Source organism: Lynx rufus, unplaced genomic scaffold (assembly GCF_022079265.1).
Source record: "Lynx rufus isolate CCGP_SWC_20201006 ecotype Redwood Valley unplaced genomic scaffold, mLynRuf1.p SCAF_2, whole genome shotgun sequence".
NCBI lineage: Eukaryota > Metazoa > Chordata > Mammalia > Carnivora > Felidae > Lynx > Lynx rufus.
In genome coordinates, this window is record NW_025814834.1 from 42,530,316 (window position 1) to 42,602,404 (window position 72,089).

Sequence of the window (72,089 nt, forward strand, 5' to 3'; positions counted from 1 at the left end):
GAGGGGCAGTATGGCATTAGCGGTCCTAGGGGACAACATTTGGAGGGTTGGGAATAGGATGACGTTGCTACAAACGCCTGAGATGATGGATCTCCTGGCCAAGACTAGTCTGGGATGAGGGGAAGGACGAAAGAACCGATATCAAAACAGAAATGTCAAGGAAAATAAGGTTCATCCAAAGTTTCAATTTAGCCAGTAGCTGGTGGCCCATTCGAGCTTTCTTTGCTCCGGGTTACCCTGTATAGAGTCAGCCCAATAACTAACTTAAATAACACTTTTGTGTAATATGAAATCGTGTGCAAAGCATTTTGACATCTGTGTAGCAAGGAGCTCTTGAAGTCAAGAAGCCATATTCAAAAGGAAAAAATAAAAGCCTGTGTTACTGAATGCGCTTTCTTTGGCTGACTGCTGCCTCCAGAAGAGAAAATCCTTTAAACGTGTCCTGAAAACCATCTCTAATTCTAAATGTGTGTACAAGCAGTGTTCTTAATCTGTCAAGGCTTGCACGCGTGCCTGCTCAAACACAAAAATCAAATGTTTATGGGGCGCCTGGGTGGCTCAGTCGGTTAGGTGTTAAGCGTCAGGACTCTTGGATTCTGCTCAGGTCATGATCTTACGGTTCAAGGGATCAGCCCCGTGTCTCAAGTTCTGTGCCGACAGGGTGGAGCCTGCTTGGGATTCTCCCTCTTCCTCTCTCTCTGTCTCTCTGTCTCTTCCTAAATAAATAAATAAATAAATAAATATTTTTTTAAAAAAACACAAAAAAGGATTTATGTAAATTGGTAATGTTTCACAACATTTCTTGTTCCTTTGCATTGCTGCAAAAACAACTTTTGTGTCTTTATTCTATTTTTAAGACTTGGACTTCATTAGCGTTTTAAGCAAAGAAAACGATTGTTGGAGTTTTTGATATCTTACCTATTTCTGATAATGTTACCACAGCACGCTTGAATTTGCAATATCAGCTTTACATTCATGCAATGCAGATATGGTGAACAAAGACACCGCCGCCTCGTTTCTGATACTTTAGATAAAGTGCCAGGGATTTCACAGGCGATGTAAACGAAGGGAGCGCAGCTGTGTACACAGTCCTCCACACCGCTTTTGGCCAAAATTAAAACACACTTACTTAGCGGTTTATTAATTAGTTAAGTATAAATACACAATGTGGAACTCAAAGTGGGATTTAAAGAGACACAAATCCTACAGAAAGTTAAAAATCGGTGCCATGCCAAAATGTAAACATCTAATCAAATTTAAACATTACCGACATTGCCCTGGCACACGAAGGAACAGAAGCTCAGGCGGGGTCTTCGCTCAGGGTCAAGTGCTGTAGGGCATCTCCCGTAAACTGGGTCTATTTTCCAGGACCTCAGAATTGCTCTGGAAAGCATAGCTCTCAGCTTTAATCAGGGCCACCGGGAGACTGCATAAAGTAAAGACAAAGTAGCCATCATCGTTTCTTTTCACAACTTAGCAAACACGACAGGGATTGAATTTTAGTTGCCACTCGCCCCCTGGGCTGGAAACCCTTGTGCACCGAAACTACCGCAACCATAAGCGAAGGAAGGTCCTGCCTTAATCTATTTACTGACGGGGGAAGTAGTCAAAAACTGTTAATTCTGTTAATTCGCTACCTTGTCATTCTCAGGCAGTCAAGAAACTTGTAATTGTGCTATTCTTTTCCACAGGAGGCTTTGCTAGGAAAAATGTTCACTTTCATAGTCATAATATATGCAGTTTGCTTGAGAAAAATCAGAGAAAAAACATGGAGAATGATTGCAGAAAATCATTCACGTAATCAGGGACTACCTCTTCTGTGAATCTGTAAACTCCAGCCTATGTCTGTTGGAAGGAAAATGTTTGCAAGGCGCTTTCTCGGTTCCTTATCTTCCTCCATGCTACTGAATCGGTGTCCCCATTCAGAGACCACTCACGGAGATTGTTGAGTAATAGTATTTATAAGTGCAGCCAGCTTAGAAACCACTCAGCTTTTTCAAAACCTATGTCCGGGATGATTTGGTTTTTGTTTGTTTCTCCCCAAACAAACAAGCAAACGCTACACAAAAACAAAACTCACAGACACAGTTTTAAAAGCGATTTGAAAAGAACGGGGTCTTCATTTTAGTTGCCTTAACCCAAAGGGACACTCGATGTGTAAGGTATGAGTGGGTAACAACCTCAGTTTCCACTCTTCTGCTCTCTCTTGTTTTCCCTCCTTTCTCGTGAGGCTAAAAATATAAGCATGAATGTTCTGACGCACTTGCTGTTGAAGATGCTGACACTTCAACAGCAAAGAACTGGTCCTAACTGTTTTTGAATAGTGTGCTGGGTTAGGAGAGGATTTGCATCCAGAGCAAATTAATTCCGTCTTTTAAGGAAAAAGAAAACTACTTTCTCATTTCAAAGGAACCGCAATAAAGTTTCATGGGTGTTTTAAGCAATACTGTAATTAAAGCTCCTTATTTGTGCTTCTCAGAAGCCCCTGCATTCGGTTAGTCTGCAGAACACGGCCAAATGTAGACGGCAATCCACTGTGCTCTGAGTGTTGGTTGCTCTGGTTTCTGTCAAAGTAATTAAATAAGGGATATTTGTGTCGGTCTACAGTGATACTAAGTACACTCAGCCACCTGGCTTTTGTTCTGGTACTCCATGAGCTCCATAAACTGGTGGATTAGTTAATTGTGTTCTTCCAGCAAGTGCTAAATGATGTACCGATTCTCACGAGCACTTCGGCACAAATACATGGCATTCAAATAGAGTTGGAGACGAGAGTCCTGACCCATGCGTGCACGTCTGTGGTGACAGTCCGAACCACAAAGTGCCACACCCTTCTCCTCTGAACCTAAGACTGTCTCCTCTTCTCTTAACTGACCAGCCTCCTTCTGCAGTTGTCCAAGTCAACTTTTTCTCCACACTATAGCTAGAGTAAGGATGAACCGGGAGCGGCGTAGATGATTGGGAGATCTATTTAGAAAGTAGAGTATAGGGGGGCCGGAAACTGAATATGAGGATGTCTGTGCAAAATACTGCTTGCGGAAAAGTTTTTAAACTGTGCAGAGAAGGTATAAACGTCATAGTATGGTGTGGGAGATCATGACATGAGTGCAGAAACGTTCTGGAGAAACACACTGGCAGAAACCTAGACGCGTTGTCTGCTGGGATCTGATGTATTTGAACAGGAGCACCCGCAAAAGAAAGACTTGGAAATAGATTTGAATAGGAGTGGGGAGAGCCGACGAAAATAGAAGGAAGAAGCTGAAGAAGTCCCTAAGGTTTTTGAATGCATACATCAATGAAATAGTGAATGGCCGTGCTTGTGATATTGGGAGAACCCCAGAGCCAGACTGGATCCTGACACAAGGTCTTAAAGGGTCTTATAAAACTAATTAATTAATTAATTAATTACATCATGACTCTCATACAAATACAAAATGAGCAGGTGTCAAACAGTCTATTGAACTCATTAATTAATGAGGGGACCCGTAAGATGTCAAGCCGGTTCAAATGAGTGCCCCAAAAAAGCAGACACATGTAGCAGTCATTAGGACTGCGGAAATGAGCCTGCTTAGTAGATGCATAGCATGTACCTTCTAAAGAAAAATCAATTGTGCTTGATAAGATGAAATTCATTTGCATGTCTAGCAACAAGAATAATTTGCATTTCTACCATGAATTCACATCTTACCAAATGGTAAAGCACAGGGACAATGAAAAGTATAGAGACACTTAAAGAATCAGAAAGATGTATTACCCAATACCTAATTTTCCCCTGAAGATAGCCAGTAGCCTTTTTTATCCTTTTTAAAGTATTTAATATTTTTCCACACAAAATTAACTTAGGACAACCACATGGAGATATCAAGTAACCACCTAGATGCGAGTCTACTTCCTTCTTCTCATGTAGCTCCTCCTCGAGGATTGAGTAAAACTTCTCTACAGAGAAGGTATAAACGGGACCCTCTTTTTAATTCTAATCTTAAACAATTGGTAAGCCACTTGCTACATTTTCATTAAAAGGGAACCACTTCTATGAGCTTTCTCCTTTACAAAACAAAGACAAAATTATTCCTGATGAAAACAGAAAGAAAATATCACACCATCCTGCACCTTCATATTTTGCTTTTCCAGGCCCAACCAAAGCTTGTATCTGGTCCAACTATCTTTCAAAAGATGGCGCATGCGTCTTTCTGAATTGTTTACTCTGAAATGAAACAAAGTGAAAAAGTGCTGTGGCGAGAAGCATTCATCAATTGGAAAGGACTTGAGGTTCAGAAAAGGGACAACGCTGGATGAAAGATTTGAGAGATGGTTTGTAGTATTTGATTTGTGTTAGAGACAATTCCCATTTAGATGGCCTCAAATACTGAACCCGGTATATATTTGTTCTTTATTTGTTTTAAAACCTATCCTTTGTTTTTTGGGTTTTTTTTTTCTCTACTGTGGGCAGAAAGGAATGTATCGAGTAGATTAATTTTGGGGATGTGGGGTGCTAATTTTGCAACACACACGTTTTCTTGGAATAGAAGCAGTGTTGGAAACTACTCAGAGGGGTCAATACCACTTCCACACACTAGACTCTTAGACATCCTTATAGCTACCAAGTCATACTATCCTAAAGGGACCAAATTCAACATAGCATTGGCAACATAAAGACAAATTCTAGTGTCTTTCTTGGTACTGGAAAATATTTCCAAACTACTGAAGTGGTTTGGTCTTCACTGTCCCATTTTCAAATCGGAGAAAACACGCCTACTTCAGCTTAACACATATTTTATCATTTCAGGTGGGTCATCATTTACACTGCGTTGGGATGCACCTGATTGAATAAATTAAAGACAGGTTAAGTACAGCGTCTTGCATTGATCAGTTCTCTCAGAGCAAGTGAGAGTCTGTTGATTTATGGCAGCTCTCTTGTTTCACTTTCCTTACCTCTTTTCTTTTCTTGCTTTCTTGTTTCACTTTCTGATATAGATATAGATAAGTGTGGGTATAGGTATTGATATAGATACCGAGATACGGATATAGATACCAGACTTAACATCCATTTACCATTAAGTGACTAGATCAGCTTTGGAGATATTTTGGAGATATTTGGAGATACGTCTGGAGAAATAATATGGCTGTCTTTTATTTTTCTGTAGGTAGAAGTTTCTTTTTTTTTAATTTTTTTAACGTTTTTTATTTATTTTTGAGACAGAGAGAGACAGAGCATGAACGGGGGAAGGGCAGAGAGAGAGGGAGACACAGAATCGGAAGCAGGCTCCAGGCTCTGAGCCATCAGCCCAGAGCCTGACGCGGGCTGGAACCCACGGACCGCGAGATCGTGACCTGGCTGAAGTCGGACGCTCAACCGACTGAGCCACCCAGGCGCCCCAGAAGTTTCATTTCTCAGATTAAATTGACACTAAGTTTTGGGCCACAATCTGACACGTGCCTCAGGATGGTGATGACAACATTCTCCCGCCCAAATTGCAAGCTGTTCTTTTGATGTACACTTCTCCAAGTTTCTAAATGGATTCTCTATTTTCAATTAGCCCATCTAAAATTCCCAAAAGATTTATTTTACTTCTTTCATTCTTTTTGGAAGGCCGATGCTGTAAATTCGTGTTTTTGCATAAATCTAGATACAAATGGCACATGTATGCACAATGTATTCTCTTTGTTCATTTGAGGGAACTGCCACTCTGGCTAGGCACACCTGTACACTCGTACCTGGATACGCCCCCTAGAGGTTGTCAGTTAAGCACACCTGTAAATGTGCAGTGGTTGTGAGGGGGAGTTTTTTGTTTTGGGTTTTTTTTTTCCTTATGAGATTTCTTTATCTTGCAGACATAAAACCAATTAAAGATACAGTGTCTTCATGTCCTAAACTAAGCTTTTGTTATATGAGAGGCGTAAAATACAATAGGAGGTTATTTATTTGTTTATCTTCTAAGATGAAAACATTGACACATAAATTAGAGTTCACAAGGCATAAAGAGTTAGAAAGCCATGGGATGTACACACCCAAGTTTGGGTAAACCAGATTAGGTAAACAGGACAAAGGCCCCCGGTATAAGACAAAGGCATAGGAATAGGGAAGCTCAGTATGAAAGCATCCAAGATTAGGTAAACAAGATTAGGTATTCAGGGCAGAAGAGCCCCCAACTTAGGACAACAGCAGAAAGCTGCTTTCACAGGAAGGAAGGACCAAAATAGGTAAACAGGTAAACAGGGCTGTCTACTGCAGCAGGGCGAAGTTGCCCAAAGCGGAGCTAATTAGCAAAAGTAAGGTGCCTTGTTGATTCTGAGGTAGCATGCTCTGTCTCGTCCCCTAGGCCAGTAGGTAAACAGAGGTGGCGCCTCATGCCTGCCTTAAACAACCATCTGCCCTGCTCCAGGATTTTTTTTGTATTGACCCAAACCCCTAACACCGCATATCTTCAAAACCCCTTTTCCCCCACGCCCATGAGTTAATGTTCACGGTTTCATTGTCTCTTTGTGCATGTCCATCACGCTTGCAAGCCTTATGATCCTAATAAAAACAGAGCAAGGACCCTTACTCAGGGATCTTGTGCCCTCCCGGACATTAACCTCTCTTGCATTTCAATCCTGCATCCACTCTCTTGCTAGACAAGAGAGAATTCCAGACCCAGAGTCTACGACAGTTTTGTCATCCGTTGACAGTTTTTCACTTTCTTCTATATGTGTGTATACATAGAAATATTTTTGCCATTTCTAACTCCTATCTCCTTTCTCTCCATTACACCTAAAGTACATTTTTGTAGTTCTGAGAGGCATTCCAAAGACACAAGATATATTTTGACTAAGAGAGAGTCCGATATTAGAAGAGTCCTGACCTGGGGATGCCTGACTGGCTCAGTTGGTTAAGCCTCTGACTTCCACTCTCAGGTCATGATCTCACAGTCTGTGAGTTTGAGCCCTAGGTTGGGCTCTGTGCTGACAGCTCAGAGCCTGGAGCCTGCTTCAGATTCTGTGTCTCCCTCTCTCTCTCTCTCTGTCCCTCCCCACTCATGCTCTGTCTCTCCCTCTCTCCAAAATACTAAATAAACATTTAAAGAGAAAGAGTGTTGACCTGTTGTGGTTACCCCACAGAGGTGAATGGAGAACGTGCCACCCCAGTTGTTTTGGCTTGTTGAGGCAGATCATGCCACAAATGCATGAAGATTTATTATACGTATGAGGAAGCTTTCTGAGGAGACAAGGACTGGCTTCTAAGCAGGTCAGAGAATGTCTTAGCCATGAGGAGATAAACTTTAGTGTGTGTGTGTGTGTGTGTGTGTGTGTGTGTGTGTGTGTATGTGTGTGTGTGTGCGTGGTTAGGCATTGGTATTGAGGTGAGGATTCCCATGTGCAGACTAGGACTTATGAAGTTTGAAATTCCTACTATTGCCAAAAGGGGGAGGTCCTGGGCTTTCTGATTGGCTTGTCCAGAAGTGGGGCAAGAGGACTGGAGACAGAAGTGGAGATTGAAAGCCATTGACTCAAAGATCCAAAAGGAAAGTTAGATTCTTTATTATGTATGCCAACTTTCTACGATACTGGTCAAATATATGATAACTCACCTCTGAAACCAAGGATCATCTACATTAAAACAAGCAAAGAAACTATTTTGACAATTTAATTCTAATGGGAACTTTGAGTTATTCTCAAAAACCTAGTAAAGTCTTTAAAAATGTTTTATATATACCAGCCCTTGTTCTTAAGGTCAAAGTATGTCATGCTTCTAGAATTAAACATTATATAAAGGGACGCATGGCTGGGTCAGTCAGTAAAGCGTGCAACTCTTGATCTTGGGGTCGTGAGTTCAAGCCCCATGTTGGGTGTAGAGCTTACTTAAAAATAATAATAATAAAAGATTGAATATTATATGAATTCTCATTTGTGGACAATGCAAGAAGGTGTGAGAGGATGCAACCTCACAATAAATTCAACTTAAAAACTTCTGATTTGAGTATGCCAATTTAAGTATATTACTCCTCAAATATAAGTATCAGCCAGATGTAGTAGAAATAATACTACATTTAGAATAGATTTTAAAACTTTGTTGCATGTGTAACAGGTGAGTGAAACTGAGGAAGATCGTTTCCATTCCCCTGATTGTGAAAAAGTTACTGTCAATTCAGTTATAACAGGACATATGTGTTCCTAAAAATCACTGCACTATACAAAATTGGCCAATAAAAACCACAGGTTTTATGGCGAAAATGGAACGCATATTCAAAAATTTCATCAGTAAGGCACTTAAAAATTGGCATAAAAATCATAAAAAAATATAGCACAATTTTACACTCACTAAATAGTTAAAAAATACATATATGCCTTAATGTATATGGCACTTCACCTTGAAAAAGACCTGAAGTTTGCTTGTGGTAGTTGTCATTGGAAGGGTTGCAGCTTGTTAGTTATTCTGTAATGGTGGAGGAAGGAGGGTTATCTGAAATTGGAAGGAAAGTTTAAACCATCAGAGGTAAATGATAGATGTTTGAGGTTTGTGCAGAATGCAGTGCATGTACCCCTAAGCGGCAGGGTTCTGCATTTACTTACTGTTTCTCCATTGAAATCCTACACAAACAAAATTTGCATCATGCCCAAATCATTCCCTTTGTTGCATTGAAAAAAATTCACATTTTGAACCTAAGCATATTGCAAATCTGATTACACTAACATCTGCCCTTTCTTGGTTTTTGATGGTTGAGAACACAGGTCTTATACCCAGACCAACAGGGTCCAGACTTCTATTCTCACTTCTGTGCTGTATGATCTGGGACACAATATGGAAGATCTAAGTGTCAGACTCCTCATCTGTAAAATGAAGCTAATATTCTTTCTAGCAAATAATTGTTTTGTATGGATTAAATGCTAAATGCATGGAGATGATTCTGCACTGGCTAAGAGTTCAAAAAACTTACTTATCTAAATTATCTTTAATAAATGAGGAAATGCCTTGATAAAAATATTTTGTGAACTGAAAGGCCATATATACTTGGAATAATTTGTTTCTGTACTAAGTTGAACAATGTATGTGGATTGCCAATATTTGGTCATTTTTCTTCATCAAACATAGTGATTTCATGAGTTCATCCTAATATTTCTGGTGTGTTTTGCTAATACAATACTTACCTATAAGTGATAACAACTTTAGAATTATATAACATTAGCTGAAAATTAAAGAATTGAAAAGTGTGTTTAATATGGTATGTAGAACAAACCAGTAACTTTAATTCATGGTTCAGTCAACTAAATCTGGATTACATAAACCACTTTCAAAACTCACATTCTGATCCTGCATTTGAAGTTCTTCCAGTACTAAGGCGTTGAGAATATGGATTAACATGGAAATTTTCTCCATAAAGGACAGTTTGAAGTGTTCTATTGAAAAATGTACAAGAAGGTAAATTAAAGATTAATGGTAGTTTTCCTCCCTTTGGAGAAATTGAATTGGCTGTAAACAAAGACTCAGTGAGGCCTTTGGCACAAAGTGATCTTGGAAACCTGGGAGGCATATTGTTAGTTGGGACTTTTGAGGTTTGAATACAGATGTTGTTTCATATTTTATTGTCTTTTTTCACCCTCTTCTGTTAATCAGTTTTTTTAAAGCTTAGTCAATTAAATTATTCAGCATTTTATGGATAGAAGCCCAATTTGTGTAGCTCCAGTGAGCTGCATTTGGTGCAGCGTTATGGAAATCTGAATATGGTAGAAACATTTTTAGCCTCAACCAGAAAATTGTCCAGGAAGATTGATCCTCAATTTTGTATTTTGATTAATAGCAGAGGAGCTGGGTCAGATTGTTAACATTGTTTGCTGTCTTTATTTTTCCTCCTTGCAATAAAATACCTGAGCAATGGAAAAGAAGGAATTAGCATACTTCAAAGACACCAAAACAAGAACAAATTTCAGTGGGTTCCCAAAGCTTACCGTGCTTTCTAAAAGGAAGTATTCAAACTGTTATTCTTATAAACTAGATAGAGTCTGCTATTATACCATTGACTTTTAAATGACAGTATTATTTACAAAGCAGATATTTAATCATTGTGCTATTTTGTGGTATATTTAAAGAGAAAGTTTATTTATGAGAACTATAAAGCTGATAAAATACTATATTAACACTATTGTGATATTAATTTTAATAGTCATACGCAGATAGTTATATGTTACGGCTGGTGAAAGTATTTCAGATGACATACCCATTATAACAAAGCCCCTGAAGCCATCATTTTGAAATTATAAAAGTGGAAAATTGTTGTGAAACATTTAAAAAGTGTTAAAAACTTTTTTAATTAAGATTGAAAAAATTAAAAATTAAAACAAATGTCTAACAATGTTAAACTATACTTTATAGATTGCTAGGCTGCATTCATTTTAAGGTGTTTGATAATGACCCATGGCTTTCTGATAAGTTTTATTGTAAGCAAGTTTGTTACGCACGAACATTAATCAGAATTAAATCAATATGTTGAGCTAACAGATTTTAACTCCAAGAGAGGTCATATTCTTTGCATCTGTCAATTCCCTGAAACAGGACAACTATATTTCGAATAGACAGCAATCCAAACCAAACCTCAATACTTTTGTTTTCAGGCAAAAACTAACCAAGCAAACAAAAACACAAACATGTAAAACAAATAAAGTTCTTAATGCTTACACTTATGAAAAAAATATGATAGTTTAGATTTTATTTAACAGTATAAATGGCCATAAAATTTTTCAGTGAATAAAATTATAGTTGAAATCCTAAGCATCTACCTGATTCTTCTGAGTAGATTACAATGGGGGCAGGTGGGGGAGAAAGAGAGAAAGAATGAATGGGGGAAGCAAGAAAAAGAAACCACTCTAAGCTTCTTTTTTTTTTTTATATGAAGTTTATTGACAAATTGGTTTCCATACAACACCCAGTGCTCATCCCAAAAGGTGCCCTCCTCAATACCCATCACCCACCCGCCCCTCCCTCCCACCCCCCATCAACCCTCAGTTTGTTCTCAGTTTTTAATAGTCTCTTATGCTTTGGCTCTCTCCCACTCTAACGTCCTTTTTTTTTTTTTTTTTTTTTTCCTTCCCCTCCCCCATGGGTTCCTGTTAAGTTTCTCAGGATCCACATAAGAGTGAAACCATATGGTATCTGTCTTTCTCTGTATGGCTTATTTCACTTAGCATCACACTCTCCAGTTCCATCCACGTTGCTACAAAAGGCCATATTTCATTTTTTCTCATTGCCACGTAGTATTCCATTGTGTATATAAACCACAATTTCTTTATCCATTCATCAGTTGATGGACATTTAGGCTCTTTCCATAATTTGGCTATTGTTGAGAGTGCTGCTATAAACATTGGGGTACAAGTGCCCCTATGCATCAGTACTCCTGTATCCCTTGGAAAAATTCCTAGCAGTGCTATTGCTGGGTCATAGGGTAGGTCTATTTTTAATTTTCTGAGGAACCTCCCCACTGCTTTCCAGAGCAGCTGCACCAACTTGCATTCCCACCAACAGTGCAAGAGGGTTCCCGTTTCTCCACATCCTCTCCAGCATCTATAGTCTCCTGATTTGTTCATTTTGGCCACTCTGACTGGCGTGAGGTGATACCTGAGTGTGGTTTTGATTTGTATTTCCCTGATAAGGAACGACGCTGAACATCTTTTCATGTGCCTGTTGGCCATCTGGATGTCTTCTTTAGAGAAGTGTCTATTCATGTTTTCTGCCCATTTCTTCACTGGGTTATTTGTTTTTCGGGTGTGGAGTTTGGTGAGCTCTTTATAGATTTTAGATACTAGCCCTTTGTCCGATATGTCATTTGCAAATATCTTTTCCCATTCCGTTGGTTGCCTTTTAGTTTTGTTGGTTGTTTCCTTTGCTGTGCAGAAGCTTTTTATCTTCATAAGGTCCCAGTAATTCACTTTTGCTTTTAATTCCCTTGCCTTTGGGGATGTGTCGAGTAAGAGATTGCTACGGCTGAGGTCAGAGAGGTCTTTTCCTGCTTTCTCCTCTAAGGTTCTGATGGTTTCCTGTCTCACATTTAGGTCCTTTATCCATTTTGAGTTTATTTTTGTAAATGGTGTGAGAAAGTGGTCTAGTTTCAGCCTTCTGCATGTTGCTGTCCAGTTCTCCCAGCACCATTTGTTAAAGAGGCTGTCTTTTTTCCATTGGATGTTCTTTCCTGCTTTGTCAAAGATGAGTTGGCCATACGTTTGTGGGTCTAGTTCTGGGGTTTCTATTCTATTCCATTGGTCTGTGTGTCTGTTTTTGTGCCAATACCATGCTGTCTTGATGATTACAGCTTTGTAGTAGAGGCTGAAGTCTGGGATTGTGATGCCTCCTCCTTTGGTCTTCTTCTTCAAAATTCCTTTGGCTATTCGGGGCCTTTTGTGGTTCCATATGAATTTTAGGATTGCTTGTTCTAGTTTCGAGAAGAATGCTGGTGCAATTTTGATTGGGATTGCATTGAATGTGTAGATAGCTTTGGGTAGTATTGACATTTTGACAATATTTATTTTTCCAATCCATGAGCAGGGAATGTCTTTCCATTTCTTTAAATCTTCTTCAATTACCTTCATAAGCTTTCTATAGTTTTCAGCATACAGATCCTTTACATCTTTGGTTAGATTTATTCCTAGGTATTTTAGGCTTCTTGGTGCAATTGTGAATGGGATCAGTTTCTTTATTTGTCTTTCTGTTGCTTCATTGTTAGTGTATAAGAATGCAACTGATTTCTGTACATTGATTTTGTATCCTGCAACTTTGCTGAATTCATGTATCAGTTCTAGCAGACTTTTGGTGGAGTCTATCGGATTTTCCATGTATAATATCATGTCATCTGCAAAAAGCGAAAGCTTGACTTCATCTTTGCCAATTTTGATGCCTTTGATTTCCTTTTGTTGTCTGATTGCTGATGCTAGAACTTCCAGCACTATGTTAAACAACAGCGGTGAGAGTGGGCATCCCTGTCGTGTTCCTGATCTCAGGGAAAAAGCTCTCAGTTTTCCCCGTTGAGGATGATGTTAGCTGTGGGCTTTTCATAAATGGCTTTTATGATCTTTAAGTATGTTCCTTCTATCCCGACTTTCTCAAGGGTTTTTATTAAGAAAGGGTGCTGGATTTTGTCAAAGGCCTTTTCTGCATCGATTGACAGGATCATATGGTTCTTCTCTTTTTTTTTGTTAATGTGATGTATCACGTTGATTGATTTGCGAATGTTGAACCAGCCCTGCATCCCAGGAATGAATCCCACTTGATCATGGTGAATAATTCTTTTTATATGCTGTTGAATTCGATTTGCTAGTATCTTATTGAGAATTTTGGCATCCATATTCATCAGGGATATTGGCCTGTAGTTCTCTTTTTTTACTGGGTCTCTGTCTGGTTTAGGAATCAAAGTAATACTGGCTTCATAGAATGAGTCTGGAAGTTTTCCTTCCCTTTCTATTTCTTGGAATAGCTTGAGAAGGATAGGTATTATCTCTGCTTTAAACGTCTGGTAGAACTCCCCTGGGAAGCCATCTGGTCCTGGACTCTTATTTGTTGGGAGATTTTTGATAACCGATTCAATTTCTTCGCTGGTTATGGGTCTGTTCAAGCTTTCTATTTCCTCCTGATTGAGTTTTGGAAGAGTGTGGGTGTTCAGGAATTTGTCCATTTCTTCCAGGTTGTCCAATTTGTTGGCATATAATTTTTCATAGTATTCCCTGATAATTGTTTGTATCTCTGAGGGATTGGTTGTAATAATTCCATTTTCATTCATGATTTTATCTATTTGGGTCATCTCCCTTTTCTTTTTGAGAAGCCTGGCTAGAGGTTTGTCAATTTTGTTTATTTTTTCAAAAAACCAACTCTTGGTTTCATTGATCTGCTCTACAGTTTTTTTAGATTCTCTATTGTTTATTTCTGCTCTGATCTTTATTATTTCTCTTCTTCTGCTGGGTTTAGGCTGCCTTTGCTGTTCTGCTTCTATTTCCTTTAGGTGTGCTGTTAGATTTTGTATTTGGGATTTTTCTTGTTTCTTGAGATAGGCCTGGATTGCAATGTATTTTCCTCTCAGGACTGCCTTCGCTGCGTCCCAAAGCGTTTGGATTGTTGTATTTTCATTTTCGTTTGTTTCCATATATTTTTTGATTTCTTCTCTAATTGCCTGGTTGACCCACTCATTCGTTAGTAGGGTGTTCTTTAACCTCCATGCTTTTGGAGGTTTTCCAGACTTTTTCCTGTGGTTGATTTCAAGCTTCATAGCATTGTGGTCTGAAAGTATGCATGGTATAATTTCAATTCTTGTAAACTTATGAAGGGCTGTTTTGTGACCCAGTATATGATCTATCTTGGAGAAGGTTCCATGTGCACTCGAGAAGAAAGTATATTCTGTTGCTTTGGGATGCAGAGTTCTAAATAGATCTGTCAAGTCCATCTGATCCAGTGTCTCATTCAGGGCCCTTGTTTCTTTATTGACCGTGTGTCTAGATGATCTATCCATTTCTGTAAGTGGGGTGTTAAAGTCCCCAGCAATTACCACATTCTTATCAATAAGGTTGCTTCTGTTTATGAGTAATTGTTTTATATATTTGGGGGCTCCGGTATTCGGCGCATAGACATTTATAATCGTTAGCTCTTCCTGATGGATAGACCCTGTAACTATTATATAATGTCCTTCTTCATCTCTTGTTACAGCCTTTAATTTAAAGTCTAGTTTGTCTGATATAAGTATGGCTACTCCAGCTTTCTTCTGGCTTCCAGTAGCATGATAAATAGTTCTCCATCCCCTCACTCTGAATCTAAAGGTGTCCTCAGGTCTAAAATGAGTCTCTTGTAGACAGCAAATAGATGGGTCTTGTTTTTTTATCCATTCTGATACCCTATGTCTTTTGGTTGGCGCATTTAATCCATTTACATTCAGTGTTATTATAGAAAGATACGGGTTTAGAGTCATTGTGATGTCTGTATGTTTTATGCTTGTAGTGATGTCTCTGGTACTTTGTCTCACAGGGTCCCCCTTAGGATCTCTTGTAGGGCTGGTTTAGTGGTGACAAATTCCTTCAGTTTTTGTTTGTTTGGGAAGACCTTTATCTCTCCTTCTATTCTAAATGACAGACTTGCTGGATAAAGGATTCTTGGCTGCATATTTTTGCTGTCTAGCACCCTGAAAATCTCGTGCCAATTCTTTCTGGCCTGCCAAGTTTCAAAAGAGAGATCAGTCACGAGTCTTATAGGTCTCCCTTTATATGTGAGGGCACGTTTACCCCTTGCTGCTTTCAGAATTTTCTCTTTATCCTTGTATTTTGCCAGTTTCACTATGATATGTCGTGCAGAAGATCGATTCAAGTTACGTCTGAAGGGAGTTCTCTGTGCCTCTTGGATTTCAATGCCTTTTTCCTTCCCCAGTTCAGGGAAGTTCTCAGCTATTATTTCTTCAAGTACCCCTTCAGCACCTTTCCCTCTCTCTTCCTCCTCTGGGATACCAATTATGCGTATATTATTTCTTTTTAGTGTATCACTTAGTTCTCTAATTTTCCCCTCATACTCCTGGATTTTTTTATCTCTCTTTTTCTCAGCTTCCTCTTTTTCCATAACTTTATCTTCTAGTTCACCTATTCTCTCCTCTGCCTCTTCCATCCGAGCCGTGGTGGTTTGCATTTTGTTTTCCATTTCCTTTAAAGCGTTTTTCAGCTCCTCGTGACTGTTCCTTAGTCCCCTGATGTCTGTAGCAAGAGATTCTCTGCTGTCCTGTATGCTGTTTTCCAGCCCAGCGATTAAGTTTATGACTATTATTCTAAATTCACTTTCTGTTATATTATTTAAATCCTTTTTGATCAGCTCATTAGCTGTTGTTATTTCCTGGAGATTCTTCTGAGGGGAATTCTTCCGCTTGGTCATTTTGGATAGTCCCTGGTGTGGTGAGGGCCTGCAGGGCACTTCCCCTGTGCTGTGGTGTATAACTGGAGTTGGTGGGCGGGGCCGCAGTCCGACCTGATGTCTGCCCCCAGCCCACCGCTGGGGCCACAGTCAGACTGGTGTGTGCCTTCTCTTCCCCTCTCCTAGGGGCGGGATTCACTGTGGGGTGGCGTGGCCCGTCTGGGCTACTTGCACACTGCCAGGCTTGTGATGCTGGGGATCTGGCGTATTAGCTGGGGTGGGAAGGCAAGGTGCACGGCGGCAGGGGGGGCAGGCTTAGCTCGCTTCTCCTTAGGTGATCCACTTCAGGAGGGGCCCTGTGGCAGCCGGAGGGAGTCAGATCGCTGCCGGAGGTTTGGCTCCACAGAAGCACAGAGTTGGGTGTTCGCGCGGAGCGAGCAATTTCCCTGGCCGGAGCCGGTTCCCTTTGGGATTTTGGCTGGGGGATGGGCGGGGGAGATGGCGCTGGCGAGCGCCTTTGTTCCCCGCCAAACTGAGCTCTGTCGTCCGGGGGCTCCGCAGCTCACCCTCCCTTTGTCCTCCAGCCTTCCCGCTTTCCGAGCAGAGCTGTTAACTTATGACCTCCCAGACGCTAAGTCGCGCTTGCTGTCGCAACACAGTCCGTCAGGCCCCTCCGCTTTTGCAAGCCGGACTCGGGGGCTCTGCTTGGCCGGCGAGCCGCCCCTCCGCCCCGGCTCCCTCCCGCCAGTCCGTGGAGCGCGCACCGCCTCGCCGCCCTTCCTACCCTCTTCCGTGGGCCTCTCGTCTGCACTTGGGTCAGGTGACTCTGTTCTGCTAATCCTCTGGCGGTTTTCTGGGTTATTTAGGCAGGTGTAGGTGGAATCTAAGTGATCAGCAGGACGCGCGGTGAGCCCAGCGTCCTCCTACGCCGCCATCTTCCCAGAATCCCCTCACCACTCTAAGCTTCTTGCGGGTATCGGGGAACCGTCTCTGTGATGAGTGACAGAGGGTACAAATTTTCACACCTTCCTTCTCCTAGGGAAATGGAAAACTGTTTTGCTGCCGTTTCCCAAGGTAACCCAAAGGGAAATTTCAGGCTCACTGGTATATTTCTGGTGGCAGATAGTTGCCCCAAGGGCACTCTGAATTATCTTCTATTGTGTTACATAAGATGCAGGACCTTTAGGGTGCTGGGCAGGATAAGATGACTCCCTGGCATTGTGACATAGATATTAGAGAGAAAGTAAGGACAAGGATCCATTTCTACTGTCATTCTGAGACCTTGTATTAATAATATATCTTCTGAACAGCAGGATAGTATACTTCTGTACATCTGGCATTTATTGAGTATATAGTGAAACTGAGATTAAGTTCTTGTGAATCTATTATAATTTAATTATGTATAATATAACATAATATATTTTATATATGTTAATATAACATAAAGACTATATATATATATATATATATATAGGCACTCAACAGAAAGAGAACATGAAAAGAAGGCACTATTCCTCGGTAAAGAAGGAATTCTCATTTCAATTTTGAAAGTGACAAATATTATTCCTGCTATACAGATGATAAAACTGAATTTCAGGATAATTTGTTTTGTTATTTTTTATTTATTTTCATCACAATTTTCCTTAAGCTAGGTAATTTGCTCAGACAAGGAAACTTCCTCTGAGAGCATTATGAAACAAGTGTGTCTGAGCAAAACGTGTACCATTCCTCATCTATGAACTTAAAGTACCCAGAAAATATTTCGAGTCCCAAATCATAAAAAAGCAAAGGTTAGAACATGTCAGTATCACATTAATTTCATAGCACCCAGTTTCCTATAAAGCTCAATCTTTATTCATTGTTCTAAAACCTTAATTCTCACTGAAAAAAATTCAATGTTTTTGAGACAAATAACTTCACGTTCCTGGAAATGAAGGGATTATACTTGATACCTACATGATAATTTTGTGCAGAATCCTATGTCCACCAATATATATAGACACTAAAAATTAAAATGGACACAAATTCAGATAGCAAAGCATATTTAATTCTTTAAGAGCATAAAACCACTATTTGGCCTTTAGCTGGTGGTGATTGAGTTATAACAACTGCTTCAATTAACACAAAAGAAAATCTAATTAATTCACTTGAATGCATGGACAACAGGATGAGATTCATCTGCTTTTGATCCTCTAGCAACTCACAAGTTACTAATATAGAAATAATTTATACATATCCTGAAAGGAAAACTTTAAAGGCTCTGAGGAAACCAAGAACAGATTTTTACTAAGATTCTGTTTGATAAATTATTCACTAGAGTAATATCAGTACAAACCCAACAGAGGATTGCAGAGTTCATTTCCAACATCTGGGTCTAAAATACATGTACACACATACCCAATCATTTGCAAACATAAAGCAGACCCTGTCAAATACTTGGCCAAATGAAACAAATTTGGAGAATAAAAGAGAGAGAGAGAAAAAAAGGAAAGTGTGGATTTAAAAGATGTTGGCGATGAGTAAATTGACTAGCCTGAATTACAAGTACAGTGAAAAACTACACCGTGTAACTGTCTTCGTCATTACTGAACGATCTTTTTGCTCAAGAAAGGAGTGGCTTTTGCAAACATTTTTGTTTCTTCTGAGGCTTACTACAAATATAGTGATTCCAGTAGTTCCAGTCTTCTGCTCGAGCCCACGACCTTGTACAGGAGCATGTCAATGCCACCTGTTTGCTACATATGCCTATTCTCTCCCCCAACAAATGCCTCAGTAGAGAACGGTAGTAGCTAGAGAGCAAACGTTACCCTTGTCCCCGGAGAACCAAACAACTGATGTGATAGTTTTAGGACGGACACCTCTGACCTTTTTCTATAATATATGAAGAACCAGAAGTCAGAGAAATCAAAACTCCTGTACTCTATGAATTACTAATCTTTTGTGTTCAGCTCTCCAACTGATTGTCTATCAAGCATAACATCAGCTTCAGCTGTAAAACTGGATGTCATTTCCTTCTGAATCCTTATCTCATTCTTCACCCTACCTCACCCACCTATCTCTATGTGCAAAAGTCCAAGGTGACTTCCAGAGACCTAAAGTCTTCAAATGCCAACTCAAGATTTTTTTAACTTAATTATCCATCCAAGAAAAAGGAAAATCAAACTCACTTCATATAATTTCCAATCTACTTTTCTCTTCCGTTTTTTTTTCCTTTTCTTTTTTTTCTTTCTCTTTAGGCCATATGATTTAAATATTTTTCCTTAAAAAAAAAATAGCCTAATATCAGAATCTCCCCAGTTTGCAAACTGCCCAAAAGGAAAACAAAATAGAACTACCTAAAACTTTTTTAGCTCTATATCTTTTCCAACTTGTTTCTATTCATCATCGCAGAGCTAGTAAAGTTTGTGAGTATATATGAGAGAATCAGCATAAATTGAACCCTAGCGTATTTCTATTTTGTTTCTATTCAGCAAACCTTCCTTCAGTACGTACTTTATGCAAGCATATTGCCAAGATATAGGGATGATTCTTGCTCCTCAGGATTTCAGAAACTAATGTGAGAAAGTGGCACATGAAATAGAACCTCAAAACAAAATGTCACATACTTTATTTGAAATTTTCAGAAAATGTCTGTATGTCTGCGGATTCCGATAGTAAGAAATATTGATCTTTGTGGTTCTTCCTTTTGAATAACATGTTACAGAAGACAGACACACTCCACAGGTTCATAGACACTTACAATCTTAATTTTCTAGGAAATGTGAAAAGTCTGAAAATGCCTTTTGTTATCAATATTATTGATCTTCCAATAAACTGATTTAACTGAATTCAGTGGTAATGGATTAAAGTTGATATATTTCTGTACTTTAAAACTGAGTCATCAATGAACCTTTTTTTATTCTCTCATGAAGAACCTTCGTTATTCACTCACTAACCATGAAAATGGAGTGGTCTCACGGACAGGTGTGACTTGTTTGTTTTTATATTATTCTAGATGCCTTCTCAATATGATCCACTCTAATAACATTGACTTCTTTCCTAAGTTCCACATTACATGATTGAGATGAAAGCAGACATATGCTTATTTCCCTAAACATGAACTATCACTTGTATCGATTCATAGTTATTGAATGGTAATGCAGAATATCATGATATTTTAGAGCATCTAAAACACACATTTAGCCTTTTTTTTCCAGTAGGAAAGGTAGAGAGGTCCAAGCAGAAAATATGGGTGAAATAAATTAAATGTATTGTGTATTGCATGTTATAAACATACTTAATATGTTTATCATACTTAAATATTAAGCATATCTATAATAATTGTTTTAAATATACAAAATATAATGAAAATATATTATATATTTTACTACAAATATTTTAATATCTACCATCATGATTTTACAATTTAAAAATAGTACCGGAGTCAAATTTTTTACAGGATAACTTATATGTGATGCTAAACAACTTTCTAGTAAATCTTTGTTTTTTCTAGTATTTCCAACTTTATGATAAAAATGCATAAATATAAATCTGATAGAAAAATATGTTCACTTATGTAACACTGAGGTCTTCCCTAAAATTAAGTAAAATAATCAGAGTGATGGGTCACTATTTATTTTTTTTAATATTTTTTTATGTTTATTTATTTTTGAGAGAGAGAGAGACAGAGCATGAGTGGGGGAAGGGCAGGGAGAGGGAGATACAGAATCCGAAGCAGGCTCCGAGCTGTCAGCACAGAGCCCGATGTGGGGCTTGAACTCACAAACTGTGAGATCATGACCTGAGCCGAAACTGGAGGCTCAACCGACTGAGCCACCCAGGCACCCCCATGAGTCACTATTTAGAAAGCAACATTCCCATTCTAGTTTTTGTGAAATTATGCATACATAAATTTGTGACCATCTTCCTGTTAATATTTGACCACAACGGCCACATAACAATATCTAAAGGTTACTTTTTACATAAATGGATTTTAATAGATTTTCCAAACCAAAATAGTCTCTATGTGTCAGAGCTACAGTAAATTAATTACGCCTTGAAAGTAAGCAGCAGGAAGAAAATGACAAGTGTTTGCTGAATTTGATAGCTGTGCTTCACTGAGCATGCTCAACCATGAATTAGAGTAAGAGAAAAATTAAATAAAATTGATAAGGGTTTCAGACAGAAAATATTGGAAAATATAGGAAAGAGATTACTATAGGATGATTGACAATATGGTCAAGAAATGGAATTTGACTCCTCCTGTAACAAAAACAAGTAAATCCATCAGAGAAAAAAAAATCAAAACATGTTTATTTTTGAGAGAGAGAGAATACAAGCCGGGGAAGGGCAGAGAGAAAGGGGGATGGGCCGGAGGATACAAGGCGGGCTCTGCGTTGACAGCAGAGAGCCCTGTGTGATGCAAAGCTTGAACTCACCAACCATGAGATCATGACCAGAGCGAAGTCAGATGCTTAAATGACTGAGCCACCCAGGCACCCCAAAACAGATTTCTTTCAATATGCAGGAGCCCACGTTTAGAAAAGCAAGTCAAGAAGGAAAAAAGGAACGAATGGGATAGCTAGTAATATCAAACGCAATGTAACATGGAGACAAAAAATAATACCCAAATGTATGCCCCAAATCAAAATTTTTGCTCTATTTCCTCATCTATCTTATTTGTATTCCCTGAACTACCTCACCAATTTTGTTCAGGTATTCCCCAAGTGTTTTTCTGTCCTGTTTGGTCCAATAATTCCTGATGTATGTTCTTGTAGTAGGTCTTGAAAGCAAGAGAGGGCAATCCTGATCACGTAAGCCATGTGTAAAGCTACCATGCACTGTCTTGTCACATTCCATAGCCTCAGCAAATCACGTACTAATTCCAAAGTCAATGAGTCAAAGAAGTGTACTTTACCCCAAGGTGGAGAGGGACAGGATGATAAATTGTTGAACAATAATAGAATGTATCACATTAGGAATTATTGTTCCAGTTTTACAGATAATTGAACCAAGACTTGGAAAGATTAAGCAGTTTGGTTAATGTTTCACAATTAGAAAACAACAAAGCTAGGATTCAAGCACATTGCTATCTGATTCCAGCACTTAGAGTCTTAATTATAGGGTAATTATGATACTCCGATCCTCTTTCGATTGTATGAATATAACACAAAAAAGAAACACACACACACACACACACACACACACACCCATAGTCTCTAGTTTTTATTGAATAGTATTGTCTCATAATTCCAGCCAATGGTATTCAATGTTTCCAGCACCATCTGTGAACTGTTGCTTGTTTTGAAATAAATGTAAACTATAACCAACAGAAACTTACTATTATGGGGGCACCTGGGTGGTTCAGTCACTTAAGCATCTGACTTCTGCTCAGGTTATGACCTAGCAGTCCATGAGTTCCAGCCTCATGTGGGGCTCTGTGCTGACAGCTTAGAGCCTGGAGCCTGCTTCGATTCAATGTGTGTGTCTCCCTCTCCCCCTTCCCTGCTCACACTCTGTATCTCTCTCTCCATAAAAAATAAATAAACATTAAAAAATTTTTAAAAAGAAACTTACTATTATGTGTCATTACTATTTTTTGATTCTCTATAAGAGAATATTGCCCTAAATATTGTCAGCCTGAAATTACCAGTAGAGCCCTTAACGTACATATTTTTCGAGGAATCTGCCTTTTTGGATTTTGTATCCTAAGACCACATAGAGACAAAATTTTCACATTTATTGAAAAAAAATAGTATGCACAAGATAAAAATTGAGAATATAATTTAAAACAATTCAGTAACTGTATAAAAGGAGGAGTTAAAATTTACTACGTAATATTATCACTTAGTTAATGAAAAACTGAAGGATAAAACAGACAACAGATTGCTTAAGGACAGCCACGAACTCACATATTTATGTTGGTCTTAATGGTGCAGGGACAGTTCAATTAAACTTAATGGAAACAGCATTGAAGTAGGTATCACAGATTTGGTCTCTGTTTTGTTACTAACCAACTTGAGCAACCTGGGCTCAGTAACTCCCCTCTCCAAGTTGTAGAGTTAGATTATCTATATATTTTCTTTCGGTAGCAAATATTTTTGCACAAGGAATTCATTAGCGAAAAGCTAGGAATTGGGGGGGGGAGGAGATTGTTAAAATAACATTACCAATTAGAATTGAGTATGATGGAGATAATACAAAGCAGTGAGACGCACGTATCTACCTCCTACCACATACTCGAGTTGAGTGAAAGATGTGCACATGCTAGCGGACGAAGGAGAAGGAGGGAGTTAGCACCACAATGTTATCTTTCCGGAAATGCAATCAGATTTTATAATAACCTCTTTAGGGACATGAAAGAATGTTAGGCATAAAGAATGAAAAGAATCAGAAGCCTGCATTAGATGCATGCTATGCGGTCAAGCGCTTAATTAAAGGACTTGCCAAGAATCTTTGAACCATGTATTTTTCCTATTTCAAAAATCACTTTAGGGTTTTTCTCTGGCTCTTACTTGTTGGTCTCTTTAGATAATGTCTCTTCTAGGCAAATGTATTTTTTGAATATCAGATGAAACCTTGACCCATATAAAGAAATTTAAATGACTTCTTAACTAGGTATACTTTATTCTACTTGGGCATTTAAAACAGTTAAACCAATGTTATTTTGGTTATTGGTCAAGATTAACATTATACTCAAAAAGTGATGCCGATGATGGGAAGATCATCTCCATCATGAAACAAATCTTACCATTTTGACAAAATCTAATGTCAAAACAAAGGTTTTAAGTTAGCTTTAGTTAGTTTCCTCTCTTGACATACGTATGCGTGTAAAATAACACGGCACTTTGTCTTTCACGACTCTCATTTGCCACCTAATATTGAGGAAATTCCTTTTGTTCCCACAACATTTTAGGGTGATTTAATAAGCGGTCATGTAACTAAATTATTATACTGCGTGATACTGCTTGACAAGCAGTTTGTCTAAATGAAGATGGCCTAACATTAAAGGATATTTCTTTTTGGTTTATATTTGTTCATCAGCTTAAATGGGAAGCATCCTAAAGTTATAAAAAAAACAATTAAAAACTACTCTGTTGCCCTATAATCTGTGTATCTCTTTTGTTGGTTTGCCCAGTGATGTAATTTATCGTTTGAGGTATTTTTAAATTTTCATAATACAATCTCCTTCATCCACAGGTGCACATTTTTTATTCTTCCCCACATGCATAGCTTTTAGGCCAAATTCAGTTGTCAGGGCCTGTTAATCAATATTATAAAAGTTTTATTTGAAGGTAAACATTTCTAAGAGTCTAGTTTGCTATTATCTGCTATTATACGTTGTTCTAACTAACAGAAACTTTCAAAAGTACTAGAGTTTCCCCCCCACTTTGCTAGATGACATCCAATGATAATGGCCTTAACATGATGGGAAATTAATTGAGAAAGCATTTCTACCCTGCCATAATTTTATCATCCGTTCTATTGCTGCTATTAGCAGGAAACCATAACCCCATGGGTGTTTCAAGTGAATCTCTTTTAGCAGAGCTAACAGTCTGGAGGTCATACTGTTAGCTACTCCCATCAGCCGGGTGTCAAATCATTGTCAAAAAGAAATTACTGGTGTATTCATTTTTTTAGCTTCTAGCCTTGCGCTGTGGTATATGAGATGATTTGTAGAGAGCCATTGGGGAAAAAAAAGAACACTGGTAGTCATTGAAGGCTTCTTTCACGTCAGCACTTAGTCGAGTCACTACAAATTAACTTGGATGTGCGAGACACTGCCTGCAATTGCATTCGCATTTTAGACAGGGTTAGAAAATCCTGGATTCTAATTCTTCTTGGACATAATTTCTTCCTAAATGAATGACACCACAGAGAAAATCAGTGCCACTTGCGATATGAAACATGATTGTTAAGAACCGGTACAGCGTTCCCTCATCATATTGAAAACATATAATTGCATCATTGCACAAACGGTAGGAAAGGAAGCTTACTGTATTAATGGCTCGTGTCCCCTGTTATCATTGGACTCTGTCCATAATGCGGTGGTTTCCACACGTGCATTTTAGATATGCTAAATGTAATTTGGACATACACGCGCGCACACACACACACACACACGGTAAATAAAATTCAGAGGGGAAAGATAATTCTATAAAATCTATTATTTGTATTCTGCTCCCCCCTCCGCTCCCATATAGAACAAGCACTTAATCTCCAATATATATTTACTATACCTGTTTTCACAACAAAGCACTTCAGACTGTCAAGATTTTTTGATATACTTGTATATCATAGATACACAACATAGTTAAATGTTCCCAGGCTTGGTGTTTGTGTAAACACCTGCAGACGATAGTTGATGTTTTCCTAATAATATTTTTTCAATGAGTTGGTATAGGAAGGGCCACTGTCTATCGTGTCTCCACTGGTATTTAAGTAAATGGAAACAATAACTGAAATATGACATATGATAATGGTGTATCAGAGGACTTTATGAACATCCTAAATCAACTGATCTTGGGAAAATAAAATACTGCTCTGACAAGCCCAGACATACTAAGTGTATGGTTACAGTTTCTGAAATCTCTCACACACACCTTCATGGCTTTACAAGTTTATTATAAGGTGGCTGTGCCAGACTGCAGTGTCCTTCTTTCAAGTGGACTTTCTGAATCAATGGTAGTGTTGAACTCTTCAAAGTATGACACATAGGCTAACATTTTTCTTATGAAGGCAAAGAGGGGAAATAAAAGTAACCAAAGTTTAATACTAAGGAATATATAGTAACACAGATATTACTTATTCCAGCTAAGAATTGGAGGCAATAATAGCCACAGTTGAGAAAATATTCTCTAGAATTTAAAAATAAATGTAAACAATTGCATTTATATGCACTGAAAACAGTTTTCTAGAAAAGGTACATTGCCTTCTAAAGCCCTGATAATTGTCTCTTAACTTACGTATATCTGTCATTCATGAATTTGGCAAAAGTCATTTTGAACCTATTCATATTTCCATGAGTATGTCCTTCATGTCTCCTTCATTGCCCTCAATGTTTTCTGTCAAATATTAAATATATGATCATAAAAGGGAATTTGAAAACAAAGATGGCATACAGATAAGTAGTCAAAATGTGTTGCATTTTAAACATTAGAGCAAAGTTAAATATGTGTCTAGACTTTTTAAAAGTGGAGTGTGTGCTTTAAGTTTCAAATATAATATTTCCTATGTGATAAAATGGTTACTGATTTTAATGAGAGCAACTTATCATTATAAAATTGTTGTTTCAACCACGGATAAACGAAAAGAAGTTTCCAAAGAAAATACCTTTTTAAAAAATGTTTTAAGTGATTAAAATATTTTAGTTATTTTCTGATTCATTTTGAAATCACTGACAACTAAAATCATATCTAAATTGTTAAATATATGCAATCACTGATAAGAAGAAATTTTTTTCTGTGCTTTAATCATAATGATTTCAGGACTCAGTGTATGAAAAATTAAAAATTTGTCCAGAGAGGGGAGCCTGGGTGGCGCAGTCGGTTAAGCGTCCGACTTCAGCCAGGTCACGATCTCACAGTCCGTGAGTTCGAGCCCCGCATCAGGCTCTGGGCTGATGGCTCAGAGCCTGGAGCCTGTTTCTGATTCTGTGTCTCCCTCTCTCTCTGCCCCTACCCTGTTCATGCTCTGTCTCTCTCTGTCCCAAAAATAAATAAACGTTGAAAAAAAAAATTAAAAAAAAAAATTTGTCCAGAGAGCAGTACAATAATGAAAACTATGGTTAAGTGACAGAACATTGGGCTATTGTATTGCTGGACAGTAATATTTAGCGTAAGTGTGAAAAATGTGAATACTTTCCAAGAGATTTCAAATACGTTACAAGGAAGGATATTCCAGAGGCATAAAACTAAGAAACATATTCTTTTTTGTTTTACTTTTAGAAATCCAGGAGATATTTTCTTTAGGCTAAATAAATATCTGTATTAATTTGGGGTCATTTGAAGTGCTTACATTCACTAAAAATAATCACAAAAATTGGGCTTTAGAGACTAATAAATTCCAACTCATCTATTAATTCTAACTAGAAATGTGTGGTTTGGTCTCATCTTGATTTTTGTCATACTCTAAAACATTGCTTCTTATGTATTACTCAAAAGCCTTGGAAAATATTGACTCCAAAATAATATGAATGTAACATTATTTTTTGTGCATTTATAACTCCACACACATGCAGATTCTTATCTATCTAAAAGGATCATAAACTCTGAGCACCTGGGTGGCTCAGTTGGTTGAGAGTCTGATCAAAGGATCAAGTCCCACATGGGGTTCTGTGCTGAGCATGGAGACTGCTTAAGATTCTCTCTCTCCCTCTGCCCCTCTCCTGTATGTGCTTTCTTTCTGTTGAAAAGAAGAGAAGAGAAGAGGAGAGAAGAGGAGAGGAGAGGAGAGGAGAGGAGAGGAGAAGAGAAGAGAAGAGAAGAGAAGAGAAGAGAAGAGAAGAGAAGAGAAAGGAAAGAGAAGGGAAGAGGAAGGGAAGGGAAGGGAAGGAAAGGGAAGGAAAGGAAAGGAAAGGAAAGGAAAGGAAAGGAAAGGAAAGGAAAGGGAGCATAAACTCTTACCTTTGAATTAATAACTTACTTTTTTGCTCTGACATTTAGTAGAAGAAAGCACTATTTAAAGAAAAAAATACATATTTTTTTAATTTCTCTCTTTAAGATCAACTGATTTCTTTTTTAATTTTTTTTAATTTTTTTAATTTTATTTTTGATAGAGAATCTCAAGTAGGCTCTACACCCAGCACAGAGCTTGATTGGGGTGGGAGGCTCAATCTCACGACCCTGAGATCATGATCTAAGCCAAAATCAAGAATTGGTTGCTTAACTGACTAGGCCATCTAGTTGCCCCCTAATTTTAGTTTTTAAGTAATTTCTACACCCAACAAGGAACTCGAACTCACAACCCCGAGATCAAGAGTTGCGCGTTCCATCCACTGAGCCAGCCAGGAGCCCCAGATCCATTAATTCTCTTAAACTAGAAAAAAACTACACATATGATTAAGGGCGCAAAATATTTTCCATATGTATTTTGCATTTTTTAATATCCGCATTATTGTATTTAGTAGTGCAATCCTTAACTAAATATAATTGCATTTGTTTTTTTCTTAAGCAGTGCAAAAAATTCAGTAAATAAGAAACGTACAACTTTGACTCAACGCAAGACATCTTTCAGGAGCAAACTTTGCTCAGGAATAGTGTTAACGTACTATTTCCTGCAATGATTTCTTTACACAGAAGCTGAATTTTTGCTTTGAATTGCACATTATAAAATGCCTGTTGAAAAAAAATATTTGCATCATATTTATTAGATTTTTCATTTGTTCCTTTCTAACTGTGTTTTGCTCTGTCAACTGTTTGTTAGAAGATTTCCCTCGAGAGAAAATTGAGCTTCATATCCGTGCTCATAGATCACAGTGTGAGTACTAGCTTGCTGCACTCCACTTGGCAGGTAGGAATATCCTGAATAACACTGAAATATAATTGGCTTCAGCTCCTGGTGCTGTCCCCTGAAATTGCTTCATTCTTATATCACCTCACCTAAGCAGCAAAGACATACTTTAAATTCAGACAGCCTTAAATTGCGGTATTACAGCTTTTTTTTTTATAAGCCTCAAGAGTTACTAAGGTGACAAAAACTGCTTGTTTTTCGAAATATTCCATATATTTTACTGAGGTGTAGATGTGGAGGTAGTTACAGGAATTACAAAGCACCGACAGAACTAACTACATTTGGCCTTTGAATAATATCCGCTGGGTTTTGTGTTTATATCCTGTTTCTAACCCAATTGCCTGAGACTACCGCATTCAATATTAAAAGACAAACTGTTCTTTCTTCCCTATTAATTGAAGCAGCACTTATTGCTTATATTGTTAATATACTAAACATGTGTTTGAATATGGTCCTTGGCCAAATTTCATAGCCAGTGGTTTAAGAACACAGAGGATACACTCCAGACCTGATTAGCTCGTTTCCCAGGATAGTGAGGGGGGAAGGGTGGTTGGAAGCAGCATCGGTAATTTTTCAGCTCATTAGGTGCATATTCATCTTAATGGGGCATCAAAGTTTAAAACTATAATGCATTCCCCTCATTTAATCCACCAGAGAATATGCACAGTAACCACATGAAAGCAGAAAGGATTTCAACACTTTGAAGCTGCACAAGCAGGTGTCATCTTTCCCTTTAGGCGGAATGGAAACGGAAACTTGATTAGTCTAATTCGGCCTCGGTAACCCCCTTTGCCGCTCCCTTGCCATCCGGAGCGGATGGAGAGCAGTGCATCACGGCAGATAAAACACAAACTGAATTGCTTTCAGCGACATTTGCAGAGAAAGGGGGTGGGAGGGAAAGAAAGATGACCGAAGTCATAGTCTCGCCAATAAAGGCAGTTTTATTCATTCTCAGCACACACATTCATTAGCACCCCTTTTTATATAACATGTTCTGCTAGAGGCTGCACAGTGAAGAGTATCAAAATTCAGGAAAACATCAAGAGAGGGCATAATAGTTCTCTTGCGTCCTGTCTGAACCCAGCCTTAAAGATTTTAAACAAATATGAAACTTTTCAACTTACTCTTCACAATCTAACTTAACTGGTCATATACACTTTATCCGTTGTATACTTGTTTTCGTGCTCAGATAAAAATAATCTCTTGTATTAGTTTTGCTATAGAGAGTGTAAGGCTTCTTATTGGTCCTCTCCAAGTAAACATATGAATATTAACTTGCAGTTAATGTCTGATTCAAATGAATGGTTGGAGTTCTTTCCACCTTCGTTCCAGGTAACACGGGAATCCTCCCATTTTAATTTTGGGGAAAAAAGGAACATGGAGGAAAGGAGGATAACTCTTTTTGGTAGAATATATTCCCTTTGTAACATTTTTAGTATTTCTTTCATTGTATTTTATGTAATTACTTACTTTAATCCAAAAGTAAGAGGATAATTCAGTGATGCATGATATGTTTCTAAATTATCTGAAGTGTATCTTTGCAGTTAAAGTAAATTATTTGCATTTATATGATTTGGCATGAAGTACCCCAGGAAACCCTCAAAGTACATATGTTTTCACATGACACTGAAAATTTATAAATGGGAGTGCTGTCCCCAAGGGCTTGAAGACGTAAGGCTGTTTTGCAAAAACTTCAAGACTCAGAGGCATATGGTAACATAAAATAGCTTATTAATAAGAAATGGCCAATCTATTAAAAAAAAATTGGAAGTAAAACATTTGGTCTCTACATCGTCGTTACGAGACTGTCAATGAGTGACTCAAGGGTGAGGCCCAGGCCACTTTTCCTGGCACGTAGTAGGTTCCAGTTAATAAATACAGAAACACAAAAACAGGGAAAGTTAATATGAAACTAATTCATACTAAATATTAGCATGCTTATAATTGTAAATTAAATATTGACTGATGATGTAAACTTACCAGATTTTTATAATAATCTTGTAATGATTTAAACACATTAGTTGGCTAAATTTAAGCTCAATGGCTCTACATTTTCTTGAAATGACTTGAGGCTAAGGAAACATAGTCTGAAATGTGCCTCTTGAAATCACTTTGTCTGGATGAAACATTTGTCTTAAGAGCACATATTTCTCGTGGGCAATGCATACATGATAATGTGTAACGTATACATTTCACTTGGTAAAGTTCATTACTTTATATCTACATTATTTGTGTATACCCAAATATGGTAAATAGGCCCTAAAGTTAAAATGGCAGTGTGGTATGGTCAGCATACACAACAGATAGTCTGGCCCTTTACGCCTTATAGTTTTTCTTCTTTCCTTTATCTTCCTACGGCCTCAAAGCCTTAAATTACTCAGATTTGCATTTGATAGCCTGATTAAATCCGTTGAAATTCAGATTTGAAATGATGACAGATTAATAATGTCATTAATCGTCCCAAAAGAAGACTATAAAAGATCTCCAGTTAACAGGAGTTAAGAAATGATGCTTTTCTCTGGCGTGACTCAAGGTGTTTTTCTCAATCCACAAGCTGCAAGCACTTCCTTTTTTCTGTGATATACAGCAAGTAAACCCGAGAATAAAACACACAGAAGCATAATTTACCACACACTTGAACTCTTCCCCACTTTTTTGAGAGATTATGCATTTAAAGGAATTTAGTAAAAAAAAAAAAAAAAAAAGAGTCCTCTTCTTAAGAGAAGAGAATAATTTGCAGAACAATAGGTTAACTGCCAATTGTGAGAAGAACAAGGGATGTTTCAGCATCCACACAATGAGCCCTCAGTTTAAGGTGCAGAATTTCTACCAAGTTAGATAGAAAAAATAAAATAATAGTGTGATAAACTGACAAGAGTAATCATACATTAACCCCATTCCTGTTTGAAACATGCTTTTTTGTAACCCTCATCATAAGAGCAAAGTCTCCGCCAAAAGTCCCAGAGTTTTTGAGGGGAAGGGTATTTTTTATTTATATCCTTCATATTGCTAGTGTATTAACTCAATAAGGTACTTGAAATCTTTTTTTTTAATTTTTAATGTTTATTCTTGGTAGAGAGTGTGTGAATGGAGGAGGGGCAGAGAGAGAGAGAGAGGGAGACACAGAATGTGAAGCAGGCTCCAGGCTCTCAGCTGCTAGCACAGAGCCCGATGCGGGGCTCGAACTCAGGAACCATGAGATCATGACCTGAACGAAAGTTGGACGCTCAACGAACAGAGCCGCCCAGGCGCCCCTAGAATTCTTGATAATAGTCTTGAAAAGTGTCAAGTTTATATGATATTAGGTTATTGCTTTTATGATTCACTGGTGTGATATCTGAAGTTCTAGGGGAAAGTTTGTCTGTTTTCCCCAAAAGCAAGATAATTCTAACTATCACATAAGGCTGCTTGATAATTAAATGAGTTAATATATGTAGAGCACCTAGAATTATAATAGACGCAGAAAGTCTCTATATAAATATTATTCATTATGACTATGCCAACCAGGGAATTCATCTTTGACATTTCCTTCTTTTTTTATTCCACAAATCTAGCTAATAACATGGCATAAGTGAATAAAAACCTTGTATTTCTTACCACTGCCTGGGTTCATTTCCTGTCCTCTCTCTACGATAAGCTCTGTTCACTTTTTGCCTTTAATATTAGGCACCCACTTCCAAGCCGGTGCTATTGATGACATCTTACATCATGCCATCATCACTTTTAAAACTGAGAATGCCTCTTTATTTTCAGTGGAACCAGTTGTGTCCTTTTCCCTGGCTTTTAAATTCATTCGAATTTGATCCTAGGATACCTATCAACCCTGAGCTCTTACTACTCCTACTTTTCACATGCAAATAACAGGACACTCTACTCATGCTGGCTTAAGAATATTAAATGTATAATCTGAACAAAAGCTTGTCAATAGGCTGGACTCAGAGACAGTAGATGCAATAAATGGTTCAAGTTCTTTCTCTCCTTCACAATGCTGGCCTTACCCCAAGGCTAGTTGCTCCCAAGTGAGTAGAATGGCCTCATGCCTCCATGTTCCTTTCATTCCCCAAGGTGGCCAACACATTTGCCTTGCCTTGCCCTGGTAAGGCAAGAAAAGTGGGATTACCGTGACTTGCTTCTAGTATCAGCTGGGGTAGAATCAATATCGGTGATTCAACCACAGAATCTATTAGAGGTGCTAAATTTAGTTGAAACTCACTAAATTCATTTTGATTGATCAATGCTTAAAAATCCGTTTATATTGCCAATTTATAAAGTGGAAAAGAACCGATAAGAGTTATTGAGGTCTGGGATTGATCCATCACGCTTTCATATACTATACGAAATATCAGATTATTTTGGGAGATACAGATGTGGGATTTAGTCCAAGAGTGACCATTCACTAGCAGTGTGAACTTGAGAGAGTTCTTTACCCTCAATTACTCTCGTTTTTTTCAGTTGTAAAGGGAGCGTGAATACAGAACGTACTTAATAGGATGGTTTTCATACCAAATAAGAAATGAAGTGCTTCATCCAGTGTGTGCTACATAATAAGCTCATGATAAGTCTTCGTTATCTTTTCCAAGATAAATGAATTATAGTCAATTAAGGCAAATGTTGCAGAAATACATTCTAAATTAAGTGGAAATCTAGATGATAAAAATATTACTTGATTTGATTCAATATTGTAAAAATAATCAGTTAACAGGGGATTTCCTGGTGGGAAACACTGAGAAACTCAGTATACTATGTGTAAAAGAATGATTTGCAATGGGTAACGTTGCAATTGTTTGTTTAAAATTAGTGATTCTACTAATAACAAACATTTATGTAGTCACAGGAATTTCAGAGTTTATCATGCAACTGATTAAGCAAGGAGGTTTTTTTTTCCACAGGTAGTTCAAAAGAAGATACCAGATGAGCACTGTTTATTCAGGCATTCTGTATTATGGGTCTAAATGCATGCATTTCTAGTGTATCCACGCAGCCTACTGTTATTCATGGGTCGACAATTTAGATTTAGTCAACCTGAAGCACTGATCAAAAAGAATGACCCCATTCTTCATGGCTTCCCAGCAATCCACCTGTAGGGTGCATTGCTTGAAGCTGAGATTCTGTTCATGCTGAAAGTGTTTCTTCTGGCCTCCCTGCTTGAACTCATCCTCTCCAATTCCAATTCAAAAGCTCTTTGGGAATCCTGCTGCCACACTCTCTTTACCAATCTCCAGCCCAGCCGTGTTTCATTAATCATCATCCCAGAGCTGGCGAAGACATGGTGGATGGAAACCTTGTCCTTCATTTCTGTGCATTTGTTAGAGCTCACGGGCGATGCTGTTCAAGCAGATTGATTCAAAGCCTGCAGATACCATACTTTTAAAGGCATCAAAGAGCACTGACATTACTACGACTTAATAGAACTTTACTTTTCGGTGCAGCTTGATATCTCTTTAAAATCGCTGCTCACAGGGGCGCCTGGGCGGCTCAGTCGGTTGAGTATCCAACTTTGGCTCAGGTCACGATCTCACGGTTTCTGAGTTCGAGCCCTCCATAGGCTCTGTGCTGACAGCTCCGAGCCTGCAGCCTGCTTTGGATTCTGCATCTCCCCCCTCTCTCTACCCCTCTCCTGCTCATGCTCTGCGTCTCTCTGTCTCTCAGTAATAAATAAACATAAAAAAAACAAATAAATAAAAATTAAATATACATTTAATTTTTTTTTTTTTAAATGAGGCCCCCAAAGGGCTCAGTTGGTTAGGCGACCGTCTTTGCCTCAGGTCATGATCTCGCAGTTTGTGAGTTCGAGTCCCGCTTCGGGATCTGTGCTGACAGCTTAGAGCCTGGAGCCTGCTTCGGATTCTGTGTCTCCTCTCTCTCTGCCCCTCCCCTGCTCATCCTCTGTCTCTCTGTCTCTTAATAATAAATAAACGTTAAAAAAATAATTTAAAAAATCACTGCTCCCAAAAGGAAAAGTCCCCTCCATTTCCAACTCTGAGCGTGGACACAACAGTTTTGATGGTGTGTGAGACTCCTACGCAGCAAGCTAGTCCACAGTGCCTGCAGCTGGGTTTGTCGCCCATACAGAATTTTGCTCAATTTGGAAAAGTGCTGCAATTTCACCTTCTTAGACAAAGGTATTAAGAGAACAATTAAAATTTCCCATCTCTTTAAATACTGTCCTTGGGAAGTTAGTTAATCTTTTTATGCTATTGAGCTTCCTCTCTTTTTTGGGAAATGAAAGAAAATGTACAGTTTTGATAAAAATCTTGAAGTTGGAAGGGTCAGTGGTGAACATCCATCCTAATTTTTTTTTTTTTTTTTTACAGATGGAAAACCTGAAACCCAGAGCCGCTTGCTCAGCATTACTCTTTAATATTATTATCACAGCTCTGTTACTGAGTATGCTTTGTTCTGGCAATCAAAGTAAGAAAAAGTCTTCGCATCAAAGTGTTCTTAAACAACGTGATTGTGAAGACAGACAAATATAGCTTATCTGTCTTCCATGGTGGGTGACAATAACAAAGGATACGTAAGACATTTTTTTCTTTTGAAAATCGACAAAAGACAAGAATGACAAAATTGCCAATAGTACGTAAGAATGTGAAAAATATGAAGTAAAAACTAAAATAGTACAAACGTATTGGAAAAGGCTGTCTCATGTGCATAGTCTTTCGACCTACGCTCGGCCCCTTGAATACCTTGGGCCTGGAACACTTCCTTACCAGGAGATAAAGAGTTCACACAGGGGGCACCTGGGTGGTTCAGGCGGTTAAGCTTCCGACTCTTGGTTTCGGCTCCGGTCATGAACTCACAGTTTGAGAGTTCAAGCCCTACATCTGGCTCTGTGCTGAGTACCGAACCTGCTTGGGATTCTCTCTTTCTCTCCCTCTCTCTCTGCCCCTGCCACGCTCTCTCTCTCTCTCTCAAGATACATAAACTTAAAAAAAAAACAAAAACAAAAAGAGTTCACACAGCTTGTGTTGGATCTTGTTATAAGCTCAATGAGCAAGCTTTTTGTCTCTGCTAAAGGTGTTTGCATCATATGGCCCCCAGGCAACCCCACTGTTATATCTGTTCTCCCCAAGGGACAGGGTCCTTGCACTATAGCATAGAATTAGCATGCCTAGACTAATCCCTGCGTCCATCACCGGGAGAGACCCTTTGGGACTGATGCCCAGTACTGAAGCTGATTTTGTTCTGTCTCTTCTCTAGGTAAGCAAAATATCGTCTCAACCAGTGCTTGACTGTACTGTAGTTTCCTTGGTGACTCTAATATAAAGAAACAAGGGGCAGAAGTGTTTACAGTTCTCCTCTCGGCTTGGTAACACATAAAACACGCATTCTGCTCACATAAAATATGATTTCCATTAGGTAACTATATTTGAAATAGAAACAAAATATTCAAACAAAAATTACTTTAGCTAGTTTTGGTTTTTGGGTGTGGCGAGGTGCTGGGCTGGCATAGTTTATATCAGTGAGAAAGCAAATATTGTTATACCCTGCTTTTTACAGAGACCAGCGTGGGAAAGAGAAAGGATGAAACTCAGAAGACATGGTATATCATTTACCAGACTATTGGCAGTTGGAACAGAAAGCTTCATTCTTCCGGATAGTAACGTATAGGGAAATTTCTGGACACTGTCAGGGAGAACAAAGAGAAGAGAAGAGGCCAAAGCCTGAACTCACTTTTAAGTGATTTGCATTTCTGCTACATGAACATCTGCTATGTCCCCAAATACCACTGAAGTCTGGCCAGGTTCAAATGTACATGAGCGGATATTGACGAAATCAAGGAAAAGTAACTGCCAATGTGAACGGTACAGGAGAAAGAAAAAAATAGCCTCCGAAGGTGAGATACCAGGGAATTTGTCGATTAGCACAAGATAACCCTAAAAACAAAAACAAACAAACAAAAGCTAGAATGAAAAAAAAAAAGTCTGACTCTTTGGGGCTGTTTCTTATTTTTAACACATTTTTGTTTTATCTTTTTTTTTTTTTCTTTTCTGTTTCAACCCCTGCACTGAAATGCACTTTGGTAGATTCTGTCGACTGGCCCCATGCTGCCTATCCTTCCTCGACCATCTTACTTTAGCTTTGTTTGCTATTTATTGCTGTTATTCTTGGTGTTATAGTAGTTAAAGCACACATCTGACCATATCGGTCCACTCCTACTAAATACTTCCATACATCTTTCAAAATATTTTTTACAGACTATGATGCCATTATCACACCCACAAAATCAACAATGCTTCGTTAATGCCATAGAAAATTACAGCCAATTCATGTTTTCCTATTTATCTCAAAAAAATGCCATTTGGAATTAGGATCCAAACAAAGATTACTCTTGTATTTGATTGTAACGTCTTCTACTCTTCTTTTAATCTAGAATAATCATATGTATTCTTTTTTTTTTTAATTTTTTTCTCAGTGCCTTTGAATTATTGAAGAAAAACCTGATACTTTGTCCCATAGAACAGCCTATGGCTGAATATGTATGGTTGCCTCATCGTGTTGTCATTTAACCTGTTTCTTTCACTCTGTATTTACTATCAATTGGAAGTTAGTCTAACTTTTTATTGCTTAGGTTTGGTTCAATTTCTTGGCAAGAATACTTTTATATTCTTGACAAGAATAATATTATAAAAAAATACTAATTCTATATGAATACTTCATATCGTATGACATCAGAAGGCATCTAATGTCTGGTGATATTACCAATCAATGCATTCAGAGGATGGAATCAAGCTTTATAGAAAGCACAAGCCTATCTCTTTAACCCTCTGCCCTTCACCATTCTTTCTTCTTCCTCTCAGGAATGTTGGCATGGTGTCTGAAGGTTCACTATACATCTTGTGATCAAAAAGACAAAACTCACAAGCAGAGCAAGAAGATAAAAAAGGCATAGACACGTTACGATAAAGACAGAGGAACTCCGTGGCCAGTCTAATTCTTGATTTATTGTTGAGTGAAAAAAAATGAATCTCCCATTGAAGCTGTTATTGCTTGAAATTTCTGCCATTTGCAACTATATGCGACATTGATTCACCTCTTTTTCACATTGTCCCTCAGCAATACTAGTTCTGTATACACTTGGAAAGCTCTCCTGGTTATTTGGAGCCAGCACCTGCTCTGATTAGCAAGTGGCCATATCCATACTCGTCTCTTCACTAAGATTTCAAACGCATGCCCTGTGCTTTGCTTTAACTTTAAAAATGTGAATCTTAAGAGTACCTACTTCTTAGTTTTATTGTGAGAACTACATTAATTCAAGTAAACTACCGGAGATAAACCATAGCGTCTGGTATACAGTAAGTAGACTTCCTCTTCCCATTACTTCTTCAGATCATTAAAACAAGCATCAGGGTGAGGTAGCAACTGACATTTAGTATCACCCAGGAACCGCACAACTATATTTGTCATCGATTATTCCTTAATCATCTGAGGCACTCTCTTTCCAAGCTGTTACTACCCAAACCTTTACATAGGAATTATTTGCTCGTGAAGAGAAAAACCATTGTCATGCAGAACTGGAGACAAAAAATAATAGTAAATTATGTGTTAGTATCAAGATAGAAGTCTAAAAAATGGGGACAGGGAACCTATTACAGGTAGCTCAATAAATACACGTTACCAACATCTAAGTTTCTGTTTATTCACTCTAAATTTGCATATTAAAAGGAAGGCCACACCAAACATGTGGGGGAAGCTATGGCAGAGGTTGATCAGCTAGCTGAGAATGATGAGTTTATCAACCTGGTGAGATATATTTAAGATAAAATAATTTTCTGAGCAACATCTCAAGTCGACCAAAAGCTGGTAAATCAGTAAGGCAGATTTGATTTTCCTAAAAAAATAAAAGACTCTGTCTTGGCCACAAAAAAGTAGATCTGGGTCAAGTCCACAGTGGAAATACAATTTTGGGGCGAGTAAAACATCTTGCTGGTTCAGGGAATCAGAGCAAAAGGGCTTTGAAAGGGAAGTGTTTAGACGTCTGAGGTGTTTGAAACACTTATGAATGAACTCCAAGGATGCCCTCACTCGGAAAATTAGATCGTCCTATAATCAGAGAGCATAAAAAAGTTACAATAGGAATTTGACTTCCCACACGATGGAGTAAAGAGGTTGACAAATCCACTTGCTACAAAGCAACTAGAAAGCAGGACAAAATGTTCAAAGCCAACAATTTTATCAGCATTCTGGAATTTGACCAAAGGTATATAACTCAGCAGTGTTTATTCATGAAACAAACACATTTATTAATGCGGACTTCGGGTAAGAACAGCGCAGGTGTGTGGCCTTCTCGGCCGTGGCTTCTTCCCTTTCTCCCTACTCGCAGCCTGATCAGGTTCAGTCATCGCGATACTTCAGCCAGGGCATGGCCATGGCAAGCGGTGAAAACCAGCCGCTTTGCCGTTGCTGCTGCCCTAAGACACTTCTTTGATTGCAGTGTAGTCGAAGTGTTGGTTCAATAGCAAGAACACAGGCAGAACCAACAGATGAACCAGGGATTTAACAGAGACTTCCAGAGGTGAGACAGCCACACATCCAGGAGCCACCAAAGACTACACACATGTGCCGAAGTGGCAAGCGTGGACACGGGCCATCCACACTTCCTAGGTCCACAAGACTGGCGGGACCAAATGACACTCAGAAGAGTCACAACAGCCCAGCAGAACATAAGAAGTGGGGAAGATTTTAAAATGACCTGAAGTTTGAATGTATCCTTCAGCCCACGCCCAAATCCATCATGCAACTGTTGACGCTTTACTGGCTTAAATTCTTTGAGCACAAATTTTGACTCACCTTCAGATGATCTCTAATCTATGCCAACAAAGGAACCGTGACTTAAAAATAAAACCAACCAAAAATTTGAGCAGAGATCAGTGACCTTGCATTTCCAGGGAGACATGCTACACTTACACAGGCAAGTTTATAAACAAACAAATAAACAACAACCCAGTTTGGGGGTAGGGGAGAGCCAAATGTAGAATTGTTCATATAGGGGCCCCTGGGTGGCTCAGTCGGTTAAGCGGTTAAGCTGAAGCATCCAACTTCAGGTCCTGTCATGACGTCACAGTTCGTGAGTTGGAGCCCCGAGTCCGGCTCTGTGCTGACAGCTCAGAGCCTGGAGCCTGCTTCAGATTCTGTGTCTCCCTCTCCCTCTGCCCCCTGCCTTGCTCACACTCTGTCTCTGTCTCTCAAAAAGTGAATAAACGTTAACAAACAAACAAAAAAAGAATTGTTAATATATTTTCAAAAACATCCAGTATTCAACTAAAAATCAGTAGACATTGCAAAGAAACAAGAAAGTACGACCCAATCATAGAAAGAAGAATGCCCCAAGGTGTTAAATTCAGAAAGACTTCAAAGGAGTTACTTTAAATGGATTGAAACAATAATAAGAGCCATGTTTTGTTTTGTTTTTTAATTTTCTTTTTACATTTATTTATTTTTGAGAAACAGAGTGAGACAAAGCATGAGCGGGGAGGGGCAGAGAGGCAAGGAGACACAGAATCTGGGGCAGGCTCCAGGCTCTGAGCAAGCCATCAGCACAGAGCCTGATGCAGGGCTCGAACCCACAAACTGTGAGATCGTGACCTGAGCCGAAGTCAGATGCTCACCGCCTGAGCCACCCAAGTGCCCCAAATAAGAGCCATGCTTAAAGAAAAGCATGGCAACAATGTTGTAGTGAATGGATAATTTCAAAACAAGATTAACAATTATTTTTAAACAGGATCAAATGAAAATTGTGGAGTTGAAAAGTGCAACAAATAAAATGCACAATTCACTTGAAGGGCTCAATAGCAGCTATGAGAAGGCAAGAAATAATTAACTTGAAAATAAAACAATAGAAATGATTCAATCTGAAGAACGGGGGGAGAGGGGAATTGAATAAAAGCAAACAGTCTTATAAATCTGGGGAATGATATCAGTTCTACCAACACATGAGTGATAGGAGAAGAAGAAAAAGAGACAGTGAAAAATGTCAAAAGATATATTTGAAGAAATAATAGCTGAAAGCCTCCCCAATATGATGTTTTCAAAAGACAATCTACCTAACAAAAAAACTGTAAAAAAACTAAAATAAAATCCAAGCTCAGTAAAGATAAACAGATTCACGCTGGGACACATAGTCGAACCGTCGGGAAACAAAGACCAAAAGGAAATTTTGAAAACAGCAAGAGAGAAATGATTCATTCACATATTAAATGTACAGGAGAACAACATTAAGAATAAAGGCTGACTTCTCTCAAAAACTGGTGGCCAGAAGCAATGGGTTGGCAACCCTTAAAAGCAAAACCAAGAAAGATCTACCAAGAACTATCTATCCATTTTAAAATGCAAGTCTAGGAGCACCTGGGTGACTCAGTTTGTTAAGCCTCCAACTCTTGATTTCGGCTCAGGTCATGATCTCAAGGTTTGTGAGATCTAGCCCTGCGTTAGGCGGCTCTCAGCTCCATGCAGACCCTGCTTGGGATTCTCTTACTCCGTCTGTCTCTCTGCCCCTCTCCCACTCATGCTCTCCCTTTCTCTCAAAATAAGTAAATAAACATTTAAAAAAATAAAATGCAAGCCAAATAAAAACTTTTTTTTATAAAGCCTAAAGAATGTATTATTACCAGACTTGCCTTACAAGAAATTCTAACAAAATAAATAAATAAACACTTCAGACTAAGAGAAAGTGACATTAGACGTTAAATCAAATCTGCAGGAAGAAATGCAGAACACTGCAAATATTAAATATATGAGTAAAAATGACATAAAGGACTATTGACTAGTTCTCATTTCTTTTCATAACTCTTTTTATCTGACGTGATTGTACAAAGCAATTGTTATAACATGGTGTTGTTGGATTTATAATATATACAGATATAATATATATGGCAATAATTACAATATAGATGGCAATGTATATGGCAATATTGTTTTACTCTTCCTTTTTCCTTCCATCTTTCCCTTTTATTTCTTTTCTGTCTGTATCTTTTCCCTTTCTCCCTTTCTTCCTCCTCTCCCCTTTGTGTTATTATTGCCATATATACTGTTGGTGTGTCTGTGACTTTACTTGTGAATTTTTACCTAGAAAATACAATAAAATATACAGTAAAAGTTTTTTTTTTTAATTTTTTTAAATGTTTATTTTTGAGAGAGAGAGACGGAGACAGAGTGCAAGTGGAGGAGGAGCAGAGAGAGAGATACACACACAGAATCTGAAGCAAGCAGATTCCAGGCTCTGAGCTGTCAGCACAGAGCCCAGTGTGGGACATGAACTCACCAACTGTGAGATCATGAGCCAAGGTCAGACGCTTAACCAACTGAGCCACCCAGGCTCCCCTATACAGTAAAAGATTTTTTTAAAAACCTAGAGTTAATAAGACAGTTTAATGAAATTGATGGCAACATGATGAGAATGCAAAATTAATAATATTCTTATACATATACAATAAACAAGTAAAATATTATATTAAAATAACCTTCACAATAGCAATAAAAATGTATAGTATCCTTGAAAGAAATCTGGAAAACTGCAGAAGTCTTTATGGAGGAAATTATAAATCTTTCCTGAAGGTCATAGATGAAGCTCAAGTATATAAGGAGATACACATGCCTGTGTGTGGCTTGAAAGACTCAACGTTATGTACATGGCAAATTTTCCCAAATTAATTATAAATTCAATATAAGTCTGATCAAAATACCAGCAGCTGTTTTATGGAACTTGACAATTTGATCCTAATTTTAATAGGAAATATAAGAGACAAAAATATACAGGACAATATTAACAGGAAAAAAATTGTTAGAGAATGTGCAAGAACATACATTCGGGCTTGTGATAAAGCTATAATAATTTGGGGTACAGTAACTTCACAGACATGTCTAAATACCCCAGGGGAACAGTATCTAGAGAAGCAGACCCACACCTCATTTGGAGATTTGTACACGGAAGAAGTCATATTGCAAATCAGTAGGGAATGAATGGTTGATTCTGTAAATCAGATGATGGATTGCTCGTTTGGTAAAAAAAAATAGATTTCCATGTCAAATTTCGTATAAAATGAAATACAGAAAAACAAAACTGTAAATTATTTTTAAAAGAATAGCAGAAAATATATTTGGGGGATGTTTTCTCTTGGAAAACATCTGAAATGTGATTACTCTTTAAAAAGAATCCTATGTAAAAGACAGCAGTAGTAATGTAAAAAAGCAAGTAGTGGACTGAAAGATAATTTCAATGAATGTAACTGCCAACAATATACGGAATATACAGAAAGCATTTAGATATCATTAAAGAACAGTCAAATAGAAATTATGTGTATAATGTATAAACAATTCACATAAGTGAAAACCCAAATGGTCAGCTGACACATGAATACTGGTTTTGCCTCATTATTATTCAAGGGAATGAAAAAAATTTTTTTTTAATTTTTTTTCAAGGGAATGAAAATTTTGAGGAAAATGAAATAGAATTAAACAGATACCAGATTCACTAATGTGTGTACGTAAATATAAATAATATAAATAAAATAAATATATATATATATAACATAGGGGAAAATGTGGAACAATGGGAACCCTCATATTCTGCTAATGTGACAATATATCAGCTTAATTATTTGCAAAGCCATTTCTATCAATTTTTCCTTTAAAATAAATTTATAGGGGCGCCTGGGTGGCGCAGTCGGTTAAGCGTCCGACTTCAGCCAGGTCACGATCTCGCGGTCCGTGAGTTCGAGCCCCGTGTTGGGCTCTGGGCTGATGGCTCAGAGCCTGGAGCCTGTTTCCGATTCTGTGTCTCCCTCTCTCTCTGTCCCTCCCCCGTTCATGCTCTGTCTCTCTCTGTCCTAAAAATAAATAAACATTCAAAAAAAAATTTTTTTTAATAAATAAATAAAATAAATTTATAAAAATTATTAAATACACAAAAGTAGGGAGAATAATATGATTAATTTCCATGTACACTTTACTCAACATCCATGATGATCAACATTATTCTAAAGTATGTCATCTAGAATGTGCCAGTCTCCCCACTCTTCCTAGGTTTTGCTTGTTTGTTTGCTAGATTATTTTATTTTATTTTATTTTAAAGTTCATTTATGTATTTTTGAGAAAGAGAGTGCGAGAGGGGAGAGGCAGAGAGAGGGAAAGAGGATCCCAAGCCGGCTCTGAAGTAACAACTCAGTCCCACAATCTGTGAGATCATGACCTGAGCCAAAATTAAGAGTCAGATGCTTAACTGACTAAGCCACCCAGGCACCCTGCTGGATTATTTTAATTTTTTTTTAATGTTTATTTATTTCTGAGACAGAGAGAGACAGCATGAGTGGGGGAGGAGCAGAGAGGGAGACGCAGAATCAGAAGCAGGGTCCAGGGTCTGAGCTGTCAGCACAGAGCCCCAAGAATTTGAGGCACTTGATGAATTTTAATCCATTCATGGCTGGAAGTACTAGGCTGAATATGAGCCATGGTGGTTGAGGCATGTCCAAACAAAGTAATGATAATTGATACCCCATTTCATGGTATATCTATTGATTCAACAGTTAAATCTAAATTATTCCTGAAAAAAATAAAAACAAAGTCAACCACATAAGTGACCTATGAGATTTAAGAAAACTGGGGTAAATATGAGAATAGCCTCTTAAATTTTTGTCTTCATTAAGAATGAACATAAGAACAACTCAACAAACAGATTAAGAAATGGAAGATATTCACCAATAAAAGATATTCTAATGAGTTATTTTTGGAGGGATAAACAATCCAGACTGGGATTTGCTTTATAAAGACTAGAGAATTACTTGCCCAAACATTGAAAATGCTGAGCTCTAAACAAGCCGAACAAAACAATTGAGCACATGTCTTAACCAGATGCCTACCTTGATTATTTTTATGAACAGCAATTCTGCTGCCCAGTTTTTATGTGCAGTTTTATTTTACATATGCACACAAGAGAGAAAAAGAAATGAGGGAAAGTTCAACATTAACCATATTTAGCCTTCCCTAAGGGCATAACATATTCACCAGTTCAATCACAAATTGTTCTATAGAAAACTTGATGAATCATTGTAGCTGTTCAGCACGTCATTTTGTATTGAAAGCTGATATGAAAGATGATAAAGCCCATAAGGGTATTATCCCCAGTTCCTGAACAAAGGGGAAACAAAATAAAAAGTCATTACCCCACCATCATCAACAACAAAATGAATCAGGCCAAAGATGCTTATATTACTAAATATAAGCATCCAGAATATCTAGCATGTAAGTCCAAGCTAAATTTGAAAACATTTACATGACATGCACTCCTGTAGGCTCCACGTGACCAGACAATAATGCTTGTCTTTGTCTTTAAACTGTAAAATCAACAAGTCATATCAATCATGACATCATTGAATCAGCCACCTGTATTGACCTCTTTTTCTGTATCGTAATCCATTCCATCAGGAACAGAGACCCTTTGCTAAAAGTGAGTTTCCAACACTGGCAGTCTTTGCTGACAAGCAGGTGCCAAACCATGCTGATTCGAAAATGACAAATGACCTTGCCAAATCTACCTCAGAGGTGACTGAGTTCTTGGCACCCCAAAAAACATCCCCTAATGGGTGATTCACGAGGCCTGTAAGATCCTCAGCAAAGTTCTTCTCAGAGATGTAGCAGATAACTGTATTTTTTATATCTTAGTAGAAACGAAAGTTTGATAGAGATGAACAGGGTGAAGGGAAGACTTGCCCGTGTTCTGAAACATAGATGTGATTTTTTTTCACATCGCTATTTTTGAAGGATAACATACCAAACACAAGTATGGATGTTGCAAATGCAGTTTTTTGAACGTTCACAAACAGAACATATCCTTGAAATCAGCACTTGGAATAAAAAATGGAAAAATACCAGCATGCCAGAAAGTCTTCTTTTCCTCCTCTCCAGTCACTGACTACACAATCCCATACCCAACAGGATAGATTATCTTCTCCTCTATTTGTACAGGATATAAGTGAAATCATATGGTACCGGTTCTTGTGTGGGACTTCTTTCCCTCAACATTTCTACATCTGTCTTTTCTACACCTCTTATCCATGTACATTTTAACAGATGTGGGTTTTTTTCTTCTGAATTTCATCAGATACTTCCAAATGAGGTCATGCTAATGTGCACTCTCTAAAGTAAAATATAATCAAGGTATATAGGACCTCAAAAATATTCATTTTGCCGCATCTGTTGGCAAACTCAAGGGAATTACTCCAGTTTCTTAGATCCAAAAGAAGTCACCAGAACAAAGATTCTGCTATGTAGGAATGCTATCGGTAAAAGTGCTGACAACTGACCGGTAAATAAATCCAATGTGTACCCTTCAAAAGTGACTGACTGAATAGTATAACTAAATAATAATTATGGGTAATTTTAAGGGTTTTATTTACAAGTCCTCGAGCTCTGAAATGAAACATTTTGTACTTGGGAAGCACTTTGAAACATTCAAAGTACTTCTCATTAATTTCTATAAAAAAAAAAAACAGCAACAATAAGACTCACACTGTTTTGCAGATGAATCAATGGATATTTAAATATGCAAGTAGTTTTTCAACCTTATATAACCACCAGATAAAAAATAAACTTAAAACTTTGATCTGTCTCCAAAACATATATTATGAGAATAAAGTCATTCTTCAGTTAAGCAAAATGGTGAGGAATGGAGAACGGATGAGCTCAGGAAGTTTACCTCCAAATATGCATTAAAGACATTTATGTAACCTTCTACTTAGCACCAAATACCGTTTTCTTTCTTTCAGCAACCTTGCCTCCATTTTAAAATTTTAAATCCTTGTAGTTCCTGGCAAATTGCTGGCTTAAAACTGCAAAAAAATAACTTGTCTTAAACTGTAAGTTGTCTCCATATTTTGGACATATTAATATTTGTGAACTTTTTCTCAGACTTCTTTGTAACCAATGAAGTTCTTTATTCATTCCTTTATTCTTTCAACATTTAGATAATATGTATTGATCAATAGTTAAAAGTCACTGTGTTAAAAGTAGTGTGTAATAAAAACAAATCCTTTGTGTATGTCTGTCCCTCTCTCTCTCTCTCTCTCTCACCATATATACATATACATATATATATACATATATACATATACGTATACATATATACATATACGTATACATATATACATATACGTATACATATATATACATATATACATATGCATATACATATACATACATATACATATACATATACATATACATATATATATATACACACACACACATACATCATATCTGCTTTATCCATTCCCCTATCAATGGACACTTATGCAAATTCCATATATTGGCTATTGTAAATGTGCTTCAATAAATATGAGTGTACATATCTTTTTGTATTAGTCTTTTCATTTTCTTTGGGTAAATGTCCAGCATTGGAATTACTGGATCATATAGTAATTTTTATTTTTTTAAGTTTATTTATTTTGAGAGAGAGAGAGCACAAACAGGGGGAGGGGCAGAAAGAGAGCAGAAGAGAGAATCCCAAGCAGGCTCTGCACTGTCAGCATAGAGTCCAATGGGGGCTCAAACTCAGAAATCACAAGATCATGACCTGAGCCAAAAACAAGAATCCGATGCTTAACCAACTGAACCACCCAGGTGCCCCTCTATTTTTTTATTTTTTTGAGGAACATCCATACTGTTTTCCACAGTGGCTGCACCAGTTTGCTTTCCCACCAGCAATGCACGAGGGTTCGCTTTTATGTTTACTGATTGATATATTTCCTTCTCTCCTTTCTTCTTTCTTTCTTCCTTTCTTCCTTTCTTTCCTCTCTTTCTTTTTCTTTCTTCCTTTTTCTTTCTTTTTCTTTCTTTTCCTCTTTCTTTCTTTCTTTCTTTCTTTCTTTCTTTCTTTCTTTCCTCTCTTTCTTTCTTTCCTTCCTTCCAGAAAAGTTTTATCCAAAAGCCATTATGTGGAACCAAACAAGGTGAACATTAATATGGGGCAGTAGGCAGTAATGGTACAGGCTGAAGGTGTTGGAGCCTGAGCAGAGCTGAAAATGGGTGCATGTGCAGGAGGAGGTAGGGGTGACACTGGTAACAAAAGATGGTTCGCATACAGAGAGGAGTCTTATAATAAGTGAATACATTAAAAATGATTTTCACTGTTCAGTGAGGGAGTTACGAGTACAGGAAACTAGAAAACTCGAATAAAGATGGTAGTGGTGGATTGTAGTTGGAAATATTGGTATTAATACATGATTTTTAACATATATATCAAAGGACAAAAACAAAATATAGATAAATAGATGTCCCAGTAGAAGACCCTTAGCAGTGACCCACCTTCTTCACAAAGCATTGAGTACACATGGAGCCCAGATCTTGGTTTCCAAAAATGTTCTCCACGAACAGGAACTAAGGCTTCACCAGAAAATTGCTGATTACAAGGCGAGGGCAGGGAATGGCTTAGGGAATAAGAGGATAACTCTGGAGCATATAATTATACAAAAGGAATTGAAGGGCTCAAACACTAATGTAATATATCAAAAGAACTCAGAAGCCAACTGGAAGAAGTTTCTTCCAGCCAACCAGTTTCTTCTAGTTTAATCTAGAGTGACTGAGTATCAAAAGAATTAATGATACCAACACATTATAATCCATTGAACAGAACAGGAATCTACAAGTGCATAGAGATATAAGTAAACAAATAAATAAATGGAAAGAAACCAAAGGTTTCCCTTATAGTGTGACGTCAACAAGTAAAAATGGAATGAAATTTTGTAATTACTATTTGGCAACTCCCATAGCTATAATTATTTTAGTCAATAAAACAGATGCTAAAACTAGTGTGTAAAAGATTGAGAAGAAACAGAAAACATACATTTTCTTGGGGCACCTCAGTGGCTCAGTCGGTTGAGCGTTCAACTTTGACTCAGGTGATGATCTCATGGTTTGTGGATTCGAGCCCCACATCGGGCTCTGTGCAGACAGCTCAGAGCCTGGAGCCTGCTTTGGATTCTGTGTCTCCCTCTCTCTCTGCCCCTCCCCTGCTCATGTTCTCTCTCTCTCTCTCTCTCTCTCTCAAAAATAAACATTACAAAAAATTTTTAAGAATAAAATACATTGTCTCAAAGTACCTCCCCAGAAAATACTAATTACCCATTTTAAAGTTTACCTTTACAGTGGACAAACTCAGAAAATACCACTTAATTTTGTGATGAAAATTAACATTACCAGTAATGGGAAGCATCAAAAGCATGTACTACTTCACAGAATTCATTAATGAGGATACGGCATCACTTCTATGGTTTTCTTGCAAGGTATCACCTTATTCCAAATTGGGGGAAAATAGACATTCGAACGTGAGGTCAATTCTGCAAAATAACTGACGTACAGCCTTTGTTAAGAGCCAAGGTCATGAAAGTCAAGGAAATCCTGAAGAACTGTCTCAAACTGAAGGAAATGAAAGACATAAAACTGAGTGCAACATGCGATTCTCAACTGGATCCTATTACTATAAAAGACATCATCGGGAAAATTGGCCAAACTTGAACAGCGTCCGTGTATTTGATATTAGTAACGGTTTAATGTTCATTTCCTGGCTTGGATGGTTGTGTTGTGGTTATGAAGGAAAATGTCCCTGTGTGTAGGAAATGTACTGTAACTTAACCTCAAATTCTTCGGGGGGAAAAAATTAATACTGTACTTTCAACTTTCCTAATGTTTGAACCTGTTTCAAAATACAATAATGGAAACGAGGAGGGGATATTAGTGTTTAATGGGTTTAGACTTTCAGTTTTATGAGATGAAAAAGTTCTAGAGATCTGTTGTACAGCAATGTGAATATACTTAACACATCGGAACTGTACATTTAATAATGACTAAAATGGTAAATTTAATATTCGTGGGTTTTTTTCCCAATTACAAAAATGGAAATGAATCAACAAACAACAAAAAAGAGGAGTATTGTCTAAGGGATGAGTTCTCAATCCTGAACCGTGTAGTGTTCAGTAAATACAGATTTCCCAAATTCCAACACTATAGATTAGGACTCAGTACATCTGGATTATGGTTTGGGAATTTTCACTTGTGTCCAGGGATGTGAAAGCGCTGATCACACTCCCCTACTTGCAAGTGAGTAACAAGAGCTACACTAGAATTGAAAAAGCACTTGACCCAGTTTAGAGTGTTCCACTTACTAGTTTTATAACCTTGAACAAATCACGTGAACACACTCATCTTTAAAGCACTCGTCTCTAAAATGGGGATAATAATTCCTGTCTCATAATATTACTGAGCTCCCCACAGGAGATAATGTAGACAAAAGCACGGCAGAAACAAAAGGCAATGTTACAATGCAAGAAATTAATGAGCAAATTTCTCTACAATAAAAAGTGTCGCATAAGGGACGATAACTATCATGTCTCTCAAGTGCAGCAACACTCGAGTGAGCATCGCGCAACCTCAGATGATACACCTGAGTGACTCTTGGCTTTGGAGCACATAGATTTAAAAGCTAGCAAGCAAATTACTGAGAGAAACTCTCACAGTCTCTGGGACCATGAGATGAAAATGAAATCCCATTAGGAAGCTAAAAGCTGATGACTTTTTTCATCTCAGGGGACCCTCTATTTGGACTTTTTTGTGGGATCTCACACTAGGGAAAAAACAAACCAACAAAAAGAGAGTATATGGAATACTACACAAGTCTGGCTTCTCACAATCTTTAGCCAAGATGGCTTCCACTTGGTTTCCCAAGTAATCTGATGTCTAGAAACTGCTGGCGAGCAATGGGAAGGATGTTGCTTGTCCTCGTGCCGTTGCTGGCATGGTGGTGCCTTCGGAGACTACACTCATGGACTTTATAGATGAGAGACTTGAGGTCAGATTCCAGCCCCAACTGAGCACCCTTGGACATGTTTCTTGTCTCTGCATCTCAGGTTCATAATCAGTCAAATGATGATAATGATAGTATGAAGCTCGTGAGGTTAAATGAATACAGTTAGAATAAATGCTTGATAAATGGTAGCAATTACAGTTTCTTATCCATGGTGATATTCAGCACATTCTCCTTGGTCAATTCTGCAGCAAGTGTTAACACTTAATATAGCAGCTGGGATTAGGGTTTTAGGAAATTACTAATTTGGCCTCAGGAAGTTACTAGATAGATGAATATGATAAAAAATAAATTAATCAAGCCACTCAAGCTCAAAGTAGAGTTTAGACTTGCAAATAACACTTGAGCAGGGTTTTAAGAAGCATTATAAATGTATAAAACACTTTGTTGAGTAGGGCGGAGTGCGAGGAGGCTTTTAAAATAGAAAATTCCCATTTCCCATAAGAACCAGATTATGTTCTTCCCTTACGAATCACCCAGGGGCGCCTGGGTGGCTCAGTGGGTTGAGCATCCCACTTCGGCTCAGGTCATTACCTCACTGCTCGTGGGTTCGAGCCCTGCGTCGGGCTCTGCGCTGACAGCTCAGAGCCTGGAGCCTGCTTCGGATTCTGTGCCTCCCTCTCTCTCTGACCCCAACCCACTCGCATTCTGTCTCTGTCTCCCTCAAAAATAAGCAAACATTAAAAAAATAAAAAAAAAAAGAATCACCCAAAGCAGTACCAATTCTTACTTAGTATATTCTTTCAGGAAAATTGTATTATTTATATCACTAGTGATTTAGACTCAGAAAAAGAAGAAAAGAAACAATGATGACGAAATTCTGTTTTAGGGACAGTTGTCGGCCGAAGAATTTTTAATAGGGAAGGAGTCAGTTGATATATTTTGTGGTCTTCTGCCTCATATCAGAAAGCTAAAATTCCTGGGGCGCCTGGGTGGCGCAGTCGGTTAAGCGTCCGACTTCAGCCAGGTCATGATCTCGCGGTCCGGGAGTTCGAGCCCTGCGTCAGGCTCTGGGCTGACGGCTCGGAGCCTGGAGCCTGTTTCCGATTCTGTGTCTCCCTCTCTCTCTGCCCCTCCCCCGTTCATGTTCTGTCTCTCTCTGTCCCAAAAATAAATAAACGTTGAAAAAAAAAAATTTAAAAAAAAAAAAAAGAAAGCTAAAATTCCTAATGCTCACACTATGGATCAATTTGGACATTTTACAGCACCTATTGGTCTTTAAATACTTGCTAGTTGACCTTCTTAGAAATCCATGCACTTTCAAGTAAAAAAATCTTTTCAAAAACTTTTTTTTTTCCATAGGTTTTGTAAAAACTTCATGCTATCAATTTTACACTATAAAATTCAGGAAATACATCCTGTTTCAAAAAGGAAAATCAACACTCCCATTATATCAAGTTGAGGGGCTTGAAAATATGCAGTTATTTTTGTGGAATCATTGAGAAGTTCTTATTTCATTATTCCTATTGCAAATAATGATCTCTAATATCAGTCATCAGTTCTACAAATTAACCTATTAGAATTTTCAAGGAATTTTTAGAATTCAACCCTGCTAATGTTACTCAAGCTACAGTGTTACGTTGGCCGTTAGGCATCTACAAGGGCTTTGGATCTTCAATGGGATTATTATTCTTTTAAATACACTGGTGAACAGATAATTAAAATATTCATATGAGAATGTAAAACATTTCTACTTTTCATTCCCTCACTGTTTAAAAAGACCATGAATTTTCTAATCTTCCTCACTTCATTTCTGTGACAAAATGACAGGTACAGAAATGTCTGCAGGGAAAGGAAAAAAAAATAAAACATACTGATTAGGAAGGGTTCCATGCTATCATTTCAGATTAAAAAAAAAAACGGATTAGCTTTCTTTTGTTCCTTTACAATAGTCTGTTGATTTTCTTAAGTACTGTAAAGGAGTTTACAAAAAAGAAAGACATCCAACAGCTAATTCATAAGATATACAGTCAATATATTGCTTGGCAAGGATTAGATTTTTATTATGGCAATAGAATGATGTTGAGGAATTTGAGAATTTGGGGAAAACACACACACACACACACACACACACACACACGCCATTTGGTTTGATCGATCTTGATTGTGCAGTAATTTACAGGACATACCTCCAAGGTTTGCATATACGATTTTGGCATTTTGGAGTAATTATCACTGTGAAACTTTCACAAGTACACCTTATTTCCACAGGTAATTAAGGTGACCTAGTTATGTCTGCATAAGGCTTAGTCTGTGAATAATACAGACCCAGGGGAGACTAACAGGTCACTAACAGCAATCAATCTAACTGATGGAAAAGAGGAAGAATCTTATAGGTGATATTTGCCCTATACTATTTTAAGGCTACTTATAAGATGCATCATTGCATCACTAATTCACCAAGAACATAGAAATCATTTCCTGTGAACTCTTCTTGGTGTCATTTCAGTCTTCTTTTAAAATTTGAGGTGTTGCTCGTGGTAACTCCTTACCATTAGTCATAAAAAGAAGCGAGATTCATTTTTCAAAATAAGCTTTAATCTTGCTGATCTTCAAAAGCACGTTTAAAGAACTGTTTCTATTCGCATACAGTTAACAAATCCTTAACCGGTGCTCTCACGTCTGTGGGTTATTGTTTATTACCAAGGTCTTACCAGTACTGCACCACCACTCTTTCTCTGAAAACATTTCCTCCTTCTAAGGACAGCCCTGGACCCAAAGGCCCACCTCCTCCATCCACAAAGTCGATATTCTGGCAGCTGACCCGTCTTACCGAAGGAGGTAGAGAATCTGGTTTCTCGGATCAACCCACAAAATGCAGCTTCTGTTCTTTTTTTTTCCCCCACAACCTTGAAATTTGCTGCGAAAAATCAATGCATCAGATACCCCACACCACGAACACAATCTTGTTCTATATGAAAAGGTCACAAGTGTGTTTATTTAAAGACTGCCTCAGGTTAATTAATGGACACAATTTTATAGAAAAAGTAAACCAAAAGTCAACTGAAATATAAAATAGTTCAAGTAATCTCACGTGGATTTAAACCCAGATTTTTTTTTTCCGTCTCATGGCACTATGGCTGAAAAGACATGGATAATAGAGTTCACATTTTACTCACAAATGAGTTTTTTATCTCCACTTCTGGGAAATACTAACAAATCAAACTCAGTTTCTTAAATGGTGCTGTCTGTGCTCCTAGACACTAAATTTCGAATGGCCCAAACTAAGGCATAGACAAAAAAAAAAAAAAAACATATATGCTATTCACTATGCAAAGCACTTGTGTTCACTCTTGAATCGCTATTCAATTAATGAATGACTTATTATCATACCATAAATGGGGATGATACTTGGATAGGAGCTCCAGTTGCTTGAGGGTGAATGCCATGTGCATTTTTCCTGGAGTCCTTAATAAGTGACACACTTGTGTCATTACATTTGAGGTGAAGCAGAAGCCTCTGTCAGATTCGATTCACATGGGCAATTCCCAGTGGCAAAACATCTGATTAACTAGCAAAGCCACTGTCGTTAACAGCTGTATCATTGGAAGCTTGGAAGTATTCAGCCTATTTAGTAACCGAATGTATTATCATAATCACTTTTTCCCTCTGGCTGAGATCCAGAAGATATTAACTACTACCCAGATAAATTACTATTAAAATGATTAGGCATAAATGAAACAGTGTATGTATAATTTACATCGAACCACAGGGTCTGTGCATTCTTTTTGACTCCGGTAAAACCTATTTTAGTAACATATATGGAAGTAGCTTCAACACAAACATTTGATAATTTCCTTATTTATAAGTTTGCTGGGTTGGCTTAGCAAAAATCGCTTAAATTTCTACAATACCACCTGACAAAAGGGCCTATTATTAGTTCTGTTATTCTAAATAAAGTACATTCTCTGCTTTGTGAGCACAGATATGTGCCCTTGAGTGACCTATTAAGGTGCCAACAGATTGCGCCTTTTAATTATTTGTAACTATTTTAATGAGACAATTGTCTAAGTCTCTCACGTATTTATAAGCCATGATTACGAAAAAGCAAAGCACTGAAATGAACCAAAATATCCAATCCTGATAAAATCTTATCAATTTTGTGGCTAATGATCGTTCAGCATAGCTACAAAAGAAAATTGCCAAACATAAATATGATGCTTGCAGGTAAATAAAGCCTCTTAGTATAAAATGCAAAGTTGTATAAGAATCTAATATATGCCATTTTACCGACATGAAAATAAGGAAAATAATTTAATCAAATTTTAATTTTATTTTAACTAAAATTATTTTACTCCTCAGATAAGCAGGAAATCCATTATTAATCTAATATGATAAATTCAAATATTACTATATCTCGTCCACTATCTTATTTTACTCTGCCCATTAACCTGCCATAACCTTCCATTATCCCACGGAACAAAATTTTAATTTAGAACTGAATGAAAAGCTTCATGGTGCTTCACTTTACTTGGCTAAAAGTAGCACGGGTTTGGAAGGAACACTGATAAGTAAAAATGTAATGAATTAGAAAGACAATCCGCTTTCAATAACATAAAATAACTTCATGAAACTTTACAAATGTATACCTACTTCCTAAGGCTCATGGCAGCGTGAAATGGAAGCAGCAAGGAAACACCAAGTAAAAGTGCTTGGCGATCAAGATTTAAGCAAAATGCAAAGAAGATGTTTGAACTTGTAGTACTATTCTGGAACGACAAGGCCAGTAGTATATGCTGTCTAAATCCAAAGCATGTTATCTGTACATGGCCGGCAAGTATCTAGATTGGAGTGAAGAAACAGCATGTGCTCCAGGCAGGTAAACTTTAATAATGAACGACAAGTTTGCTTAGCAGTTTTAAACAGAATTATGTCATAAACAGTTTGTCCCTTTAAAAGACCAGTTTGTAATAACTTACTCTTTGCTTTTGCATCTGCAATATCTTGTATTTTCTCCAAAGTCAGGTTTTTCATGAAGGAATTACAGGGAAAAAAAATCCTTATAATATTAAAGAAATGTGCTTTAAAAGCAACAAAATGGAGATAATCATCAGCAATTAGTGAAAGCTATCACAATCCAATTAATGTTATATTTTATAGTCTGCTCTTGCAGGGAAAGCGTTCTCCTGATTAAATGTACAGAATGCTCTTCAAAACTATTCAGTGTCTCAGCAAAGGACAGACTAATTACCAACTGTTAATATTAAGAATACACTTGGGGCAGAAAAATAGGACTTCAATTTACAGTAATAATTTTGGGATGGAGTTATTCCAGCAATAAATTGTCACAGCTGCTCAAAGTGTGATGGCACTCATGAAAATAAAATAAATACAGTTATAACTTCCCAGCAGATCTTGAGACACTTTGCCAAGAAATGTAAAACATTCAGTATACTTTCACATTATAAACTGAGATTTATACCTTATGTTTGTATCAGGGTTTAGGATTACACAGTTTTTAGATCTATCCTGAATATATTTTTTGACAATTGAACAATACTGGCATGTAGCATTGAATGCTCTCTCTGCTGAATATTCATAAAATACTTCTTCTCTGGATGGCCAAACCAAATAACCTGTAAATTGCTCAAATATAAATGCATTTTTATCTCAGAGAGTTTATATTTTTCCGGTAGGACGAATGATCTCACCAGTACCACAACCACTTTTACTCTCTCATCCCAGAATTTTTGCTTCAGGTAGCTTAAGGATTTCCAGTTATCCAGACATCTGTGTCTGCAAAGACAGACTTACAGACAAGTAACAGAAGAGTATTCGAGTTACTTGGCACAAAACTAATATTCTTCCTGACTCTGGATGTCCCGCCAAAACCCAGTCCCCGTGGGTTATTTGCATGGATGAAAAGCTTTCAGGTACGTCTCCCTCTTCATTTGTTAGGGCAGAGGAATTTTTCTCTCTCCGTGCCTGTGTAAACTCAATCTGGTCATCACAAGGTCTGATGACTTTTCTATCTATAAAGGAAGCGATATATCTCATTTCACAATTTAATTCAATGGGTTTGCATACGATAGCAGTACCTTTCGCTAATTTGGCAGTTTAGTTTACAAAGCCCTTGCGTTTACGATACCCCTTTGCACTTTCACCAGACCCTCTGACATGGCTAGCCAAATCTTTTGTCTAGACTGAGAATAGCTTTACATGTGAATCTTCTTTTTTCAAAGTGCTCACATACATATTTTTTTAAACTAGGTTTCACACCCAGCGCAGAGCCAAACTCGGGGCTTGAACTCACAATCCTGAGATCAAGACTTGAGCTGAGATTAAGAGTTCAGCACTTAACCAACCGAGCCACCCAGGGGGACTAAAGTGCTCACATTTTTATTTATTGTGGTTGGTTATTTTAAATTGCAGTGATATGAGGTTTTGTGAGGAGATTCCTTTCCTTTTTTTTTTATGACTCAAAACTATTTGTTTTTTTGCTGTTGCCTCTTACTGTTCAGTGGCTACATGCTATTTTTAGCACTATTGTAGATCCATAATATCATGACCAGATAGAACCCATAGAAACTAACATAAATTAATGCTTCAAATGCCTTTTAAATCACTGCATAGTACAAGGGAAAAAAGTAACACTTTTTAGAACAATTTGTAATTTACTTTAGTCTTAACGTAGGGATAATTGACACTGACAACCTACTTTACACAGATTTTGACTACTACTAGGGAAAACTACTAAGGTAACACCATAATACATGGAAAAAAATGTTTTTATAAGTAATGGGCATTGATCAAATAAAAGTATCATTTCTAAGTTGTCTATTTATAACTCTCTCTAGGTTCTTCTTTCCTAACTCCTTCTCATCACGTATCCATATTCTTTTGCAATCTACACTCTCTTTTAACGCCTTAACACCCTTGTTTTAAAAGTGACTTCACCCATCTGTCCATTGCTCTTTTTCCTTTAACTTGACAAAATGCTCATATTTTAACTAATAACTCCAACAGGTGCAAAGGGAGCCAAGGTGAACCACAACCCAATTAGGAGATATGTTCCAATGTACAGAAACAAATTTGATTACTTTAACTCACTAAGCTACTGTAAACTTTCTGTTAAATTGCTTATTCATTCATATATTTATTTCACTTTATTTGCTATGTGTCTGTTTCTGAGTATTTTTTCCATTTCTACACTCCTTTACAGCATCTAAGGAAACACGTCCTTCCCAAAGGAGCCTTCTCTTTTTTCCATGCCCATCTATGCTTTGTGGAAAAGCAGAGTGTAATGCCTTTCTTGACCACTACTCACCAGATTGGGAAGAGAAAGACCGGGCAAAGAATTAAATGATCATCCAGGCAGATGAAGTGCATATTAGAAATAACTTTCAAAGAAAACAATTTAACTATAAAGGTTCACAAAGACACCCCTCACTAATTATTTAAATGTGTATAAGACTGTATTGTGCTTAATCTGAGATACCAAATATTCTTCTGCAGTGACTGAAGAAATCTCTCCTACTCTATTCGTAAGTTTTACCAAAAAAAAATTTTTGAAGCAAAACCCCATCTACCCATAGTTTGGCAGGAAATAAATCTCCTTTTGAAGTATCCTTATTAAATATGATGATAATTAAATTCTCAGAGAAGGGAAAAAAGTACTTCAATACATCATGCCATCCCATACTTTTCATTTGTGTTTTATAATTGGCATTTTATAGACAAAGAATCAATTTGAATTGCTGTCACTTTATTTGGTAGCTTTATTCTCACTTTATCTTTGCTAATAATGCCCCTTGTTTAATACACCTCTAAATCAGACTGCCAAGTACTCTTGACAAGTTAAATATCCTCTCTTCCTGTCCTCTCAAATGGAAGTCAATAGGAAACAGAAATGAAAACACGTGTCCAACATGCAGTTATTAGATGCCATTTAAAGTTCCTGCCCCCAGGGCTCCAGTGTGGTACAAGGAAACTGTGCTCCAGTGACACCAGAAGACTGAGGTTGGCACCTGAGCTGTACTAGATATGAGCTGTGTGGGAGTTTCCATGTCTCCCCCCTAATATACAGGAGTGTTGTAAAGACTAAAGGAGATCCCAGTTTGGGAGGGTACCCAGCACATCGCACATCCTCATTAAACACAAGTTTCATTGTATACTTTTTCATTTAACTTTTCTTATTTTAATTTTTATTATTATTATTTTTTTTTATTTTGGAAAGAGAGAGAGAAACAGCAGGAGTGGGGAAGGGGCAGAAGGAGAGAGAGAGAGAGAAGGAGAGAGAGAGGGAGGGAGACTTTTAAGCAGGCTCCACTCTGAACCCCAACACAGGGCTGGATCCCATGACCCTGGGATCATGAGCTAAAATCAAAAGTAAGATCCTCAACCGACTGAGCCACCCAGGCACCCCTCAAATAATTTTCACATACATTATCTCTTTTTATACTTATAGATCCTGTGAAGAGGTGTGGTCACATATTCTTTCCATTCTTTAGATGAAATGGAATCAGATCTCTTACTGTTTTGACTTTTGGTGTAGTATTTGTTCCACTGCATGACCCCTCCTTAGATTTACTAATCCACTTAATTAGTGAGGCTGTCAGAAACCTTACCAGCAAACTGCATGAGCTTAGGCATAAAGAGTAATCTGACCATCGTGCAAAGATCCAAAGTACAAGAGCTGACTAATGTTCCATTGATTAAAAGTAAGTTATGTTTTTGAGGAATATAATTGCACTATTTGCCCTGAAACTTTTCTGCAAGCCATCGCTGACCTTGAGGAAAGGAAACTAACCATTTAACCATAAGTTATGGAATAACAAGGTAGTCAACCAAGGTGTATGAGAGTCATTTGGAGAGTTAGAATATTGTCATAAGAATTCAAAGTAATATCAAGAGATCCACTTGTCTGTTTCAAGACAGTCCATTGGAAAAATGGTGGGACCGTCAAGGCTAGTTCTTGTATATCACATATTTATCCACAGTCACTTGATGTGGTGCCTTGTACATAATAGGAATTCAATACATAGTGAATAAATAAATGAAGTAGTGAATAAACATTCTACCCTTAACTAGTTGTTCAATACAAGATCAAAGGAGTTTTTTTGTTTTTTTTGTTTTGTTTTGTTTTGTTTACCTTTCAGTAAATGAATGAACAAATGAATGGCATTTTGGGGATCTCTATGTGACTCCTAAATAAGTAAAATCAGAAAAATTCATGGAGCAATACATTATTTGCAGGAAAGCCTTTTATTTGCACACCTATTTTAATGATCCTGAATTTTGCTTAGCATTAATTTGATTGTTGACTCTTTCTAATCAAGCAGCTATTTAACAGGGTACTCAGTGTGCTCTGATCTTTAAGTGGCATAATCTTAGTGACGTGCTTATTCCATAAAGACAAATAAACATCAGATTGTCACCTTCTAATAGGTCTGTAGAAAAAAATTTCAATTTAGACATATAAGGATAAGAAAATCACAAGAAATCCAACTGGATATTATGAAAGAAAATGAGAGGTTATTATCTAGATATACTTCAGAAAACTGAAGCCTTAAAAGCATTTAATTCATAACCAGCTTCCAAAGGAGAAAGCAAAAAAAATTAAAAAAGCATAGTCATAAAGGATATACATGATAAAATTGATTTATTTCCACTTAGTTCATATAAATGTTTAATCCATTTTGGTATTATAATAATATAGAAATTAATTATATCAAGATACAGTGATGACAGGAACAAAAATTTCCATGGAAAATATAAACTAGCACTTCTCTCATCAAAGTATCAACACAAGACTGAAAATATCAAATGATTTATCTTAATAATAATTAGGTTTAGAGCTTTCATGGGAAGTTTTTAGGGACAGACAATGCTTGCTGTTAGGGGAAGCCTACTAAATAATCTGGCATATTGAAGACGCTTACAATATAATCATTTCCTTTTTTCTCTTTTGACTTGACCACATCCCATCCTTTTAAAGACTCAGTCATCTCCTCATACTGCCATCTAACATCAGTTCAACAAGGGCTCCTTCCTGCCTTAATTGCAGTAAACTCTGCAATTTCACTTTCTATATCTTGATTAACTAGAAAATAAGTAGCAAATTTTCAAGGTGATAAATTACTGTGTTTAAAAAGTACAAGACTATTCCCCAGAGAATGTTACATAGGGTAATATCCCCTGAAGGTTTTCTAAAGGTAGGCCTTTGTGAACAAGTATAGTTGAAAAATTCTATATTCCCTTTCTTACAGATTCACAACACACACTACAATACTAAGGAAAGGAGAAAGGAACCGGACTAGATAAAGAGCTATCAGATCATGATGCAGGTCTGCAACTATGAGAAGAGAGATGGAAGGAGGGAAGATTGGGTAGGAAAAGTCTCAGATCACGGCATGGTTCTGGAAAAATCTGGGATTCGCTGATGTGAAGCCCCAAGAGCATAGACTACCCACTAAAAGAAATCTTGCCTTATTCAGTAATGGCCTGGTTCACATAATCTCATCATCCATAAACATTGACTTAGAGGAGCCTGCAATAAGTTTGGCCTTGGTATGAAACCAATAGTACATCCAAAGGTGCAGTAGTTGAAGTTGTCTGTCAGTCGCCAACCGTAATGTATTGTCAGAACCACAGCAGGTTCTCTTGTAGAGCATTCCCATGCTATGCAATGGGTTTGTTAAAAAGAGATCGGTTGTCCAACTATCCATCAATAGATGAATGGATACAGAGGATGTAGTATATAGATACAATGGAATATTACTCAGCCATGCAAAAGAATGAAATCTTGCCATTTACAACAATGTGGTTGGATCTAGAGGGTGTTATGCCAAGGGAAATAGGTCAGACAGATGAAGACAAATACCATACGATTTCACTTCCATGTGGATTCTAGAAAACAAAACAAAACAAAAAAACAAATAAAATTAGACTCTTAAATACTGACAACAAACTAATGACTGCAAGAGGGGAGATACGTAGAAGGATAGGAGAAATAGATGAAGGAGATTAAAAGCTACAAGCTTCCAGTTACATACTAAGTAAGTCATGGGGCATGGAGAATAGAGACGACAATATCGTAATAACTTTGTATGGTGACAAATGGTGACTATAATTACTGCACTGAGTAATGTATAGAATTATTGAAACTATGTTATACATTTAAAACCAATATAATGTATGCCAGGTATACTTCAATTTAAAAAAATGTTGGTTTAGCTGAAGGTCAAGCATGGAATTGTGAGGCAAACCAGAGATTAGGAGTAGCGGGAAGCTGCTAGCACCCTCAGGAGCCAACAGAAGCAGCAGTTCTAGTAGAGACCAGGAGCTGGGGCCACCAGGCAGGATCTGGAACCATCACAGCTTCTGCCTGGTAAGAGTTGGTGTGGTGGGGGAAGGACTTCCCGTTGAAAGTGGGATTTACAGCAGAGACTCAGTCACTCTCAGAGACATCTACCAAATCTGAGAAAAGAAGCAGGCTTCTCTCTTCCCTCTTCCTATCTCCCTCCAATGCCTCTTGTGGCATAAACTTAAATGGAAACTGTTGGCAAGGGACCCCGAGAAGCCATTTGCAGGGTCATCACCCTGCAATACAGAGCAGATGAGGGCAAGTGTCAGTAATGGATCTGGGAGGGAACCAGCCCAGGACTGACATGGCAAATCATGGGATTAAAAATTCCTGGATTTATGCTGAACTGACAAACAAATTAGGACGTCGGTTCTCAAAATAATCAAGAGGCTACGCATTACTTAGCATAGTGGAAAGACATAATGTGTCTTAGTGGAAGACACACCCAACATAAAATCATATTTTTAATTGGTGATGAGGAGGAGCAATAGATAACATATTTTTCATATTAGATATTCTTCTTTTGAACTACATAAAAAATACACATGTGGATTAACAGGAATTTTATTCACAAAAACATGTTGACAGTAGTGTGATTGTTTGAAGAGAGCAGACCAAATGTAGTTTCACTATTGTTTGATTTAGACATGAAATTAGCATGTATATTAATGAAAATGTTGAAAACAGATCATGATTGAGAGCAGCAATTTTTAAACAGACTGAATAAAAAATTTATCAAAGGTAAGAGCAATTTTTAAAAATCCAATAACATAAAGCCCTTTCCTTCACATTTCATGTCTCATAATTACATATTGGATGTATTTAAGAATGATTTATTGCCACAGGTATCACTGGTTTCCTGTGTTCAAATAAAGAAAAGCTTCAAGCATATTGCAAGTAAGTAATACGGTTTCACCAAGGACTTGCTTATCACATTGCTACCTCTCCCAAATTAAATGAGTGCCACACCCAAAAAGCTTGAAATCTGGTCCCCAAATGAGCAAATTCTCCTTCTCCTTTGTTCTGATTCCTCTTCTGGCTACGCTCAGAATATTTGCATAGGAGGTAGAGAAGCAGTGTGGACATCTGTCCGGAGCTAGCTTACTATTCAGCTGTTACGCCAGCCCCCGCCGCCTCAAAATGAGAGAGGGAGGGAGATAGTGAAGTAGGAGGGACGGATGCCCAGCATGCCAGCTTTGTGAGGTCTAAAAATACCATACTGGAAATGATGAGGCAGAGGATAAAAGACTTTCCAGGTGTTGGCGCCTTGGGGGTGCTCAGAGCAGCCCTGGTGTTAATGTCCACTACCCCTATCACAGAGCCGTAATTGAGTGCCTTCGACAAGATTACAGGTCTGCCTCTCCTGGAAAAGGCACGGTGTCCTCTCCCTGTGTGTGCACTCTTTCAATTTCACCATCGGACAACCGGGACCTGAGATGATGCGGTGATGTTTTAATAGGTCCCTTTGTAAAGGTCCATTGTTAAACACTGGCTCGGAAATAAAAATGGGGAAAAAGATAATTTGCTGCGCTTAAAACAGTCAAAGCTATTTTATGTAGTGAGAACACTGTATCCTGATCTCTGGTGATACGCTATTTAACTATGGGTCCCCCACCTCTACTTTGATAGCCGAGCCTGAATGAGGAGAACTTTGATGGAAACCGGGATGTAGTTCTAAGAGCTATAATACAGTACTGCTGCCCACCTGCTTATAGCCAATGGGCCCAAAAATACAGAGACTGAGACAAGCTTCTTTCTTTTCTTTTTTTTTTTCTTTTTATAAGACCTTAAAAGTAACAAGAGATAAGATTAAAGACAATAAAAGTGTCACCGCAAACGTTCCCGCCGTTATTTATAGAAATGGGAACTGGCAAGACCACAGGAGCACACGCACCACACACACTGATGGAAGACCTGAGTCCTAGGACCTACTCTGAATCTCCTTGGGACATTTACTAAAATGAAGGACAATCAGCTTGAAAAGCAAACCATTCAAAGCCCCCAGACAAGAAAAAAATAAAAGCAAAGAAAGAAGTGTTTGATAGGGAAACGTCACTGGCTGTGACCTTCTGTTGAGATCACTCAGAGCACACACACCAGAGCAGAAAATAAATGACAGACGGTAAAATGGCAAGTGAGTCCCAGAGGACTAAACAACATAATGGCACGTACTTTGTAAAGGCATGGATATTTGTCACCACAGCCTGCACGAAGGATACCCACTGTGCAAACTTTTATTAATGTGTTCCATTACGTTGGCGTGTGTGACTTCTTCCCCTGCATCCATTATGAAAACCAGCCTGGCATTTGGCACATTGCTTAATAAGGGTCGCAGTCAACTATGGAAATACTTAATTATTATGGCGCACACCTACACACTATGGTTTCCTTTATTAAGTTTCTCCTGCGTTAAAATGATCTCAACCTAACCCTCCCTCCACACCACCATGAAGAATACTGGTTTGAAAATATCCAGAAGATATGACCTATACTTATAAGAATACAAGGGTTACCCCTCTCGACTGGGGTCCCTGCCATGGGTTTTCTGAAGTAAGCAATGAAAAGAGTGATTCTAAATTATTTGTTGAGATGTTTATCAAAGTATAGACAGCACAGCTATCCGTAATCATAAAGTGATGTTTTAAAAAGTCCTCATAAAGTGTTTTTAAAGGTCTGACCATAATTTTTGAGAGTAATATTTCGTTACTTTGCAGGTAAATGATTGATGACAAATACCCTTTAATATCATGAAATTGTAAGTGGTAAAGAACATGAAGACACATATTTTAAATGTATAAATATATTCATGTTAGAAAGCATATTGATAACGAAATAGAATGATAGCTAATAAATTGTTTTCTTTAAAAACAATCTCTAATGTGAAGCAACTAAGCATAATTTTTTAAAATATTACATTAGTTTAATTAAAAAATATTTAACATTGATTAGTTTATTTAGTTTACTTTTACCTATGTCACAATATATGACTTATAGTCGCTTATGAAGATTACAGAGTTTGATTTTGGATATAAAATAAATGAAATGCGACAAGAAGAAAAGACTAGGAAAAGCATGGTACAGCTAGGATGAGATTAAGGCACATAATTTTCTAGTAAAAAGTGGGTCATAACTTTCATTCTGTGCTTTCTAGAAACTAATTCAAAGTGGGAAACCTGATCACTTATATGATTCTCAGTGTCCACGAAACAAAAAGAGTTGGGTCAAGAATACCTGTTCTTGATTCCGATACTTGAAAGCAAAAAAATTCCCATGTTTCTTTATAACATCATCACTCTGTGTAGTGAACCACACGCTCATCACCGTACTTAAATAAAAGTCAACCATGAGTTGCTTAGTGACATTTCTAGTTAGTAATGTCTCTCAATGTGCCCTGTTGCATAACCTCTAAATGAAGGTCAGTAAAAGTTTTTGTTTGTTTGTTTGTTTGTTTGTTTGTTTTACGATGCGCTAAGATTACGCACTCTCTACACTGTGGGCTCTGATGTCCTGATTCAATCCAGAAAAAGTATCTTAGACTCTTTTGTAGCAGGATTCCCCCACAGAGAATCATGACACCAGGAAGCAACTTTATTCCTGCTGGCACCCCTCCATTGGGTTCGTACCTGAAGAACTGAGCCCCGAATGCCATGTGGTGCAGTTTTTTATATATTTTCTACTTTTTTGTCTCCCATATATGGTAACACACACAAACATGCAGTCTGATTGACCGGTCTCATGTTACAAGGTCATGAGGGATGTTGTCACGTACGTGCATGGTCAGGTTACCTTGAGGTTGTTTCCCACCCCCCCCCCCTTAGGGAGGAGACCCTACCACACTTTCTTAAGTGTTTTTATTAAGTTCATAATTGTTCTTTGAAATTTACCTCGTGTGGCCATCCACAGATGATATGTGAAAATGGAAGTCAGACACATAAGAGTACTTGTGTTGGCTGTTCTAAAATTCTGGGGAGACGGTACAATGAACACTCAGTATAAAAACTGTGTATCTAATTTAGAAAATGGGTTATATAAGGCCCAGTAACATTTGGTAACCAGGGCCCCAAGAGTACATGGTACTTAAAAGTCCTTCTTCTGTTACTATATAGTTTTATTCTTAACAAATTTCAGACATCATCAATCAGATGTAACTACGCAGAGTATAATGATTAATTCTTTCTACCAAGATCACCCAGTGAAAGTCTAGAAGGACTCTAAGTCATTTCACCAATAATCTCATGGGTAATTTTTAATCTGTAAAATTCTTATCTCTTTGAATTTTAAGGTATAAGTTAGATAGTATAGTAAATATTTTCCAGGTTTTCATATAGTATAGAATAAAATAGGCTGGTATCAGTAAACACGCATAACTCACCAATGTCCATTTCTAGGACCTCCTGAATTAGTATCTCTAGGAATGTTCACCAAAGTCTGAGAATTATCTCTCTTGAATAGGACTCTCCATTAAAAATTTCCCATAAGGTTATACAATTTAGCCTATGAATTTTTTTTAGTGTTTATTTTCCCAGAATACTGCAGTGTTTGTTATTTCAGGGTAGTTCTTAAAAAATATGAGTCTCTCTCCCAGATACTTAAGCCAAGTATGTGAGCTGGAGCCAGGGTATTTGTATCTTTTCTTTTGAGAAATGCCTTATGCTTACTGATATCAAAATGCCATTACCATAACAGATAATACTAGCCAAGGGATTTAAAAGAAATAAAACTCAAGTATTATGTGGATAAAGTCACAATTAGGCTTGTCTCTAAGATTTATCACAGACTAATTATAGTTGCTCATGTACTCTGAGCTCCGATTACCTGTTAACAAATACACATTTAAAAAATTTTTTAAAAAACAACTGAAACTGTTTTCGAGGAGTAGGTGAGATCATGTATGCATCCATCCATCAGATGTAGCTCCTATCAGACTTCTTTATGTCCTTATCAATTTGAGGGGGGAAAAAAACAAACAAAGAAACAAACAAAAAACAAAAACAAAACTAGCCTCACAATGGAAGGAATCTCAAAGGCTTAGTTAAAGAAATTCTCAAACTGTGGGATCAGACATATGTTTTTTTCAATCCTGGTTCTACCACTAACTGCCTTGATGGCCTTGGAAAATGTATTTAACTTCTTTGAAACTTAATGCCCTCACCAATAAAATAGTCATGATAAGGTTTTGAATGTGAGGTTTGAATGATGCCTTGAACACCTTCAGAAAATGTTACTTTAACCATTGAATCCTTGCTTCTCATCTAATGATGTCATTTTAAAAAATGTACTCCACAGAATCCATTACCTATTATCTGTGTTCCCATCTCTGCTTTTTTCAGTGGCTCTTCAAGACACAAGAAATACTACCACGTGTTCTCTCGTAGAGTGTGGAAAGACTATAGTGTCTTGGAAGGAATGGGATCTTTGGAGTTTGCTCTCAGTTCGAAGCTCAGCTCTTCTATTTGATCTGCTGATCTCGGGCCCATCTCACCTTCAGTTTCTAATCTGTAAAATTCTTATCTCTTTGAATATTAAGGAATAAATTTGATACTATAGTAAATACCTGACACATAGTGGGAACACAATAAGTGTTAGCATTCTGCATCTCTGGTGGAGAGACCCTGTATACTCCCATCACCACCTTTAGAAAGAAAGTCAACAGCTGCCATTAGAGAATCCAGTTGAAACTGTTATTGAAATCACCAAATTTAAAAAGTTCATTTGACATAATATTGAAGGAAAATCCTCTCATAAGGCATTGTTGTCCATTGGATAAACTTTATGAACTTGTGAGCACTATTAGATCTTTTAAGGATGAAAGGAATACCCAAAGTAATTAGCAATTATTATTTCACAACAAATCATAGTTGACTACTTACTAAAGTATTGCACTGGGATTCAGTAGACCTGAATTCTATTCCCACTTCTGCTATTCTCTAGTTTTATGACATTGGAAAGTCACTTCACCTTTCTGTGTCAGAGAAAACTTATAATTAACTTTCATTGATGTGTAAGTCTTCTGCAGCAGCTGGATAACTAGAATTATATCTCCTATCAGAATGTAAAATCCTAAATATTTCCTATAAATTATGGATTCCAGATTTTTTAGGGACTGTAATTTTATTGATGAAAAGATGAACCTATACATATTTTTAAGTAATTGCATATTTGATTGTATATTGTATAACCAAACATGACAATTAAAATAAGCTCTCCATATATGAAAGTGATATATATTAAAACTTTATCCTGTAAATCAGCAAGGGGATGACTATCATGCCCTTATAGAAAATGGGCAGAGCAATTGAGTAGTCAATATAAAAAAGAATGGCAACATAAAAAATATTCAATCTCATTATAAGCAAATTATTTACATTAAAGCAATGAGTTTCAGTATTTGCCAACCATATTTTTAAATACTTTAAACCATAACCCCCACACTTTTTATGAGACAAATTAGGCGATAAATATCAAAAGTCTTATAAATATCCATACCTTTATACTAAGTGTTTCTATTTTTAGAACTTTAAATCAAGTATAGACTCAGAGATACATAAAATTTTTTCTGCATAAGAATATTCATAGCACTATTATAAGCTGAAGAAGGTTAAACAAATAAATGTCCAACAAAAGGGTAATGTTTAAGGACAACAAGCTCTGTCTTAACAATAAAAACATTATGCAGTTATTACAAATGAAATTTTCAAAGCATTTCAGAAACTGAGAAAATAATGACTTGATTTGTGTACTCCCCAAAAAGATATGTTGGAGTCCTAGCCCTCGGTATCTCAGAACGTGACATTATTAGGAGATAGGGTCTTTCCAGAGAGAATCAAGTTAAAATGATTTCATAAGAGCAGGCCTTAATCCAATATCATTGTTGTCTTTATAAAACAGGGACCTTTGGGCACAGTGAGACACATGCAGTGAAAATGCCACCTGGACATAAAGACAAAGAACGTTTTGTTTTGTTTTTTTGTTTTGTTTTTTGTTGTTGTTGTTGTTGTTGTTTGGTTTTTTTTGGATTGAATCGTTGTTTATTTCCTGAAGCCAGGATAAAGGTTCATCATCATCACAGACACCAAAGTAGGAAATTACAAAGGGTTAGGGATGAGTTTCCATTTGATTTAAGCATCCTAACTCACACACACACGCACACACACACACACACACACACACACACAGAAATGCTGAAATTTTCAGCATTGATTCCATTACATGCTGATAATTTGATGGCACAGAATTCAAGACAACTAGAAATCAGTGTTCTTCATCCCTGCCTTTATACTTCACCGAGGAACCTTTTGAGATTGTTGCAAGGACTAATTTGATGATGATGATGATGATGATGACGGCAGTAGTGGTGATGGTGGGATTTTTCCCCCTCCAATATTCCTAAAGTTTTTGAAAACCTCCTTAACTTTTTCTTTTGGAAAGGATCCACTGACCAGCATTCCAATGTGGAAATGCCTCATTTGTGTTCCTCAGAGGAAAAAGGCATCCTTCTGCGTGAACTCCTGACGTGTGTAGAAGGGTCCTTCCAAACAATCAAAAATGCATTACCCTTCAGCATTCTCATGGAGAGCTCCTGACTCCTCCTTTTGATGTTTATTTTCAATACCTGTGGTCCACAAGTGAAACAATGCTAAACATTGCCAGAAAACCACCAAAACTTAGGGGAGAAGCAGGAAGCAGCATCTCCCTCCCAGGCCTCCCGAGCCCTCAGAAGGAAGCAACTGTGCCAACACTTTGATCTCAAACTTACAGCCTTCAGGGAGTGAGACAAAATATTCATGTTGTTTAAGCCATCAGTCTGTGATACTTTGTTACGACAGCTTTAGCAAAATAAGGCAACTACTATATTACGTGTTGTAGAAAATCTACAGAACAAATGTATATACAGGCAAAAGTCCAAACACACATATAAATTTTGAAAAACTATACGAAAATAACAGCAAAGGAATACTTAAAATTGTGTGATTATCTCTTGGTGGCAGGATTATAGCTATTTTTTGTTTGTTTACTTTTATTTCCAGTATAGTTAACATACAGTGTTATATTAATTTCAGGTGTACAATATAGTGATTCAACAATTCCATACATAACTCAGTGCTCATCAAAATAAGTGTAGTCTTTTTTTTTTGAGAGAGAGAGTGGCGGGGGGGGGTAGGCTCACGAGCAGGGGAGGGGCAGAGAGCGAGGGAGAAAGAGAGTCTTAAACAGGCTCCATGCCCAGCAGAGAGCCCGACACAGGGTTCAAAACCCATAACCCTGGGATCATGACCTGAGCAAAAATCAAGAGTCGGATGCTTAACCAACTGAGCCACCCAGACACCCTTAGTTAAGTGTAGTCTTAATCCCCTTCACCTGTTTCACCCATACCCCCACCCACCTCCCCTCTGGTAACTATTTTTTCTATGTAGTTAAGAATCTGTTTGTTTTGTTGTTGTTGTTGTTGTTGTTGTTTTAGTTTGTCTCTCTTTTTTTCCTTTGTTCATTTGCTTAATTTCTTAAATTCCACAGATGAGTGAAATCATATGGTATTTATCTTTCTCTGGCTTATTTTGCTTTGTGCTATACTCCGTAGATCAATACATGTTGTTGCAAATGGCAAGATCTCATATTTTATGGCTGAATAATATTCCATCATAGATATAGGTATAGATATAGATTAGATATAGATACAGACATAGAGAGATGATGTAGATATAGATGATGTAGATATAGATATATAAATGATATAGATAGATATAAATTATATAGATATAGATTTTATATAGATTCACATCTTCTTTATCCATTTATTTATTATTGGACATTTGGGCTGTTTCCATGATTTGACTATTGTAAATAATGCTATAATAAACATAGGGGTGCATATATCCTTTCTAATCAGTGTTTTCATGTTCTTTGGGTAAGTACCCAGTAGTGAAATTACTGGGCCATATGGTAATTCTATTTTTAATTTTTGAGGAACCTCCATACTGTTTTCCTCAGTAGCTGCACTAGCTGGCATTCCCACCAACCGTGCAAGAGGGTTCCTTTACCTCCACATCCTCACCAACATCTGAGGTTTCTTGTATTTTTTTATTTTAGCCATTCTGACAGGGGTGGGGTGGTATGTCATTGATTTGCATTTTGATTTGCATTTACCTGATGATGAGTGATGTTGAGCACCATTTCATGTGCTTCTTGGCCATCCGTATGGCTTCTTCAGGAAAAATGTCTATTCAGATCCTCTGCCCATTTGTTAATTTTTTTTGCTACTGAATTGTAGAAGTTCTTTGTATATTTTGGATATTAACCTATTGGATATATGATTTGCAAATACCTTCTTCCATTCAGTAGGTTGCCTTTTCATTTTGTTGATTATTTATTTTGCTGTTCACAAGCTTCTTACTTTGATACAATCTCATTTGTTATTTTTGCATTCGCTGCCTTTTTTTTTTTTTGGAATCAAAACAAAAAAATTATTGCCAAGACCAATTTCAAAGAATTGCTTATGTTTTCTTCAGTTTTATGGTTTTAGGTATTACAGATAATACTATACTCTTTTGATTACTATAGCTTTGTGGTATAGTTTAAAGTCAGGGAGTGTGATGCCTCCAGGTCTGTTCTTTTTTCTCAAGATTGCTTTGGCCTCAGGATATTTTTTGGTTCCATACAAATTTTAGTATTGTTTGTTCTATTTATGTGAAAAATCCCTTATTGATTATAATACAGTTTTCATTGAATCAATATATTGCTTTGGGTAGTATGGACATTTTAACAATATTAATTCTTCTAACCCATAAGTACAGAATATCTTTCCATTTCATGTGTCTTCTTCAATTTCTTTTATCATTGTCTTATAGTTTTTAAGGTGGAGGTCTTTTGCCTCCTTGGTTAGATTCATGCCTAGATATTTTATTCTTTTTAATGCAATTGTAAGTGGGATTGTTTTTCTTAATTTCTTTTTCTGATAGCTTTTTTTTAGTGTATAAAAACACAATCGATTTTTGTTTTGATTTTGTATCCTACAAATTTATTGAATTTGTTTATTAGTTCTCAAATATTTTTGGTTGAGTTTTTAGAGGTTTTCTATATATCTGTATCTACCTGTATCTATATCTATATCATCTGTATCTATCATCTATCATCTATATATGTATATGTATAGATACATATGTATATACATATAGATATGTGGATATGTAGATGTCTATATAGGTATAGATATATAGATATATAGATGGTATAGATGTCGTCTGCAAATAGTGACAGTTTTACTTCTTTCTTTCCAATTTGGATGTCTTTTATTTCTTTTTCTTGCCAAGTTGCTCTGGCTAGGACTTCCAATACTATGTTGAATAAAAGTGGTGAGAATGGGCATCCTTGTCTTTTCCTGATTTTACAGCAAAAGCTTTCAGCTTTGCTTGCCTAATGTTCTGGCTACCACTTCCAATACTGTATTGAATAAAAGTGGCAAAATTGGGCATTTTTGTGTTTTTCCTGATCTTAGAAGAGAAGATTTCTAGCTTTTCACCACTGAGTATGATGTTAGCTGTGGACTTGTCATATAAGGCCTTTGTTACATTCAGGTACACCCTCTGTACTCACTCCATTGAGAGAGTTTT